Source organism: Anopheles moucheti, unplaced genomic scaffold (assembly GCF_943734755.1).
Source record: "Anopheles moucheti unplaced genomic scaffold, idAnoMoucSN_F20_07 putative_Y_7, whole genome shotgun sequence".
NCBI lineage: Eukaryota > Metazoa > Arthropoda > Insecta > Diptera > Culicidae > Anopheles > Anopheles moucheti.
The window spans coordinates 234,802-306,890 of NW_026453657.1; the positions used below are offsets into that span (position 1 = coordinate 234,802).

Below are 72,089 nucleotides of genomic sequence, written 5' to 3' on the forward strand. Positions count from 1 at the left end.
CTCGCACCACTCGCTCCCACGCACCCGAATTATACCAGCGAAGCCGTACCACCTGCCCAAAACCAGTGCTCCGCGAAAGAAGTTTGAAATAGAAAATAAAATTGCTAGAAACCTGTAAAAATTGGTGTTAGGAAACGCGTCCACGGCGAAACAGAAACTGGAAAGAACGTTGCGTTGCAACATTTTAAAAAATTACACTGGTGATTTTGTGTGAACAATTGACAATTGAGTGAAAATGAACCGCGAAAACGTTGAGTCCAACCCCGCCGCGAATTCGACAGTGCGACAACTTTCCCCAGTGCAAGACCTAGCGGAAGACACTGTTTCGATACAGGAGTTGATTCAGCAAGCCAGAGAAGCGAACGAAAGCTTCAACAGGCTGACCGCGCAAATCGCTCAGTTGAGCCCAAGCGTGTCAAGAGGACTCGGAATGTCACTGAACGAGCAACGCGAAGGCGCGATATCCCAGCGCGTCCGCACAGGAACCGCCAAAGATGTGCCTTTTCCTTCGGCCGCCACCCTGCCGCGGAGATCAACGCTCGGGACGCCTTACGCCAGAGGCACGGAAAGTGAACCTGTGAGCGCATCGCCGCGACCGGCCATCGCGTTTCCAGATTTCCTGCGCTACGACGCGCAAGCCGGCCCGTCAGGAAGATCGACGCTTGGGACGCCATTCATCAGCGACACAGAGCATGAACCTGTGAGCGTGTCGCTGCGACCGGCCATTGCGTCTCCAGATTTTTTGCGCTATGACGCGCATGCCGGACCGTCAACGGCTCGGCGTAGCGAAGCAGACCTGTACGGGGCTACCGGAAAAAGAACAGCCGTACATCCCGAACGAGAACGTGACCTTCAGCGGGCTTTGGAAGACATGGAGATCGAGCATCTTCGGGAGCGAAACCGCTTGATGCAATCCTTCGAAGCAACGGATCATCAACGAAGCGCACATCCGCCATCACGCGTGAGTATCGTTCCAGATAGATTGCAGGCGAACGCCTTCTCAGTCTTTGATCTTTCGCAGACGCAATACATAGCCCGGCAAGGGAGGAAACGGGACTTGCCGACGTTCTCCGGCAATCCCGAAGAATGGCCGATGTTTATTGCCTCCTTCGAGTACACCACGGAGGCGTGCGGTTATAACGACGTGGAGAATCTGGACCGACTGCAGAAGGCCCTAAAAGGAAAAGCGTTAGAGGCAGTACGTTGTCGCTTGATGCATCCATCCAACGTACCTGGCGTGATCTCCACGCTAAGAATGCTTTTCGGCCGTCCCGAAATTATTGTCCACTCCCTAGTGAACAAGGTGCGATCGATGCCGGCGCCTAAGCAGGAACGTCTCGAAACGCTCATCGACTTTGGGGTCGCGGTTCAGAATCTTTGCGCGACCATCACGGCGTCAGGACTAGACGAATACATGTGCAATGTGGCGTTGTTGAATGAGTTGACGGAACGCTTACCCCCGTCGCTGAAGCTCAATTGGGGATGTCATCGAATTAACGTGAGCCACGTTACGCTCTCGAGTTTCAACGACTGGCTGAGTCATTTGGTCGAAGCAGCAAGTTTGGTGACTATGTCGTCGGTGTACACCCATGAGGGTTCATCTACCAGACCTGCAACGAGTAACAGCGGATACAGGCAACATCGGCACGTAAATACTCACCTGACGAACACTGCAACCAGGCGCCCCTCAACGAGTTCTAGCAGCGTAACGCTGCGTTGCCCAGTATGCCAACAACAATGCGCCAAAGTAGAAAACTGTTCCGATTTTCTGGCAATGGACATAGACGCCCGTTGGCGAACAGTGCGTGAGAAACGTCTGTGTCGTAAATGCCTTGAACAACACCAGCGCTGCGACAGAAGAACGCAGTGTGGCACCAATGGCTGCGTCTTTCTTCATAACAAGCTGCTTCATGATGGTTCGAGGACCAGAGTTGAAGCCGGAAATACGTCACGAACCGTAACCAACGAGCATCAAGCTTTTAACAGTCACCGAATTGCGCTAGAGGCGCCACCACTCTTCCGATATGTTCCGATTACCCTTCATGGCAATGGCTGTAAAGTAGAAACATTTGCGTTCCTGGACGACGGTTCGTCAGCCACCTTCATAGAACATGCTTTGGTTGAAGAACTAGGCATTCAGGGAACTCCTCATCCGTTGTGCCTCTGGTGGACCGGAAATCAGAAAAGAGAAGAGAAAAATTCAGTGAGAGTATCGTTGAGAATATCCGGCAGTGACGAAGCCGGCAAAGTATTCGTATTGCCCAATGTACATACCGTGCACAGCTTGGCGCTACCGAATCAGAGTCTGTGCGCCCAGAAACTTCAGAACACTTTCGCGCACTTGACCGGCCTAAAACTGACCTCGTACACGAATATCATGCCAAGGGTTCTAATCGGCATAGATAACTGTCATCTGGGTCATCCGTTGACATATCGTGAGGGAAAATCGCATGAACCCGTTGCTGCCAAAACGCGATTAGGCTGGATTGTCTACGGATCGTACGAAACGAATCCCGGCGAAGCAAACGGGATTCTCAACCACCATAGACCAAAGGTGTGCCCATGCATGGACATCAACGACGATAAAACCGATGCACAATTGAAGGAATACTTTGCAATTGATTCGTTAGGTATCACCAAGTTACCACATCACATAGGTTCCAAAGATGAAGAAAAGGCGCTAGAAATTCTGGCCGCGACAACCCGTTTAAATGGCGAACGTTATGAGACAAGTTTGTTGTGGAAGTACAGCACAATTCAATTACCGCCAAGTAAGCCGATGGCACTAAAACGCTTTGAATGTCTCAAAAGAAAAATGGAAAAAGAACCAGTGTTGAGGGCTGCCATCGTTGAAAAGATGAATGAGTACGAGAGAAAGGGCTACATCAGGCGCCTAACACCGAGAGAGCTATCGGAAAAACGTGATGCAGATTGGTTCTTGCCAATTTTTCCTGTCAAAAACCCCAACAAGCCAGGAAAAATCCGGTTGGTATTTGATGCTGCTGCCATAGTAAACGGCGTTAGTCTAAACACATTTCTCCTCAAGGGACCAGATCAGCTGGTAGAGCTCCTGACAGTCCTATATAAATTCAGAGAGTTCCGAATAGGCGTTGTTGGAGACATCAAAGAAATGTTTTTTCAAGTGGCCATCAGACCCGAAGATCAACGCAGCCAAATGATATTGTGGAACGGCGGTGTGGCTGACAGGACTCCAGACGTGTACGCCATGACCGTTATGACGTTTGGCGCCGCATGTTCACCCTGCTGCGCGCACTATGTGAAGAATCTTAACGCCGAGCGATTTAAATCCGAATTTCCTCGCGCCTTCGAATGCATCGTTAAAGAGCACTATGTTGACGACATGCTGGCAAGTGTCGAAACTGAAGACGAAGCTATAATGCTGGCAAAAGAAGTGCGACACGTACATGCACAGGGTGGCTTTGAAATAAGAAACTGGCTGTCCAATTCAAACGTGGTGATTCAGCAATTAGAGGCATCTATAACGAAAGAGAAAGATGTTAACGTTGGTACAGATACGAAAACAGAAAAGGTATTGGGAATGTGGTGGGACACGCAATCCGACACATTCACCTATAAAGTCTCACCTAGAAACGATGAGCAGCTGCTAACGGGAGCAAAGCATCCGACTAAACGTGAGGTGCTACGGATCCTAATGCGGATCTACGACCCGTTGGGTCTCTTGGGTAACGTGCTTATGTTCCTGAAAGTTCTGCTTCAAGAGATCTGGCGTGCTGGTGTCGGATGGGATGAAAAAGTCAGCGGCCGTTTAGCAGAACAGTGGGAAAGGTGGATCACCATATTACCCGACGTTTGCCAGATCAGGATACCAAGGTGCTATCGACAGAACACGTCGGCGTTGACTCGTAGCATACAGCTTCACGTATTCTGCGACGCGAGCGAAAACGGGATGGCAGCGGTTGCATATTTCCGATTTGAAGAAGAAGGGACCATAGAATGCGCTCTTGTCGGATCGAAAACTAGAGTGGCACCACTGCGATTTCTATCGATCCCTCGATTAGAACTGCAAGCAGCGGTTATCGGCACCCGACTTGCGAATACGATTATTAAATCGCACCGTTTGAACATCACTCGAACTACATATTGGACGGATTCGCGTGACGTCATCTGTTGGCTACGGTCGGATCATCGACGATATAGTCAATTTGTAGCTTTCCGAGTCGGTGAAATACTCGAGTCCACCAAGGTTGACGATTGGCAGTGGCTGTCAACGAAGGTCAATGTAGCCGACGATGGTACAAAGTGGACGAGAATTCCCGATTTGAGCACATCAAGCCGATGGCTCAAAGGTCCGAGCTTTCTTTGGCAACCAGAAAAGGAATGGCCAATTCCACCGACGCGATCGGATGATACAGCGGAAGAACTACGTCGCAACCTGCTGCATCATTCAAGCACTGAGCCACTTATTCGGATCGATCGATTCTCTAGTTGGAATAGGTTGCTCAGATCCGTTGGATACGTTATTCGATTTTCACATAATTGTATGCACCGAACTAACGGAAAAACGATCACGACAGGACCACTCACGCAGGAAGAGCTTGAAACAGCAGAACGCGTGATTATAAAACAAATCCAGCGAGAAACGTTTCCAGAAGAGATCCGGCGACTAGAGAGCCGCGTAGTAAAACAGCATCCATGGTCGCAACCCATCGAAAAAGGCAGCGCATTGTATCAGCTCTCACCGAAAATCGACGACTATGGCGTGCTGAGAATAAGTAGTCGTTTTGAAAACTGCCCTGTGGTAAACGAATCGCTGCGCAAGCCAGTTATCCTACCGAGACGACACACAGGAACTGACTTGCTTATACTGCACTACCACGCACGTTACCGACATTGTAACCATCAGACCGTCGTTAACGAACTAAGAGCCAAATATCATATACCGCGCTTGTTGACAGAATATAAGCGCGTCCGGAAAACATGTCAACATTGTCGCAATCGAGAAGCTGCTCCCGAACCGCCGTTGATGGGAAGCATTCCTCAACAAAGAACGGCCATGGATCAGCGTGCGTTTACATATACCGGAATAGACTACTTCGGCCCAATGAACGTAGTAGTTGGACGTCGCGTGGAGAAACGTTGGGGAGTGATTTTCACTTGTTTGACAACACGAGCAGTGCACCTTGAAATCGCGCACTCACTGACAACTTCTTCCTGCATCCTAGCGATCCGCCGTTTTATCGCTAGACGAGGAGTGCCGCGCGAAATCATCAGCGATCGTGGGACAAACTTTGTAGGTTCATCGAGAGAGTTGAAGGAAGCCCGGATGAACGTGGATGAGAATAAGATCATCGTCGAATTTACTAGTCCTGAGTTGAAGTGGAGCTTCAATCCGCCAGCGGCTCCGCATTTTGGAGGGTGCTGGGAACGCCTCGTTCAGTCGGTGAAAAAAGTTTTAAGCCAGTTCGAACTGCCGCGTACGCCTAACGACGAAGTGCTGCAATCTACGATAGCCGAAATAGACATGGTCATTAACTCAAGACCTCTGACCTACGTACCTTTGGACGATGATTTCGCACCACCGATAACGCCCAACCAACTACTTTTGGGTAGCTCAAACGGCAGCAAGCCGCCTGCCCCACTTGATGATACAGCAGGGGCCATAAAATCTTCATGGAAAGCGTCGCAGCGCTACGCAGATCTTTTTTGGCGAAAATGGGTAGCTGAGTATCTTCCGACGTTGACACGTAGAACTAAGTGGTTTCACCCTGCTCGCCCTATAGAGGAAGGTGAAATCGTTTTGATTGCAGACAACAATATGCCCAGAAATTGCTGGCCTAAAGGGAGAGTGGTGGCAGTCGTCAGAGCCAACGACGGCCAGGTGAGACGAGCAACGGTGCAGACGGCTAGCGGAATAATCGAGCGACCTGCAACAAAGATAGCGGTGTTGGATGTGCGGAAGTAAAACGCCAACAGGAACGACACAGCCAAGCTTACCATCTACCGATAAGGCGATAAAGAGGGCTGGCCGAATATTAAACAGAACAGATCACCGACTTCAAGTAGGGTAAATTGCTCATACGAGCAAAGTACCGGGCGGGAGAATGTTGTAGACAACGGTGAAGTCGGCACTTGCAGTTTAACGCATGATTTGTTTTTTGTTTTCGTCACCTGACGCAATGACGGTGACAGCTCGGTGACGGGTGACAGAAGCCGTTACCGAAGGGACGATGCCATAAAGGGATCGAGATCGAGGCGCGAAAAGGGACGATAACGGCCATCGCGTGTGCGCCATCGATTTAGAGTTATTCACAACCGAAACGCGCAAGTGATAAGACGTGTAATTTTTTAACACCAGCACCACCACTCGCACCACTCGCTCCCACGCACCCGAATTATACCAGCGAAGCCGTACCACCTGCCCAAAACCAGTGCTCCGCGAAAGAAGTTTGAAATAGAAAATAAAATTGCTAGAAACCTGTAAAAATTGGTGTTAGGAAACGCGTCCACGGCGAAACAGAAACTGGAAAGAACGTTGCGTTGCAACACTGTCTATTTCAACTAAATTGATCCATCCAAAACGAACTTTGTACTTTGCTATGAAGTTCCACCAGGAATGAGTTTTCATGCAAAAACTGTCTATTTCAACTAACTTTGTCCATCCAAAACGAACTTTGTACTTTGCTATGAAGTTCCACCAGGAATGAGTTTTCATGCAAAAACTGTCTATTTCAACTAAATTGATCCATCCAAAACGAACTTTGTACTTGGCTATGAAGTTCCACCAGGAATGAGTTTTCATGCAAAAACTGTCTATTTCAACTAACTTTGTCCATCCAAAACGAACTTTGTACTTTGCTATGAAGTTCCACCAGGAATGAGTTTTCATGCAAAAACTGTCTATTTCAACTAACTTTGTCCATCCAAAACGAACTTTGTACTTTGCTATGAAGTTCCACCAGGAATGAGTTTTCATGCAAAAACTGTCTATTTCAACTAACTTTGTCCATCCAAAACGAACTTTGTACTTTGCTATGAAGTTCCACCAGGAATGAGTTTTCATGCAAAAACTGTCTATTTCAACTAAATTGATCCATCCAAAACGAACTTTGTACTTTGCTATGAAGTTCCACCAGGAATGAGTTTTCATGCAAAAACTGTCTATGTCAACTAACTTTGTCCATCCAAAACGAACTTTGTACTTTGCTATGAAGTTCCACCAGGAATGAGTTTTCATGCAAAAACTGTCTATTCCAACTAACTTTGTCCATCCAAAACGAACTTTGTACTTTGCTATGAAGTTCCACCAGGAATGAGTTTTCATGCAAGAACTGTCTATTTCAACTAAATTGATCCATCCAAAACGAACTTTGTACTTTGCTATGAAGTTCCACCAGGAATGAGTTTTCATGCAAAAACTGTCTATTTCAACTAACTTTGTCCATCCAAAACGAACTTTGTACTTTGCTATGAAGTTCCACCAGGAATGAGTTGTCATGCAAAAACTGTCTATTTCAACTAACTTTGTCCATCCAAAACGAGCTTTGTACTTTGCTATGAAGTTCCACCAGGAATGAGTTTTCATACAAAAACTGTCTATTTCAACTAAATTGATCCATCCAAAACGAACTTTGTACTTTGCTATGAAGTTCCACCAGGAATGAGTTTTTATGCAAAAACTGTCTATTTCAACTAACTTTGTCCATCCAAAACGAACTTTGTACTTTGCTATGAAGTTCCACCAGGAATGAGTTTTCATGCAAAAACTGTCTATTTCAATTAACTTTGTCCATCCAAAACGAACTTTGTACTTTGCTATGAAGTTCCACCAGGAATGTGTTACCATGCAAAAACTGTCTATGTCAACTAACTTTGTCCATCCAAAACGAACTTTGTACTTTGCTATGAAGTTCCACCAGGAATGAGTTTTCATGCAAAAACTGTCTATTTCAACTAACTTTGTCCATCCAAAACGAACTTTGTACTTTGCTATGAAGTTCCACCAGGAATGAGTTTTCATGCAAAAACTGTCTATTTCAACTAAATTGATCCATCCAAAACGAACTTTGTACTTTGCTATGAAGTTCCACCAGGAATGAGTTTTCATGCAAAAACTGTCTATTTCAACTAACTTTGTCCATCCAAAACGAACTTTGTACTTTGCTATGAAGTTCCACCAGGAATGAGTTTTCATGCAAAAACTGTCTATTTCAACTAACTTTGTCCATCCAAAACGAACTTTGTACTTTGCTATGAAGTTCCACCAGGAATGAGTTTTCATGCAAAAACTGTCTATTTCTACTAAATTGATCCATCCAAAACGAACTTTGTACTTTGCTATGAAGTTCCACCAGGAATGAGTTTTCATGCAAAAACTGTCTATTTCAACTAACTTTGTCCATCCAAAACGAACTTTGTACTTTGCTATGAAGTTCCACCAGGAATGAGTTTTCATGCAAAAACAGTCTATTTCAACTTAATTCGTCCATCCGATTCGAACTTTGTACTTTGCTATGAAGTTCCACCAGGAATGAGTTTTCATGCAAAAACTGTCTATTTCAACTAAATTGATCCATCCAAAACGAACTTTGTACTTTGCTATGAAGTTCCACCAGGAATGAGTTTTCATGCAAAAACTGTCTATTTCAACTAACTTTGTCCATCCAAAACGAACTTTGTACTTTGCTATGAAGTTCCACCAGGAATGAGTTTTCATGCAAAAACAGTCTATTTCAACTAAATTGATCCATCCAAAACGAACTTTGTTCTTTGCTATGAAGTTCCACCAGGAATGAGTTTTCATGCAAAAACTGTCTATTTCAACTTAATTCGTCCATCCGATTCGAACTTTGTACTTTGCTATGAAGTTCCACCAGGAATGAGTTTTCATGCAAAAACTGTCTATTTCAACTAACTTTGTCCATCCAAAACGAACTTTGTACTTTGATATGAAGTTCCACCAGGAATGAGTTTTCATGCAAAAACTGTCTATTTCAACTAACTTTGTCCATCCAAAACGAACTTTGTACTTTGCTATGAAGTTCCACCAGGAATGAGTTGTCATGCAAAAACTGTCTATTTCAACTAACTTTGTCCATCCAAAACGAACTTTGTACTTTGCTATGAAGTTCCACCAGGAATGAGTTTTTATGCAAAAACTGTCTATTTCAACTAACTTTGTCCATCCAAAACGAACTTTGTACTTTGCTATGAAGTTCCACCAGGAATGAGTTTTCATGCAAAAACTGTCTATTTCAACTTAATTCGTCCATCCGATTCGAACTTTGTACTTTGCTATGAAGTTCCACCAGGAATGAGTTTTCATGCAAAAACTGTCTATTTCAACTAACTTTGTCCATCCAAAACGAACTTTGTTCTTTGCTATGAAGTTCCACCAGGAATGAGTTTTCATGCAAAAACTGTCTATTTCAACTAACTTTGTCCATCCAAAACGAACTTTGTACTTTGCTATGAAGTTCCACCAGGAATGAGTTGTCATGCAAAAACTGTCTATTTCAACTAACTTTGTCCATCCAAAACGGACTTTGTACTTTGCTATGAAGTTCCACCAGGAATGAGTTTTCATGCAAAAACTGTCTATTTCAACTAACTTTGTCCATCCAAAACGAACTTTGTACTTTGCTATGAAGTTCCACCAGGAATGAGTTTTCATGCAAAAACTGTCTATTTCAACTTAATTCGTCCATCCAAAAGAACTTTGTACTTTGCTATGAAGTTCCACCAGGAATGAGTTGTCATGCAAAAACTGTCTATTTCAACTAACTTTGTCCATCCAAAACGAACTTTGTACTTTGCTATGAAGTTCCACCAGGAATGAGTTTTCATGCAAAAACTGTCTATTTCAACTAACTTTGTCCATCCAAAACGAACTTTGTACTTTGCTATGAAGTTCCACCAGGATTGAGTTTTCATGCAAAAACTGTCTATTTCAACTAACTTTGTCCATCCAAAACGAACTTTGTACTTTGCTATGAAGTTCCACCAGGAATGAGTTGTCATGCAAAAACTGTCTATTTCAACTAACTTTGTCCATCCAAAACGAACTTTGTACTTTGCTATGAAGTTCCACCAGGAATGAGTTTTCATGCAAAAACTGTCTATTTCAACTAACTTTGTCCATCCAAAACGAACTTTGTACTTTGCTATGAAGTTCCACCAGGAATGAGTTTTCATGCAAAAACTGTCTATTTCAACTTAATTCGTCCATCCAAAAGAACTTTGTACTTTGCTATGAAGTTCCACCAGGAATGAGTTGTCATGCAAAAACTGTCTATTTCAACTAACTTTGTCCATCCAAAACGAACTTTGTACTTTGCTATGAAGTTCCACCAGGAATGAGTTTTCATGCAAAAACTGTCTATTTCAACTAACTTTGTCCATCCAAAACGAACTTTGTACTTTGCTATGAAGTTCCACCAGGAATGAGTTTTCATGCAAAACTGTCTATTTCAACTAAATTGATCCATCCAAAACGAACTTTGTACTTTGCTATGAAGTTCCACCAGGAATGAGTTTTCATGCAAAAACTGTCTATTTCAACTAACTTTGTCCATCCAAAACGAACTTTGTACTTTGCTATGAAGTTCCACCAGGAATAAGTTTTCATGCAAAAACTGTCTATTTCAACTAACTTTGTCCATCCAAAACGAACTTTGTACTTTGCTATGAAGTTCCACCAGGAATGAGTTTTCATGCAAAAACTGTCTATTTCAACTAACTTTGTCCATCCAAAACGAACTTTGTACTTTGCTATGAAGTTCCACCAGGAATGAGTTTTCATGCAAAAACTGTCTATTTCAACTTAATTCGTCCATCCAAAAGAACTTTGTACTTTGCTATGAAGTTCCACCAGGAATGAGTTGTCATGCAAAAACTGTCTATTTCAACTAACTTTGTCCATCCAAAACGAACTTTGTACTTTGCTATGAAGTTCCACCAGGAATGAGTTTTCATGCAAAAACTGTCTATTTCAACTAACTTTGTCCATCCAAAACGAACTTTGTACTTTGCTATGAAGTTCCACCAGGAATGAGTTTTCATGCAAAACTGTCTATTTCAACTAAATTGATCCATCCAAAACGAACTTTGTACTTTGCTATGAAGTTCCACCAGGAATGAGTTTTCATGCAAAAACTGTCTATTTCAACTAACTTTGTCCATCCAAAACGAACTTTGTACTTTGCTATGAAGTTCCACCAGGAATAAGTTTTCATGCAAAAACTGTCTATTTCAACTAACTTTGTCCATCCAAAACGAACTTTGTACTTTGCTATGAAGTTCCACCAGGAATGAGTTTTCATGCAAAAACTGTCTATTTCAACTTAATTCGTCCATCCAAAACGAACTTTGTACTTTGCTATGAAGTTCCACCAGGAATGAGTTTTCATGCAAAACTGTCTATTTCAACTAAATTGATCCATCCAAAACGAACTTTGTACTTTGCTATGAAGTTCCACCAGGAATGAGTTTTCATGCAAAAACTGTCTATTTCAACTAACTTTGTCCATTCAAAACGAACTTTGTACTTTGCTATGAAGTTCCACCAGGAATGAGTTTTCATGCAAAAACTGTCTATTTCAACTAATTTTGTCCATCCAAAACGAACTTTGTACTTTGCTATGAAGTTCCACCAGGAATGTGTTACCATGCAAAAACTGTCTATTTCAACTTAATTCGTCCATCCGATTCGAACTTTGTACTTTGCTATGAAGTTCCACCAGGAATGAGTTTTCATGCAAAAACTGTCTATTTCAACTAAATTGATCCATCCAAAACGAACTTTTTCTTTGCTATGAAGTTCCACCAGGAATGAGTTTTCATGCAAAAACTGTCTATTTCAACTAATTTCGTCCATCCGATTCGAACTTTGTACTTTGCTATGAAGTTCCACCAGGAATGAGTTTTCATGCAAAAACTGTCTATTTCAACTAACTTTGTCCATCCAAAACGAACTTTGTACTTTGCTATGAAGTTCCACCAGGAATGAGTTTTCATGCAAAAACTGTCTATTTCAACTTAATTCGTCCATCCGATTCGAACGTTGTACTTTGCTATGAAGTTCCACCAGGAATGAGTTTTCATGCAAAAACTGGCTATTTCAACTAAATTGATCCATCCAAAACGAACTTTGTTCTTTGCTATGAAGTTCCACCAGGAATGAGTTTTCATGCAAAAACTGTCTATTTCAACTAACTTTGTCCATCCAAAACGAACTTTGTACTTTGCTATGAAGTTCCACCAGGAATGAGTTTTCATGCAAAAACTGTCTATTTCTACTAAATTGATCCATCCAAAACGAACTTTGTACTTTGCTATGAAGTTCCACCAGGAATGAGTTTTCATGCAAAAACTGTCTATTTCAACTAACTTTGTCCATCCAAAACGAACTTTGTACTTTGCTATGAAGTTCCACCAGGAATGAGTTTTCAAGCAAAAACTGTCTATTTCAACTAACTTTGTCCATCCAAAACGAACTTTGTACTTTGCTATGAAGTTCCACCAGGAATGAGTTTTCATGCAAAAACTGTCTATTTCAACTAACTTTGTCCATCCAAAACGAACTTTGTACTTTGCTATGAAGTTCCACCAGGAATGAGTTTTCATGCAAAAACTGTCTATTTCAACTAACTTTGTCCATCCAAAACGAACTTTGTACTTTGCTATGAAGTTCCACCAGGAATGAGTTTTCATGCAAAAACAGTCTATTTCAACTTAATTCGTCCATCCGATTCGAACTTTGTACTTTGCTATGTAGTTCTACCAGGAATGTGTTACCATGCAAAAACTGTCTATTTCAACTAATTTCGTCCATCCGATACGAACTTTGTACTTTGCTATGTAGTTCTACCAGGAATGTGTTACTATGCAAAAACTGTCTATTTCAACTAATTTCGTCCATCCGATACGAACTTTGTCCTTTGCTATGTAGTTCTACCAGGAATGAGTTTTCATGCAAAAACTGTCTATTTCAACTAACTTTGTCCATCCAAAACGAACTTTGTACTTTGCTATGAAGTTCCACCAGGAATGAGTTTTCATGCAAAAACTGTCTATTTCTACTAAATTGATCCATCCAAAACGAACTTTGTACTTTGCTATGAAGTTCCACCAGGAATGAGTTTTCATGCAAAAACTGTCTATTTCAACTAAATTGATCCATCCAAAACGAACTTTGTTCTTTGTAATGAAGTTCCACCAGAAATGAGTTTTCATGCAAGAACTGTCTATTTCAACTAAATTGATCCATCCGATACGAACTTTGTACTTTGCTATGAAGTTCCACCAGGAATGAGTTTTCATGCAAAAACTGTCTATTTCAACTAACTTTGTCCATCCAAAACGAACTTTGTACTTTGCTATGAAGTTCCACCAGGAATGAGTTTTCATGCAAAAACTGTCTATTTCAACTAACTTTGTCCATCCAAAACGAACTTTGTACTTTGCTATGAAGTTCCACCAGGAATGAGTTTTCATGCAAAAACTGTCTATTTCAACTAACTTTGTCCATCCAAAACGAACTTTGTACTTTGCTATGAAGTTCCACCAGGAATGAGTTTTCATGCAAAAACTGTCTATTTCAACTAACTTTGTCCATCCAAAACGAACTTTGTACTTTGCTATGAAGTTCCACCAGGAATGAGTTTTCATGCAAAAACAGTCTATTTCAACTTAATTCGTCCATCCGATTCGAACTTTGTACTTTGCTATGAAGTTCCACCAGGAATGAGTTTTCATGCAAAAACTGTCTATTTCAACTAAATTGATCCATCCAAAACGAACTTTGTACTTTGCTATGAAGTTCCACCAGGAATGAGTTTTCATGCAAAAACTGTCTATTTCAACTAACTTTGTCCATCCAAAACGAACTTTGTACTTTGCTATGAAGTTCCACCAGGAATGAGTTGTCATGCAAAAACTGTCTATTTCAACTAACTTTGTCCATCCAAAACGAACTTTGTACTTTGCTATGAAGTTCCACCAGGAATGAGTTTTCATGCAAAAACTGTCTATTTCAACTAACTTTGTCCATTCAAAACGAACTTTGTACTTTGCTATGAAGTTCCACCAGGAATGAGTTTTCATGCAAAAACTGTCTATTTCAACTAACTTTGTCCATCCAAAACGAACTTTGTACTTTGCTATGAAGTTCCACCAGGAATGAGTTTTCATGCAAAAACTGTCTATTTCAACTAACTTTGTCCATCCAAAACGAACTTTGTACTTTGCTATGAAGTTCCACCAGGAATGAGTTGTCATGCAAAAACTGTCTATTTCAACTAACTTTGTCCATCCAAAACGAACTTTGTACTTTGCTATGAAGTTCCACCAGGAATGAGTTTTCATGCAAAAACTGTCTATTTCAACTAAATTGATCCATCCAAAACGAACTTTGTTCTTTGCTATGAAGTTCCACCAGGAATGAGTTTTCATGCAAAAACTGTCTATTTCAACTAACTTTGTCCATCCAAAACGAACTTTGTACTTTGCTATGAAGTTCCACCAGGAATGAGTTTTCATGCAAAAACTGTCTATTTCAACTAAATTGATCCATCCAAAACGAACTTTGTTCTTTGCTATGAAGTTCCACCAGGAATGAGTTTTCATGCAAAAACTGTCTATTTCAACTAATTTTGTCCATCCAAAACGAACTTTGTACTTTGCTATGAAGTTCCACCAGGAATGAGTTTTCATGCAAAACTGTCTATTTCAACTAACTTTGTCCATCCAAAACGAACTTTGTACTTTGCTATGAAGTTCCACCAGGAATGAGTTTTCATGCAAAAACTGTCTATTTCAACTAACTTTGTCCATCCAAAACGAACTTTGTACTTTGCTATGAAGTTCCACCAGGAATGAGTTTTCATGCAAAAACTGTCTATTTCAACTAACTTTGTCCATCCAAAACGAACTTTGTACTTTGCTATGAAGTTCCACCAGGAATGAGTTTTCATGCAAAAACAGTCTATTTCAACTAACTTTGTCCATCCAAAACGAACTTTGTACTTTGCTATGAAGTTCCACCAGGAATGAGTTTTCATGCAAAAACTGTCTATTTCAACTAACTTTGTCCATCCAAAACGAACTTTGTACTTTGCTATGAAGTTCCACCAGGAATGAGTTTTCATGCAAAAACTGTCTATTTCAACTAACTTTGTCCATCCAAAACGAACTTTGTACTTTGCTATGAAGTTCCACCAGGAATGAGTTTTCATGCAAAAACAGTCTATTTCAACTAACTTTGTCCATCCAAAACGAACTTTGTACTTTGCTATGAAGTTCCACCAGGAATGAGTTTTCATGCAAAAACTGTCTATTTCAACTAACTTTGTCCATCCAAAACGAACTTTGTACTTTGCTATGAAGTTCCACCAGGAATGAGTTTTCATGCAAAAACTGTCTATTTCAACTTAATTCGTCCATCCAAAAGAACTTTGTACTTTGCTATGAAGTTCCACCAGGAATGAGTTTTCATGCAAAAACTGTCTATTTCAACTAAATTGATCCATCCAAAACGAACTTTGTTCTTTGCTATGAAGTTCCACCAGGAATGAGTTTTCATGCAAAAACTGTCTATTTCAACTAATTTTGTCCATCCAAAACGAACTTTGTACTTTGCTATGAAGTTCCACCAGGAATGAGTTTTCATGCAAAAACTGTCTATTTCAACTAACTTTGTCCATCCAAAACGAACTTTGTACTTTGCTATGAAGTTCCACCAGGAATGAGTTTTCATGCAAAAACTGTCTATTTCAACTAACTTTGTCCATCCAAAACGAACTTTGTACTTTGCTATGAAGTTCCACCAGGAATGAGTTTTCATGCAAAAACTGTCTATTTCAACTAACTTTGTCCATCCAAAACGAACTTTGTACTTTGCTATGAAGTTCCACCAGGAATGAGTTTTCATGCAAAAACTGTCTATTTCAACTAACTTTGTCCATCCAAAACGAACTTTGTACTTTGCTATGAAGTTCCACCAGGAATGAGTTTTCATGCAAAAACTGTCTATTTCAACTAACTTTGTCCATCCAAAACGAACTTTGTACTTTGCTATGAAGTTCCACCAGGAATGAGTTTTCATGCAAAAACTGTCTATTTCAACTTAATTCGTCCATCCAAAAGAACTTTGTACTTTGCTATGAAGTTCCACCAGGAATGAGTTTTCATGCAAAAACTGTCTATTTCAACTAAATTTGTCCATCCAAAACGAACTTTGTACTTTGCTATGAAGTTCCACCAGGAATGAGTTGTCATGCAAAAACTGTCTATTTCAACTAACTTTGTCCATCCAAAACGAACTTTGTACTTTGCTATGAAGTTCCACCAGGAATGAGTTTTCATGCAAAAACTGTCTATTTCAACTAACTTTGTCCATCCAAAACGAACTTTGTACTTTGCTATGAAGTTCCACCAGGAATGAGTTTTCATGCAAAACTGTCTATTTCAACTAAATTGATCCATCCAAAACGAACTTTGTACTTTGCTATGAAGTTCCACCAGGAATGAGTTTTCATGCAAAAACTGTCTATTTCAACTAACTTTGTCCATCCAAAACGAACTTTGTAGTTTGCTATGAAGTTCCACCAGGAATGAGTTTTCATGCAAAAACTGTCTATTTCAACTAACTTTGTCCATCCAAAACGAACTTTGTACTTTGCTATGAAGTTCCACCAGGAATGAGTTTTCATGCAAAAACTGTCTATTTCAACTTAATTCGTCCATCCAAAACGAACTTTGTACTTTGCTATGAAGTTCCACCAGGAATGAGTTTTCATGCAAAACTGTCTATTTCAACTAAATTTGTCCATCCAAAACGAACTTTGTACTTTGCTATGAAGTTCCACCAGGAATGAGTTTTCATGCAAAAACTGTCTATTTCAACTAATTTTGTCCATCCAAAACGAACTTTGTACTTTGCTATGAAGTTCCACCAGGAATGTGTTACCATGCAAAAACTGTCTATTTCAACTTAATTCGTCCATCCGATTCGAATTTTGTACTTTGCTATGAAGTTCCACCAGGAATGAGTTTTCATGCAAAAACTGTCTATTTCAACTAAATTGATCCATCCAAAACGAACTTTGTTCTTTGCTATGAAGTTCCACCAGGAATTAGTTTTCATGCAAAAACTGTCTATTTCAACTAACTTTGTCCATCCAAAACGAACTTTGTACTTTGCTATGAAGTTCCACCAGGAATGAGTTTTCATGCAAAAACTGTCTATTTCAACTAAATTGATCCATCCAAAACGAACTTTGTTCTTTGCTATGAAGTTCCACCAGGAATGAGTTTTCATGCAAAAACTGTCTATTTCAACTAAATTGGTGCATCCGTTATGAACTTTGTACTTTGCTATGGAATTCTACCAGGATTGAGTTTACATGCTAAAACTGTCTATTTCAACTAAATTGGTGCATCCGTTATGAACTTTGTACTTTGCTATGGAATTCTACCAGGATTGAGTTTACATGCAAAAACTGTCTATTTCAACTAAATTGGTGCATCCGTTACGAACTTTGTACTTTGCTATGGAATTCTACCAGGATTGAGTTTACATGCAATAACTGTCTATTTCAACTAAATTGGTGCATCCGTTATGAACTTTGTACTTTGCTATGGAATTCTACCAGGATTGAGTTTACATGCAAAAACTGTCTATTTCAACTAAATTGGTGCATCCGTTACGAACTTTGTACTTTGCTATGGAATTCTACCAGGATTGAGTTTACATGCAATAACTGTCTATTTCAACTAAATTGGTGCATCCGTTACGAACTTTGTACATTGCTATGGAATTCTACCAGGATTGAGTTTACATGCAAAAATTGTCTATTTCAACTAAATTGGTGCATCCGTTACGAACTTTGTACTTTGCTATGGAATTCTACCAGGATTGAGTTTACATGCAATAACTGTCTATTTCAACTAAATTGGTGCATCCGTTATGAACTTTGTACTTTGCTATGGAATTCTACCAGGATTGAGTTTACATGCAAAAACTGTCTATTTCAACTAAATTGGTGCATCCGTTATGAACTTTGTACTTTGCTATGGAATTCTACCAGGATTGAGTTTACATGCAAAAACTGTCTATTTCAACTAAATTGGTGCATCCGTTATGAACTTTGTACATTGCTATGGAATTCTACCAGGATTGAGTTTACATGCAAAAACTGTCTATTTCAACTAAATTTGTGCATCCGATTCGAACTTTGTACTTTGCTATGGAATTCTACCAGGATTGAGTTTACATGCAAAAACAGTCTATTTCTACTAAATTGGTGCATCCGTTATGAACTTTGTACATTGCTATGGAATTCTACCAGGATTGAGTTTACATGCAAAAACTGTCTATTTTAACTAAATTCGTGCATCCGATACGAACTTTGTACTTTGCTATGGAATTCTACCACGATTGAGTTTACATGCAAAAACTGTCTATTTCAACTAAATTGGTGCATCCGATACGAACTTTGTACATTGCTATGGAATTCTACCAGGATTGAGTTTACATGCAAAAACTGTCTATTTCAACTAACTTCGAGCATCCGATGCGAACTTTGTACTTTGCTATGGAATTCTACCAGGATTGAGTTTACATGCAAAAACTGTCTATTTCAACTAAATTCGTGCATCCGATACGAACTTTGTACTTTGCTATGGAATTCTACCAGGATTGAGTTTACATGCAAAAACTGTCTATTTCAACTAAATTGGTGCATCCGTTACGAACTTTGTACTTTGCTATGGAATTCTACCAGGATTGAGTTTACATGCAAAAACTGTCTATTTCAACTAAATTGGTGCATCCGTTATGAACTTTGTACTTTGCTATGGAATTCTACCAGGATTGAGTTTACATGCAAAAACTGTCTATTTCAACTAAATTGGTGCATCCAAAACGAACTTTGTACTTTGCTATGGAATTCTACCAGGATTGAGTTTACATGCAAAAACTGTCTATTTCAACTAAATTGGTGCATCCGTTACGAACTTTGTACTTTGCTATGGAATTCTACCAGGATTGAGTTTACATGCAAAAACTGTCTATTTCAACTAAATTGGTGCATCCGTTATGAACTTTGTACTTTGCTATGGAATTCTACCAGGATTGAGTTTACATGCAAAAACTGTCTATTTCAACTAAATTGGTGCATCCGTTACGAACTTTGTACTTTGCTATGGAATTCTACCAGGATTGAGTTTGCATGCAAAAACTGTCTATTTCAACTAAATTGGTGCATCCGTTACGAACTTTGTACTTTGCTATGGAATTCTACCAGGATTGAGTTTGCATGCAAAAACTGTCTATTTCAACTAAATTGGTGCATCCGTTATGAACTTTGTACTTTGCTATGGAATTCTACCAGGATTGAGTTTACATGCTAAAACTGTCTATTTCAACTAAATTGGTGCATCCGTTATGAACTTTGTACTTTGCTATGGAATTCTACCAGGATTGAGTTTACATGCAAAAACTGTCTATTTCAACTAAATTGGTGCATCCGTTATGAACTTTGTACTTTGCTATGGAATTCTACCAGGATTGAGTTTACATGCAAAAACTGTCTATTTCAACTAAATTGGTGCATCCGTTACGAACTTTGTACTTTGCTATGGAATTCTACCAGGATTGAGTTTGCATGCAAAAACTGTCTATTTCAACTAAATTGGTGCATCCGTTATGAACTTTGTACTTTGCTATGGAATTCTACCAGGATTGAGTTTACATGCTAAAACTGTCTATTTCAACTAAATTGGTGCATCCGTTACGAACTTTGTACTTTGCTATGGAATTCTACCAGGATTGAGTTTACATGCAAAAACTGTCTATTTCAACTAAATTGGTGCATCCGTTATGAACTTTGTACTTTGCTATGGAATTCTACCAGGATTGAGTTTACATGCAAAAACTGTCTATTTCAACTAAATTGGTGCATCCGTTACGAACTTTGTACTTTGCTATGGAATTCTACCAGGATTGAGTTTGCATGCAAAAACTGTCTATTTCAACTAAATTGGTGCATCCGTTATGAACTTTGTACTTTGCTATGGAATTCTACCAGGATTGAGTTTACATGCAAAAACTGTCTATTTCAACTAAATTGGTGCATCCGTTACGAACTTTGTACTTTGCTATGGAATTCTACCAGGATTGAGTTTGCATGCAAAAACTGTCTATTTCAACTAAATTGGTGCATCCGTTACGAACTTTGTACTTTGCTATGGAATTCTACCAGGATTGAGTTTGCATGCAAAAACTGTCTATTTCAACTAAATTGGTGCATCCGTTATGAACTTTGTACTTTGCTATGGAATTCTACCAGGATTGAGTTTACATGCTAAAACTGTCTATTTCAACTAAATTGGTGCATCCGTTATGAACTTTGTACTTTGCTATGGAATTCTACCAGGATTGAGTTTACATGCAAAAACTGTCTATTTCAACTAAATTGGTGCATCCGTTATGAACTTTGTACTTTGCTATGGAATTCTACCAGGATTGAGTTTACATGCAAAAACTGTCTATTTCAACTAAATTGGTGCATCCGTTACGAACTTTGTACTTTGCTATGGAATTCTACCAGGATTGAGTTTGCATGCAAAAACTGTCTATTTCAACTAAATTGGTGCATCCGTTATGAACTTTGTACTTTGCTATGGAATTCTACCAGGATTGAGTTTACATGCTAAAACTGTCTATTTCAACTAAATTGGTGCATCCGTTACGAACTTTGTACTTTGCTATGGAATTCTACCAGGATTGAGTTTACATGCAAAAACTGTCTATTTCAACTAAATTGGTGCATCCGTTATGAACTTTGTACTTTGCTATGGAATTCTACCAGGATTGAGTTTACATGCAAAAACTGTCTATTTCAACTAAATTGGTGCATCCGTTACGAACTTTGTACTTTGCTATGGAATTCTACCAGGATTGAGTTTGCATGCAAAAACTGTCTATTTCAACTAAATTGGTGCATCCGTTATGAACTTTGTACTTTGCTATGGAATTCTACCAGGATTGAGTTTACATGCTAAAACTGTCTATTTCAACTAAATTGGTGCATCCGTTATGAACTTTGTACTTTGCTATGGAATTCTACCAGGATTGAGTTTACATGCAAAAACTGTCTATTTCAACTAAATTGGTGCATCCGTTACGAACTTTGTACTTTGCTATGGAATTCTACCAGGATTGAGTTTGCATGCAAAAACTGTCTATTTCAACTAAATTGGTGCATCCGTTATGAACTTTGTACTTTGCTATGGAATTCTACCAGGATTGAGTTTACATGCTAAAACTGTCTATTTCAACTAAATTGGTGCATCCGTTATGAACTTTGTACTTTGCTATGGAATTCTACCAGGATTGAGTTTACATGCAAAAACTGTCTATTTCAACTAAATTGGTGCATCCGTTATGAACTTTGTACTTTGCTATGGAATTCTACCAGGATTGAGTTTACATGCAAAAACTGTCTATTTCAACTAAATTGGTGCATCCGTTACGAACTTTGTACTTTGCTATGGAATTCTACCAGGATTGAGTTTGCATGCAAAAACTGTCTATTTCAACTAAATTGGTGCATCCGTTATGAACTTTGTACTTTGCTATGGAATTCTACCAGGATTGAGTTTACATGCTAAAACTGTCTATTTCAACTAAATTGGTGCATCCGTTACGAACTTTGTACTTTGTTATGGAATTCTACCAGGATTGAGTTTACATGCAAAAACTGTCTATTTCAACTAAATTGGTGCATCCGTTATGAACTTTGTACTTTGCTATGGAATTCTACCAGGATTGAGTTTACATGCAAAAATTGTCTATTTCAACTAAATTGGTGCATCCGTTACGAACTTTGTACTTTGCTATGGAATTCTACCAGGATTGAGTTTACATGCAATAACTGTCTATTTCAACTAAATTGGTGCATCCGTTATGAACTTTGTACTTTGCTATGGAATTCTACCAGGATTGAGTTTACATGCAAAAACTGTCTATTTCAACTAAATTGGTGCATCCGTTACGAACTTTGTACTTTGCTATGGAATTCTACCAGGATTGAGTTTACATGCAATAACTGTCTATTTCAACTAAATTGGTGCATCCGTTACGAACTTTGTACATTGCTATGGAATTCTACCAGGATTGAGTTTACATGCAAAAATTGTCTATTTCAACTAAATTGGTGCATCCGTTACGAACTTTGTACTTTGCTATGGAATTCTACCAGGATTGAGTTTACATGCAATAACTGTCTATTTCAACTAAATTGGTGCATCCGTTATGAACTTTGTACTTTGCTATGGAATTCTACCAGGATTGAGTTTACATGCAAAAACTGTCTATTTCAACTAAATTGGTGCATCCGTTATGAAATTTGTACTTTGCTATGGAATTCTACCAGGATTGAGTTTACATGCAAAAACTGTCTATTTCAACTAAATTGGTGCATCCGTTATGAACTTTGTACTTTGCTATGGAATTCTACCAGGATTGAGTTTACATGCTAAAACTGTCTATTTCAACTAAATTGGTGCATCCGTTATGAACTTTGTACTTTGCTATGGAATTCTACCAGGATTGAGTTTACATGCAAAAACTGTCTATTTCAACTAAATTGGTGCATCCGTTACGAACTTTGTACTTTGCTATGGAATTCTACCAGGATTGAGTTTACATGCAAAAACTGTCTATTTCAACTAAATTGGTGCATCCGTTATGAACTTTGTACTTTGCTATGGAATTCTACCAGGATTGAGTTTACATGCAAAAACTGTCTATTTCAACTAAATTGGTGCATCCGTTATGAACTTTGTACTTTGCTATGGAATTCTACCAGGATTGAGTTTACATGCAAAAACTGTCTATTTCAACTAAATTGGTGCATCCGTTATGAACTTTGTACTTTGCTATGGAATTCTACTAGGATTGAGTTTACATGCAAAAACTGTCTATTTCAACTAAATTGGTGCATCCGTTATGAACTTTGTACTTTGCTATGGAATTCTACCAGGATTGAGTTCACATGCAAAAACTGTCTATTTCAACTAAATTGGTGCATCCGATACGAACTTTGTACTTTGCTATGGAATTCTACCAGGATTGAGTTTACATGCAAAAAACTGTCTATTTCAACTAAATTGGTGCATCCGATACGAACTTTGTACTTTGCTTATGGAATTCTACCAGAATTGAGTTTACATGCAAAAACTGTCTATTTCAACTAAATTGGTGCATCCGTTACGAACTTTGTACTTTGCTATGGAATTCTACCAGGATTGAGTTTACATGCAAAAACTGTCTATTTCAACTAAATTGGTGCATCCGTTACGAACTTTGTACTTTGCTATGGAATTCTACCAGGATTGAGTTTACATGCAAAAACTGTCTATTTCAACTAAATTGGTGCATCCGTTATGAACTTTGTACTTTGCTATGGAATTCTACCAGGATTGAGTTTACATGCAAAAACTGTCTATTTCAACTAAATTGGTGCATCCAAAACGAACTTTGTACTTTGCTATGGAATTCTACCAGGATTGAGTTTACATGCAAAAACTGTCTATTTCAACTAAATTGGTGCATCCGTTACGAACTTTGTACTTTGCTATGGAATTCTACCAGGATTGAGTTTACATGCAAAAACTGTCTATTTCAACTAAATTGGTGCATCCGTTACGAACTTTGTACTTTGCTATGGAATTCTACCAGGATTGAGTTTACATGCAAAAACTGTCTATTTCAACTAAATTGGTGCATCCGTTATGAACTTTGTACTTTGCTATGGAATTCTACCAGGATTGAGTTTACATGCAAAAACTGTCTATTTCAACTAAATTGGTGCATCCGTTACGAACTTTGTACTTTGCTATGGAATTCTACCAGGATTGAGTTTACATGCAAAAACTGTCTATTTCAACTAAATTGGTGCATCCGTTATGAACTTTGTACTTTGCTATGGAATTCTACCAGGATTGAGTTTACATGCAAAAACTGTCTATTTCAACTAAATTGGTGCATCCGTTACGAACTTTGTACTTTGCTATGGAATTCTACCAGGATTGAGTTTACATGCAAAAACTGTCTATTTCAACTAAATTGGTGCATCCGTTACGAACTTTGTACTTTGCTATGGAATTCTACCAGGATTGAGTTTACATGCAAAAACTGTCTATTTCAACTAAATTGGTGCATCCGTTACGAACTTTGTACTTTGCTATGGAATTCTACCAGGATTGAGTTTACATGCAAAAACTGTCTATTTCAACTAAATTGGTGCATCCGTTACGAACTTTGTACTTTGCTATGGAATTCTACCAGGATTGAGTTTACATGCAAAAACTGTCTATTTCAACTAAATTGGTGCATCCGTTATGAACTTTGTACTTTGCTATGGAATTCTACCAGGATTGAGTTTACATGCAAAAACTGTCTATTTCAACTAAATTGGTGCATCCAAAACGAACTTTGTACTTTGCTATGGAATTCTACCAGGATTGAGTTTACATGCAAAAACTGTCTATTTCAACTAAATTGGTGCATCCGTTACGAACTTTGTACTTTGCTATGGAATTCTACCAGGATTGAGTTTACATGCAAAAACTGTCTATTTCAACTAAATTGGTGCATCCGTTACGAACTTTGTACTTTGCTATGGAATTCTACCAGGATTGAGTTTACATGCAAAAACTGTCTATTTCAACTAAATTGGTGCATCCGTTACGAACTTTGTACTTTGCTATGGAATTCTACCAGGATTGAGTTTACATGCAAAAACTGTCTATTTCAACTAAATTGGTGCATCCGTTATGAACTTTGTACTTTGCTATGGAATTCTACCAGGATTGAGTTTACATGCAAAAACTGTCTATTTCAACTAAATTGGTGCATCCGTTACGAACTTTGTACTTTGCTATGGAATTCTACCAGGATTGAGTTTACATGCAAAAACTGTCTATTTCAACTAAATTGGTGCATCCAAAACGAACTTTGTACTTTGCTATGGAATTCTACCAGGATTGAGTTTACATGCAAAAACTGTCTATTTCAACTAAATTGGTGCATCCGTTATGAACTTTGTACTTTGCTATGGAATTCTACCAGGATTGAGTTTACATGCAAAAACTGTCTATTTCAACTAAATTGGTGCATCCGTTACGAACTTTGTACTTTGCTATGGAATTCTACCAGGATTGAGTTTACATGCAAAAACTGTCTATTTCAACTAAATTGGTGCATCCGTTATGAACTTTGTACTTTGCTATGGAATTCTACCAGGATTGAGTTTACATGCAAAAACTGTCTATTTCAACTAAATTGGTGCATCCAAAACGAACTTTGTACTTTGCTATGGAATTCTACCAGGATTGAGTTTACATGCAAAAACTGTCTATTTCAACTAAATTGGTGCATCCGTTATGAACTTTGTACTTTGCTATGGAATTCTACCAGGATTGAGTTTACATGCAAAAACTGTCTATTTCAACTAAATTGGTGCATCCGTTACGAACTTTGTACTTTGCTATGGAATTCTACCAGGATTGAGTTTACATGCAAAAACTGTCTATTTCAACTAAATTGGTGCATCCGTTACGAACTTTGTACTTTGCTATGGAATTCTACCAGGATTGAGTTTACATGCAAAAACTGTCTATTTCAACTAAATTGGTGCATCCAAAACGAACTTTGTACTTTGCTATGGAATTCTACCAGGATTGAGTTTACATGCAAAAACTGTCTATTTCAACTAAATTGGTGCATCCGTTATGAACTTTGTACTTTGCTATGGAATTCTACCAGGATTGAGTTTACATGCAAAAACTGTCTATTTCAACTAAATTGGTGCATCCGTTACGAACTTTGTACTTTGCTATGGAATTCTACCAGGATTGAGTTTACATGCAAAAACTGTCTATTTCAACTAAATTGGTGCATCCGTTACGAACTTTGTACTTTGCTATGGAATTCTACCAGGATTGAGTTTACATGCAAAAACTGTCTATTTCAACTAAATTGGTGCATCCAAAACGAACTTTGTACTTTGCTATGGAATTCTACCAGGATTGAGTTTACATGCAAAAACTGTCGATTTCAACTAAATTCGTGCATCCGTTATGAACTTTGTACATTGCTATGGAATTCTACCAGGATTGAGTTTACATGCAAAAACTGTCTAGTTCAACTAAATTGGTGCATCCGTTATGAACTTTGTACTTTGCTATGGAATTCTACCAGGATTGAGTTTACATGCAAAAACTGTCTATTTCAACTAAATTGGTGCATCCGATACGAACTTTGTACTTTGCTATGGAATTCTACCAGGATTGAGTTTACATGCAAAAACTGTCTATTTCAACTAAATTGGTGCATCCGTTACGAACTTTGTACTTTGCTATGGAATTCTACCAGGATTGAGTTTACATGCAAAAACTGTCTATTTCAACTAAATTGGTGCATCCGTTATGAACTTTGTACTTTGCTATGGAATTCTACCAGGATTGAGTTTACATGCAAAAACTGTCTATTTCAACTAAATTGGTGCATCCAAAACGAACTTTGTACTTTGCTATGGAATTCTACCAGGATTGAGTTTACATGCAAAAACTGTCTATTTCAACTAAATTGGTGCATCCGTTACGAACTTTGTACTTTGCTATGGAATTCTACCAGGATTGAGTTTACATGCAAAAACTGTCTATTTCAACTAAATTGGTGCATCCGTTACGAACTTTGTACTTTGCTATGGAATTCTACCAGGATTGAGTTTACATGCAAAAACTGTCTATTTCAACTAAATTGGTGCATCCGTTATGAACTTTGTACTTTGCTATGGAATTCTACCAGGATTGAGTTTACATGCAAAAACTGTCTATTTCAACTAAATTGGTGCATCCGTTACGAACTTTGTACTTTGCTATGGAATTCTACCAGGATTGAGTTTACATGCAAAAACTGTCTATTTCAACTAAATTGGTGCATCCAAAACGAACTTTGTACTTTGCTATGGAATTCTACCAGGATTGAGTTTACATGCAAAAACTGTCGATTTCAACTAAATTCGTGCATCCGTTATGAACTTTGTACATTGCTATGGAATTCTACCAGGATTGAGTTTACATGCAAAAACTGTCTAGTTCAACTAAATTGGTGCATCCGTTATGAACTTTGTACTTTGCTATGGAATTCTACCAGGATTGAGTTTACATGCAAAAACTGTCTATTTCAACTAAATTGGTGCATCCGATACGAACTTTGTACTTTGCTATGGAATTCTACCAGGATTGAGTTTACATGCAAAAACTGTCTATTTCAACTAAATTGGTGCATCCGTTACGAACTTTGTACTTTGCTATGGAATTCTACCAGGATTGAGTTTACATGCAAAAACTGTCTATTTCAACTAAATTGGTGCATCCGTTATGAACTTTGTACTTTGCTATGGAATTCTACCAGGATTGAGTTTACATGCAAAAACTGTCTATTTCAACTAAATTGGTGCATCCAAAACGAACTTTGTACTTTGCTATGGAATTCTACCAGGATTGAGTTTACATGCAAAAACTGTCTATTTCAACTAAATTGGTGCATCCGTTACGAACTTTGTACTTTGCTATGGAATTCTACCAGGATTGAGTTTACATGCAAAAACTGTCTATTTCAACTAAATTGGTGCATCCGTTACGAACTTTGTACTTTGCTATGGAATTCTACCAGGATTGAGTTTACATGCAAAAACTGTCTATTTCAACTAAATTGGTGCATCCGTTATGAACTTTGTACTTTGCTATGGAATTCTACCAGGATTGAGTTTACATGCAAAAACTGTCTATTTCAACTAAATTGGTGCATCCGTTACGAACTTTGTACTTTGCTATGGAATTCTACCAGGATTGAGTTTACATGCAAAAACTGTCTATTTCAACTAAATTGGTGCATCCAAAACGAACTTTGTACTTTGCTATGGAATTCTACCAGGATTGAGTTTACATGCAAAAACTGTCTATTTCAACTAAATTGGTGCATCCAAAACGAACTTTGTACTTTGCTATGGAATTCTACCAGGATTGAGTTTACATGCAAAAACTGTCTATTTCAACTAAATTGGTGCATCCGTTACGAACTTTGTACTTTGCTATGGAATTCTACCAGGATTGAGTTTACATGCAAAAACTGTCTATTTCAACTAAATTGGTGCATCCGTTACGAACTTTGTACTTTGCTATGGAATTCTACCAGGATTGAGTTTACATGCAAAAACTGTCTATTTCAACTAAATTGGTGCATCCGTTATGAACTTTGTACTTTGCTATGGAATTCTACCAGGATTGAGTTTACATGCAAAAACTGTCTATTTCAACTAAATTGGTGCATCCGTTACGAACTTTGTACTTTGCTATGGAATTCTACCAGGATTGAGTTTACATGCAAAAACTGTCTATTTCAACTAAATTGGTGCATCCGTTATGAACTTTGTACTTTGCTATGGAATTCTACCAGGATTGAGTTTACATGCAAAAACTGTCTATTTCAACTAAATTGGTGCATCCGTTACGAACTTTGTACTTTGCTATGGAATTCTACCAGGATTGAGTTTACATGCAAAAACTGTCTATTTCAACTAAATTGGTGCATCCGTTACGAACTTTGTACTTTGCTATGGAATTCTACCAGGATTGAGTTTACATGCAAAAACTGTCTATTTCAACTAAATTGGTGCATCCGTTACGAACTTTGTACTTTGCTATGGAATTCTACCAGGATTGAGTTTACATGCAAAAACTGTCTATTTCAACTAAATTGGTGCATCCGTTACGAACTTTGTACTTTGCTATGGAATTCTACCAGGATTGAGTTTACATGCAAAAACTGTCTATTTCAACTAAATTGGTGCATCCGTTATGAACTTTGTACTTTGCTATGGAATTCTACCAGGATTGAGTTTACATGCAAAAACTGTCTATTTCAACTAAATTGGTGCATCCAAAACGAACTTTGTACTTTGCTATGGAATTCTACCAGGATTGAGTTTACATGCAAAAACTGTCTATTTCAACTAAATTGGTGCATCCGTTACGAACTTTGTACTTTGCTATGGAATTCTACCAGGATTGAGTTTACATGCAAAAACTGTCTATTTCAACTAAATTGGTGCATCCGTTACGAACTTTGTACTTTGCTATGGAATTCTACCAGGATTGAGTTTACATGCAAAAACTGTCTATTTCAACTAAATTGGTGCATCCGTTACGAACTTTGTACTTTGCTATGGAATTCTACCAGGATTGAGTTTACATGCAAAAACTGTCTATTTCAACTAAATTGGTGCATCCGTTATGAACTTTGTACTTTGCTATGGAATTCTACCAGGATTGAGTTTACATGCAAAAACTGTCTATTTCAACTAAATTGGTGCATCCGTTACGAACTTTGTACTTTGCTATGGAATTCTACCAGGATTGAGTTTACATGCAAAAACTGTCTATTTCAACTAAATTGGTGCATCCAAAACGAACTTTGTACTTTGCTATGGAATTCTACCAGGATTGAGTTTACATGCAAAAACTGTCTATTTCAACTAAATTGGTGCATCCGTTATGAACTTTGTACTTTGCTATGGAATTCTACCAGGATTGAGTTTACATGCAAAAACTGTCTATTTCAACTAAATTGGTGCATCCGTTACGAACTTTGTACTTTGCTATGGAATTCTACCAGGATTGAGTTTACATGCAAAAACTGTCTATTTCAACTAAATTGGTGCATCCGTTATGAACTTTGTACTTTGCTATGGAATTCTACCAGGATTGAGTTTACATGCAAAAACTGTCTATTTCAACTAAATTGGTGCATCCAAAACGAACTTTGTACTTTGCTATGGAATTCTACCAGGATTGAGTTTACATGCAAAAACTGTCTATTTCAACTAAATTGGTGCATCCGTTATGAACTTTGTACTTTGCTATGGAATTCTACCAGGATTGAGTTTACATGCAAAAACTGTCTATTTCAACTAAATTGGTGCATCCGTTACGAACTTTGTACTTTGCTATGGAATTCTACCAGGATTGAGTTTACATGCAAAAACTGTCTATTTCAACTAAATTGGTGCATCCGTTACGAACTTTGTACTTTGCTATGGAATTCTACCAGGATTGAGTTTACATGCAAAAACTGTCTATTTCAACTAAATTGGTGCATCCAAAACGAACTTTGTACTTTGCTATGGAATTCTACCAGGATTGAGTTTACATGCAAAAACTGTCTATTTCAACTAAATTGGTGCATCCGTTATGAACTTTGTACTTTGCTATGGAATTCTACCAGGATTGAGTTTACATGCAAAAACTGTCTATTTCAACTAAATTGGTGCATCCGTTACGAACTTTGTACTTTGCTATGGAATTCTACCAGGATTGAGTTTACATGCAAAAACTGTCTATTTCAACTAAATTGGTGCATCCGTTACGAACTTTGTACTTTGCTATGGAATTCTACCAGGATTGAGTTTACATGCAAAAACTGTCTATTTCAACTAAATTGGTGCATCCAAAACGAACTTTGTACTTTGCTATGGAATTCTACCAGGATTGAGTTTACATGCAAAAACTGTCGATTTCAACTAAATTCGTGCATCCGTTATGAACTTTGTACATTGCTATGGAATTCTACCAGGATTGAGTTTACATGCAAAAACTGTCTAGTTCAACTAAATTGGTGCATCCGTTATGAACTTTGTACTTTGCTATGGAATTCTACCAGGATTGAGTTTACATGCAAAAACTGTCTATTTCAACTAAATTGGTGCATCCGATACGAACTTTGTACTTTGCTATGGAATTCTACCAGGATTGAGTTTACATGCAAAAACTGTCTATTTCAACTAAATTGGTGCATCCGTTACGAACTTTGTACTTTGCTATGGAATTCTACCAGGATTGAGTTTACATGCAAAAACTGTCTATTTCAACTAAATTGGTGCATCCGTTATGAACTTTGTACTTTGCTATGGAATTCTACCAGGATTGAGTTTACATGCAAAAACTGTCTATTTCAACTAAATTGGTGCATCCAAAACGAACTTTGTACTTTGCTATGGAATTCTACCAGGATTGAGTTTACATGCAAAAACTGTCTATTTCAACTAAATTGGTGCATCCGTTACGAACTTTGTACTTTGCTATGGAATTCTACCAGGATTGAGTTTACATGCAAAAACTGTCTATTTCAACTAAATTGGTGCATCCGTTACGAACTTTGTACTTTGCTATGGAATTCTACCAGGATTGAGTTTACATGCAAAAACTGTCTATTTCAACTAAATTGGTGCATCCGTTATGAACTTTGTACTTTGCTATGGAATTCTACCAGGATTGAGTTTACATGCAAAAACTGTCTATTTCAACTAAATTGGTGCATCCGTTATGAACTTTGTACTTTGCTATGGAATTCTACCAGGATTGAGTTTACATGCAAAAACTGTCTATTTCAACTAAATTGGTGCATCCGTTATGAACTTTGTACTTTGCTATGGAATTCTACCAGGATTGAGTTTACATGCAAAAACTGTCTATTTCAACTAAATTGGTGCATCCGTTATGAACTTTGTACTTTGCTATGGAATTCTACCAGGATTGAGTTTACATGCAAAAACTGTCTATTTCAACTAAATTGGTGCATCCGTTACGAACTTTGTACTTTGCTATGGAATTCTACCAGGATTGAGTTTACATGCAAAAACTGTCTATTTCAACTAAATTGGTGCATCCGATACGAACTTTGTACTTTGCTATGGAATTCTACCAGGATTGAGTTTACATGCAAAAACTGTCTATTTCAACTAAATTGGTGCATCCGTTATGAACTTTGTACTTTGCTATGGAATTCTACCAGAATTGAGTTTACATGCAAAAACTGTCTATTTCAACTAAATTGGTGCATCCGTTATGAACTTTGTACTTTGCTATGGAATTCTACCAGGATTGAGTTTACATGCAAAAACTGTCTATTTCAACTAAATTGGTGCATCCGTTATGAACTTTGTACTTTGCTATGGAATTCTACCAGGATTGAGTTTACATGCAAAAACTGTCTATTTCAACTAAATTGGTGCATCCGTTATGAACTTTGTACTTTGCTATGGAATTCTACCAGGATTGAGTTTACATGCAAAAACTGTCTATTTCAACTAAATTGGTGCATCCGTTACGAACTTTGTACTTTGCTATGGAATTCTACCAGGATTGAGTTTACATGCAAAAACTGTCTATTTCAACTAAATTGGTGCATCCGTTACGAACTTTGTACTTTGCTATGGAATTCTACCAGGATTGAGTTTACATGCAAAAACTGTCTATTTCAACTAAAGTGGTGCATCCGTTACGAACTTTGTACTTTGCTATGGAATTCTACCAGGATTGAGTTTACATGCAAAAACTGTCTATTTCAACTAAATTGGTGCATCCGTTATGAACTTTGTACTTTGCTATGGAATTCTACCAGGATTGAGTTTACATGCAAAAACTGTCTATTTCAACTAAATTGGTGCATCCGTTACGAACTTTGTACTTTGCTATGGAATTCTACCAGGATTGAGTTTACATGCAAAAACTGTCTATTTCAACTAAATTGGTGCATCCGTTATGAACTTTGTACTTTGCTATGGAATTCTACCAGGATTGAGTTTACATGCAAAAACTGTCTATTTCAACTAAATTGGTGCATCCGTTACGAACTTTGTACTTTGCTATGGAATTCTACCAGGATTGAGTTTACATGCAAAAACTGTCTATTTCAACTAAATTGGTGCATCCGTTACGAACTTTGTACTTTGCTATGGAATTCTACCAGGATTGAGTTTACATGCAAAAACTGTCTATTTCAACTAAATTGGTGCATCCGTTACGAACTTTGTACTTTGCTATGGAATTCTACCAGGATTGAGTTTACATGCAAAAACTGTCTATTTCAACTAAATTGGTGCATCCGTTATGAACTTTGTACTTTGCTATGGAATTCTACCAGGATTGAGTTTACATGCAAAAACTGTCTATTTCAACTAAATTGGTGCATCCGTTATGAACTTTGTACTTTGCTATGGAATTCTACCAGGATTGAGTTTACATGCAAAAACTGTCTATTTCAACTAAATTGGTGCATCCGTTACGAACTTTGTACTTTGCTATGGAATTCTACCAGGATTGAGTTTACATGCAAAAACTGTCTATTTCAACTAAATTGGTGCATCCGTTACGAACTTTGTACTTTGCTATGGAATTCTACCAGGATTGAGTTTACATGCAAAAACTGTCTATTTCAACTAAATTGGTGCATCCGTTACGAACTTTGTACTTTGCTATGGAATTCTACCAGGATTGAGTTTACATGCAAAAACTGTCTATTTCAACTAAATTGGTGCATCCGTTATGAACTTTGTACTTTGCTATGGAATTCTACCAGGATTGAGTTTACATGCAAAAACTGTCTATTTCAACTAAATTGGTGCATCCGTTATGAACTTTGTACTTTGCTATGGAATTCTACCAGGATTGAGTTTACATGCAAAAACTGTCTATTTCAACTAAATTGGTGCATCCGTTACGAACTTTGTACTTTGCTATGGAATTCTACCAGGATTGAGTTTACATGCAAAAACTGTCTATTTCAACTAAATTGGTGCATCCGTTACGAACTTTGTACTTTGCTATGGAATTCTACCAGGATTGAGTTTACATGCAAAAACTGTCTATTTCAACTAAATTGGTGCATCCGTTATGAACTTTGTACTTTGCTATGGAATTCTACCAGGATTGAGTTTACATGCAAAAACTGTCTATTTCAACTAAATTGGTGCATCCGTTATGAACTTTGTACTTTGCTATGGAATTCTACCAGGATTGAGTTTACATGCAAAAACTGTCTATTTCAACTAAATTGGTGCATCCGTTATGAACTTTGTACTTTGCTATGGAATTCTACCAGGATTGAGTTTACATGCAAAAACTGTCTATTTCAACTAAATTGGTGCATCCGTTATGAACTTTGTACTTTGCTATGGAATTCTACCAGGATTGAGTTTACATGCAAAAACTGTCTATTTCAACTAAATTGGTGCATCCGTTATGAACTTTGTACTTTGCTATGGAATTCTACCAGGATTGAGTTTACATGCAAAAACTGTCTATTTCAACTAAATTGGTGCATCCGTTACGAACTTTGTACTTTGCTATGGAATTCTACCAGGATTGAGTTTACATGCAAAAACTGTCTATTTCAACTAAATTGGTGCATCCGTTATGAACTTTGTACTTTGCTATGGAATTCTACCAGGATTGAGTTTACATGCAAAAACTGTCTATTTCAACTAAATTGGTGCATCCGTTATGAACTTTGTACTTTGCTATGGAATTCTACCAGGATTGAGTTTACATGCAAAAACTGTCTATTTCAACTAAATTGGTGCATCCGTTATGAACTTTGTACTTTGCTATGGAATTCTACCAGGATTGAGTTTACATGCAAAAACTGTCTATTTCAACTAAATTGGTGCATCCGTTATGTTGTAAATGCGTTTGTTTTGATAACGCTTACGCCCTACAACAGCCGTCTGCTGTTGTAGAGCTTCGAGAGCAGAAACGACGGTGGGACAGTGCCCACCATTATTATAGCGGCGGTTGCGATGGCGCCCTGGGAAAAAAGGGATAAATAGAGCCGAAGGACGCGCCCTCGGTCTCTTTTAACCGCGACTGTTTGCCGAAATAAAGCACTAATTTTGTGATTCTTCTGTAAACTAAGATATCGTACAGAATTAATTTTGGACTTTCGCGGCATTCTCAACACTTCACAAAATTAGTATCGTTTCACTCACTCGTTCGCGATATTTAATCGTATTTAAATCTTCACTGCGAAGTAGTACGCGTAATACGAACGGACGATACCGCGCGAAAGTAGGCACGTAAATCTTGCCATCGGGAGTTGTGTTTTTTTTTGCGAGTGAAAGCATAGTTTTGTTGCAGAATGGAAAGAGCGTCGTTGGACGAAAGCTGCGAAGAGGTTGCGGCGGAGCTGCAAGAGCAGCTAGCAAGCACATCGGCTGTTTCCCCTGGAAGGCGCCTAAGCGCCGTGGAAAAGCCATCGAAGGACGAGGACGCGGCACCAGCGAGGCAACATCGGAGCTTGGAGGCAAGGCGGAAGCGCCTTGAAATAGAGCGAAAGGAGTTTGAGCTTGAAACGGCTCGAAAGGAGTTTGAGTTCGCGAAAGCTCGAAGGGAGCTTGCTTTCCAAATGCAGGAAATCGAGCTCGAGGAAGAAATCTCCGACCGAAGCAGCCAGGTGAGTGCTTACGTGGGGAAAATGGAAGCCTGGGTACGGGATACGGACTGTATCGGAGTGACGCCGTCGGGTCGTCACCATGGCGACGATCATCGAAATGGTGGTCCGGGTCATCTACCCTTGACCCCAAGTGCAACCGCGGGTGCCTGGGCGGCACGTATGGCTCCCATATCGTTTCGATACGACGGCGAGCTGGCGGACGATGTGCAAGGTCGTCAACCCTTGACCCCAGCAACAACCCGTTGCCCCCCAGAGTACGATCGCACTTGGGCAGCGGATCAAGCGGCGGCTCAGGAACGCGAGTATGCGGAGTGGAGACGTGCGGTGGAGGATTCCATCAAGACGCACCGCGAGACCAAGCTTGGACGGCCATACAAGCTTGGGAAAATGGCAGCAGCAACGCCAATTCAAAATAAGCCGAATGTAACGGAGGAAAAGGGCCCTGCAGTTCGCGTATCACTCCTGACACCGAGCCAAGAGGCTGCACGCAAGGCGATCCCAAAAGAGCTCCCGATATTTTCCGGGACGGTCGAACAATGGCCACTTTTCATCGCGACGTACGAACGATCGACAACGCTCTGTGGGTTTAGTGACGATGAAAACCTAATTCGGCTTCAGCGGGCACTACGAGGACCAGCGTTAGATTCGGTGGATCACCTGTTATTGCTACCGAACGGTCTAGCGAACGTGATAAATATTTTACGCACGGAATATGGCCGTCCCGACCTTATAGTGGACAGTCTAATCGAGAAAGTGAGGAGGTTACCCCCTGTTAGGGCCGAACGCTTAGAGTCGCTAGCGGTGTTTGGAAAAATGGTGCGGAAGATGTGTGCCACAATAGAGGCTTCCGGGTTACGCGATTACGATTGCAACGTTACGTTGCTACGGGAGCTAGTAGCAAAGCTTCCCGCCGAACGAGGTCTAGAGTGGGCCAGGTACAAAGTTAAGCTGTCGCGGGAAACCATAGGTGAATTTGATAAATGGTTTTCCGAAATCGCTACGGCCGCGGGCGCCGCGGCAAAGACTCTCGAACGAACGATACGACCCGAAACGACACGATCACTACCGGTAAGAAAAGCACCCGCACACGTAAACGTCCATAGTGCAGTGCGAAGAACGTCTTGTGTCCTGTGCCACGATTCCTGCCGTACGCTAGCCGATTGCGCACGTTTTCTTGAATTGACGGTGCGGGAGAGACGCACACACATTCAGAGGCGTAAATTATGCTCTTCGTGCCTAGGAACGCATAGGGGCATATGTTTCGTCAGGACGCGCTGTGGTACTAACGGGTGCCAGGAAATGCACCACCAACTGTTACACAGCACAGAACAACCAGGATCGCACAGGAACACACTAATCACTCACTCACTTAACTCACATCTCGGCAACAACACTAACGCTCTTTTCCGATATGTTCCCGTTGTAGTGTATGGTGAGAAGGCGAATATAAACACCTATGCGTTTATAGATGAGGGTTCCTCAGCTACATTCGTGGATCGCGGGCTGATCGAAGAACTGGGTATAGAGGGTACTTTGAACCCCTTGTGCTTGAAGTGGACGGACGACACTGTGCGGAACGAGGCCGATTCGTTAGAGGTTGGGCTGCGGATCTCGGGGAGGCATCAAGGAGCGGTGGTATACGACCTACGACAGGTACACACCTTGCGAGATCTCTCGTTGCCAGCACAGACTCTGTCGATCGAGAAGATGGTGAAGCTGCATTCGTACCTAAAAGGAATCCCAATCTCTTCATACACGAATGTGGTACCGCGCATCCTGATAGGCGTGAACAATATTTACCTGGGGAAACCGCTACGCTGTGTTGAAGGTGGTTTCAACGAACCAATCGCCGCAAAGACAAGGCTCGGGTGGACGATGTTCGGTCCGTGCAGCGCATCCGGTCCCGTAAGTAGCACCGCATATAACAATTTTCATTTGTGTACCTGTAACGAGGAAAATAGTCAGAAGCTGGACATGGCATTAAAAGCGTACTTCTCTCTGGATTCCATTGGAGTCACCGCTTCCCGCAAACTGATACCGAAGGAAGAAGAACGCGCGGTTGAGATGCTGAATACCGGAACTAAATTGATAGGTGACCGGTATCAAACGTCCCTATTGTGGAAGTATGACGACGTGCGCCTACCATGCAATCGCGAAATGGCTCTCAAACGTTATGTGTGTCTGAAAAGGAAATGTGAAAAAGAACCGAAATTAGCGAAGGCGGTAAACGATAAGATGCGTGAATACGTTGACAAGGGATACATTCGGCGTATGTCGGCGGAGGAAATCGCGGAGCGAACGGAGAGGGATTGGTATCTCCCGATCTTTCCGGTTCTCAATCCGAACAAGCCCGGCAAGCTACGTATGGTGTTCGATGCAGCTGCGCAGGTACACGGAGTTAGCCTTAACACGTTTTTGCTCGCAGGTCCAGACCAACTGGTGGGGTTGGTTCAAGTGCTATACAAGTTCCGGGAGTATCGAGTCGCTGTAACGGGAGACATCCGCGAAATGTTCTTCCAGGTGCGCATGAATCCCGCCGACCAACGGAGTCAGATGGTTCTGTGGGATGATGGTAGAAGGTCAAGCGGAGAGCCCAGCGTCTATGCCGTCTCCGTAATGACGTTCGGGGCGGCTTGCTCACCCGCTAGTGCTCATTTCGTAAAAAACCTCAACGCGGAGAGGTTCGTGGATCGTTTCCCACGAGCAGTGCAGTGTATAAAATACGAGCATTACGTGGACGACATGCTGGCCAGCGTCGAGACCGTTGACGAGGCAGTCACTTTGGCGGAGAACGTAAGGTTCGTGCATTCGAAGGGCGGTTTCGAGATAAGAAATTGGTTGTCGAACGAGAAGGCCGTCTCACATAGGTTACGGAGCGGAGCTAACAACGATACGTCGATGGACATGTGTTCAAATCAAGGTACCGAAAAGGTACTTGGTATGTGGTGGAATACAGCTGACGACACCTTCACCTTTCGAATAAATCCGCGTATCGATGTGAAGCTACTAAAAGGTGGCAGATTACCCGCAAGGCGTGAAGTATTGAGCACACTAATGATGATTTACGATCCTTTAGGACTTATTGGCCATTTCCTAATGTTCCTCAAAGTTCTCTTACAGGATCTATGGAGATCCGGTATTCACTGGGACAAACCAATTGAAGGTGAAGCTGCAAGGAAGTGGTTGAGATGGATCGGGCTACTACCAGAACTGGAGAAGGTAACCATCAGGAGGTGTTACCGAACCACAACGTCATCGAAGGCACCGAACGTACAACTGCACGTTTTCACCGACGCTAGCGAAAGTGGAATGGCTGCTGTGGCTTACCTGCGTTTCGAGGAAGACGGGATAGTAGAGTGTGCTTTAATTGGGTCCAAAACACGAGTCGCACCGCTGAAACTTTTATCCATACCAAGGTTGGAGCTTCAAGCGGCGGTGATAGGAGCACGATTCGCGGAGCACATCATCAAGACGCATCGGTTGAAGGTTACCAGGAGGGTGTTCTGGACGGACTCGCGGAACGTTGTGAGCTGGATACGATCGGACCATAGGCGATACAGCACGTTTGTCGCCTTTCGGGTGAGTGAGCTGGTCGAGACGACAGAGATTAACGAGTGGCGGTGGCTTTCCACTAAGGTCAACGTAGCGGATGACGGGACGAAGTGGCAGGGAGTTCCGGACTTAACCTCATCCAGCAGATGGTTCCGAGGGCCAGGGTTCCTGTGGGAATCTGAAGAAAAGTGGCCAATCAATAGAAATGATCCGGGTGAGACAGCAGAAGAGATACGCAAGAGCGTGTTACACCATACCGTGGTTGATGTTGTAGTCGACTTCACTCGTTTCTCACGCTGGAAGAAACTATTGAGAGCGGTCGGTTATGTTCTTCGGTATATCGGGAACACTCGGCGACGGATTAGGCAAGTGAAGAAGGTAACAGGGCCACTGACACAGGATGAACTGCTAGCTGCGGAACGGACACTCTACACGTTGGTGCAGTCGGAAGGGTTTGCTGCCGATATTAAATGCCTGCGCAGCGATGCGCGGAAGAAACATCCTTGGAAACAGGCGATTAACCGGAACAGTGTGCTCTACAAGCTTTTGCCTGAAATTGATGAAAACGGTGTACTACGTATGAGGGGACGACTGACAAATTGTGCGTTGTTAGGGGCTTCGTTTGCAAAGCCAGTTATCTTACCAAGAAGACACCCCGTCACAGATCTGATCATCAGAGACTTCCACGAGCGCTTTTGTCATCAGAGCCACAGAACAGTGGTGGCTCAACTCCGGATGCGGTACTATATACCGAAACTGCTAGTGGAGTTTAACCGGGTACGACGAGACTGTCAGCAGTGTAAAATACGGAACGCCGTGCCAAATCCACCCCTGATGGGGGACATTCCTCGGCAGAGGGTAGCAGTGTATCAACGGGCCTTCACGTATACCGGTCTAGATTATTTTGGACCGATACTCGTGGTTGTGGGACGTCACTCGGAGAAGCGCTGGGGAGCGCTGTTCACCTGTCTTACTACAAGGGCGGTTCACCTCGAAGTAGCTCATGCACTAACAACTGCTTCCTGTATTTTAGCTATCCGCCGGTTCATCGCAAGAAGAGGCTCGCCGAGGGAGATAATAAGCGATCGGGGTACCAACTTCGTCGGGGCGGCGAGAGAGCTCAAAGACGCCTTGAAGGAAGTAGATGAAAGCACGCTTAAGTCGAGGTTCAATAGTCCTGAGTTGAAGTGGAGCTTCAACCCGCCGGCAGCACCTCATTTCGGTGGTAGTTGGGAGCGTCTAGTCCAGTCGGTAAAGAAGATACTGTGTAGCTTCGATTTACCACGATTGCCCACGGATGAACTGTTACTGTCCACGCTAACAGAAGTTGAGATGATGGTCAATTCCAGACCACTTACATACTTACCGATCGACGATGAGCTGGACTGTCCGATAACGCCGAACCACTTATTGCTCGGTAGTGCCGATGGGAGTAAAGCAGCCGCTTTTTTCGATGATTCGCCGACTTCAATACGGTCGTTATGGGGTGCCCTGCAAACCAACGCGGATATATTCTGGAAGCGGTGGATTGCAGACTATCTACCAACACTCACCCGCAGGACGTAATGGTTCCACCCGGTGCCGCCGATCCAGGTGGGAGACGTAGTGGTAATCGCGGACGGGAATTTACCGAGGAATACCTGGCCAATGGGACGCGTTCTAGAAGTGACCCGTGCTAAAGACGGTCAGGTTAGAAGGGCAACGGTGCAAACGACATGCGGGATACTAGAAAGACCGGCAGCTAAGATAGCGGTTCTGGATGTCGGGAAACGCGAAACGAACGAGTGAGGCGCGCGCGAGATAGGGAAACCGCGTGGTTTCGTGACAGATTAGGATGCATAAGATAAACAAACAAACGTTAGAAGAGTGTAACGCCCAGGGGCGCTACACTGGTGGGGAGATTGTTGTAAATGCGTTTGTTTTGATAACGCTTACGCCCTACAACAGCCGTCTGCTGTTGTAGAGCTTCGAGAGCAGAAACGACGGTGGGACAGTGCCCACCATTATTATAGCGGCGGTTGCGATGGCGCCCTGGGAAAAAAGGGATAAATAGAGCCGAAGGACGCGCCCTCGGTCTCTTTTAACCGCGACTGTTTGCCGAAATAAAGCACTAATTTTGTGATTCTTCTGTAAACTAAGATATCGTACAGAATTAATTTTGGACTTTCGCGGCATTCTCAACACGTTATGAACTTTGTACTTTGCTATGGAATTCTACCAGGATTGAGTTTACATGCAAAAACTGTCTATTTCAACTAAATTGGTGCATCCGTTATGAACTTTGTACTTTGCTATGGAATTCTACCAGGATTGAGTTTACATGCAAAAACTGTCTATTTCAACTAAATTGGTGCATCCGTTACGAACTTTGTACTTTGCTATGGAATTCTACCAGGATTGAGTTTACATGCAAAAACTGTCTATTTCAACTAAATTGGTGCATCCGTTACGAACTTTGTACTTTGCTATGGAATTCTACCAGGATTGAGTTTACATGCAAAAACTGTCTATTTCAACTAAATTAGTGCATCCGTTACGAACTTTGTACTTTGCTATGGAATTCTACCAGGATTGAGTTTACATGCAAAAACTGTCTATTTCAACTAAATTGGTGCATCCGTTATGAACTTTGTACTTTGCTATGGAATTCTACCAGGATTGAGTTTACATGCAAAAACTGTCTATTTCAACTAAATTGGTGCATCCGTTATGAACTTTGTACTTTGCTATGGAATTCTACCAGGATTGAGTTTACATGCAAAAACTGTCTATTTCAACTAAATTGGTGCATCCGTTACGAACTTTGTACTTTGCTATGGAATTCTACCAGGATTGAGTTTACATGCAAAAACTGTCTATTTCAACTAAATTGGTGCATCCGTTATGAACTTTGTACTTTGCTATGGAATTCTACCAGGATTGAGTTTACATGCAAAAACTGTCTATTTCAACTAAATTGGTGCATCCGTTACGAACTTTGTACTTTGCTATGGAATTCTACCAGGATTGAGTTTACATGCAAAAACTGTCTATTTCAACTAAATTGGTGCATCCGTTACGAACTTTGTACTTTGCTATGGAATTCTACCAGGATTGAGTTTACATGCAAAAACTGTCTATTTCAACTAAATTGGTGCATCCGTTATGAACTTTGTACTTTGCTATGGAATTCTACCAGGATTGAGTTTACATGCAAAAACTGTCTATTTCAACTAAATTGGTGCATCCGTTACGAACTTTGTACTTTGCTATGGAATTCTACCAGGATTGAGTTTACATGCAAAAACTGTCTATTTCAACTAAATTGGTGCATCCGTTATGAACTTTGTACTTTGCTATGGAATTCTACCAGGATTGAGTTTACATGCAAAAACTGTCTATTTCAACTAAATTGGTGCATCCGTTACGAACTTTGTACTTTGCTATGGAATTCTACCAGGATTGAGTTTACATGCAAAAACTGTCTATTTCAACTAAATTGGTGCATCCGTTACGAACTTTGTACTTTGCTATGGAATTCTACCAGGATTGAGTTTACATGCAAAAACTGTCTATTTCAACTAAATTGGTGCATCCGTTACGAACTTTGTACTTTGCTATGGAATTCTACCAGGATTGAGTTTACATGCAAAAACTGTCTATTTCAACTAAATTGGTGCATCCGTTATGAACTTTGTACTTTGCTATGGAATTCTACCAGGATTGAGTTTACATGCAAAAACTGTCTATTTCAACTAAATTGGTGCATCCGTTATGAACTTTGTACTTTGCTATGGAATTCTACCAGGATTGAGTTTACATGCAAAAACTGTCTATTTCAACTAAATTGGTGCATCCGTTACGAACTTTGTACTTTGCTATGGAATTCTACCAGGATTGAGTTTACATGCAAAAACTGTCTATTTCAACTAAATTGGTGCATCCGTTATGAACTTTGTACTTTGCTATGGAATTCTACCAGGATTGAGTTTACATGCAAAAACTGTCTATTTCAACTAAATTGGTGCATCCGTTACGAACTTTGTACTTTGCTATGGAATTCTACCAGGATTGAGTTTACATGCAAAAACTGTCTATTTCAACTAAATTGGTGCATCCGTTATGAACTTTGTACTTTGCTATGGAATTCTACCAGGATTGAGTTTACATGCAAAAACTGTCTATTTCAACTAAATTGGTGCATCCGTTACGAACTTTGTACTTTGCTATGGAATTCTACCAGGATTGAGTTTACATGCAAAAACTGTCTATTTCAACTAAATTGGTGCATCCGTTATGAACTTTGTACTTTGCTATGGAATTCTACCAGGATTGAGTTTACATGCAAAAACTGTCTATTTCAACTAAATTGGTGCATCCGTTACGAACTTTGTACTTTGCTATGGAATTCTACCAGGATTGAGTTTACATGCAAAAACTGTCTATTTCAACTAAATTGGTGCATCCGTTACGAACTTTGTACTTTGCTATGGAATTCTACCAGGATTGAGTTTACATGCAAAAACTGTCTATTTCAACTAAATTGGTGCATCCGTTACGAACTTTGTACTTTGCTATGGAATTCTACCAGGATTGAGTTTACATGCAAAAACTGTCTATTTCAACTAAATTGGTGCATCCGTTACGAACTTTGTACTTTGCTATGGAATTCTACCAGGATTGAGTTTACATGCAAAAACTGTCTATTTCAACTAAATTGGTGCATCCGTTACGAACTTTGTACTTTGCTATGGAATTCTACCAGGATTGAGTTTACATGCAAAAACTGTCTATTTCAACTAAATTCGTGCATCCGATACGAACTTTGTACATTGCTATGGAATTCTATCAGGATTGAGTTTACATGCAAAAACTGTCTATTTGAACGTAATTCGTGCATCCGATTCGAACTTTGTACATTGCTATGGAATTCTACCAGGATTGAGTTTACATGCAAAAACTGTCTATTTCAACTAAATTTGTGCATCCGATTCGAACTTTGTACATTGCTATGGAATTCTACCAGGATTGAGTTTACATGCAAAAACTGTCTATTTCAACTAAATTCGTGCATCCGATACGAACTTTGTACATTGCTATGGAATTCTACCAGGATTGAGTTTACATGCAAAAACTGTCTATTTCAACTAAATTCGTGCATCCGATACGAACTTTGTACATTGCTATGGAATTCTACCAGGATTGAGTTTACATGCAAAAACTGTCTATTTCAACTAAATTTGTGCATCCGATTCGAACTTTGTACTTTGCTATGGAATTCTACCAGGATTGAGTTTACATGCCAAAACTGTCTATTTCAACTAAATTTGTGCATCCGTTATGAACTTTGTACTTTGCTATGGAATTCTACCAGGATTGAGTTTACATGCAAAAACTGTCTATTTCAACTAAATTCGTGCATCCGATACGAACTTTGTACATTGCTATGGAATTCTACCAGGATTGAGTTTACATGCAAAAACTGTCTATTTCAACTAAATTTGTGCATCCGTTATGAACTTTGTACATTGCTATGGAATTCTACCAGGATTGAGTTTACATGCAAAAACTGTCTATTTCAACTAAATTGGTGCATCCGTTATGAACTTTGTACATTGCTATGGAATTCTACCAGGATTGAGTTTACATGCAAAAACTGTCTATTTCAACTAAATTGGTGCATCCGTTATGAACTTTGTACATTGCTATGGAATTCTACCAGGATTGAGTTTACATGCAAAAACTGTCTATTTCAACTAAATTTGTGCATCCGATTCGAACTTTGTACTTTGCTATGGAATTCTACCAGGATTGAGTTTACATGCAAAAACTGTCTATTTCAACTAAATTGGTGCATCCGTTATGAACTTTGTACATTGCTATGGAATTCTACCAGGATTGAGTTTACATGCAAAAACTGTCTATTTCAACTAAATTTGTGCATCCGATTCGAACTTTGTACTTTGCTATGGAATTCTACCAGGATTGAGTTTACATGCAAAAACTGTCTATTTCAACTAAATTGGTGCATCCGTTATGAACTTTGTACATTGCTATGGAATTCTACCAGGATTGAGTTTACATGCAAAAACTGTCTATTTCAACTAAATTTGTGCATCCGTTATGAACTTTGTACTTTGCTATGGAATTCTACCAGGATTGAGTTTACATGCAAAAACTGTCTATTTCAACTAAATTGGTGCATCCGTTATGAACTTTGTACATTGCTATGGAATTCTACCAGGATTGAGTTTACATGCAAAAACTGTCTATTTCAACTAAATTTGTGCATCCGATTCGAACTTTGTACTTTGCTATGGAATTCTACCAGGATTGAGTTTACATGCAAAAACTGTCTATTTCAACTAAATTGGTGCATCCGTTATGAACTTTGTACATTGCTATGGAATTCTACCAGGATTGAGTTTACATGCAAAAACTGTCTATTTCAACTAAATTTGTGCATCCGTTATGAACTTTGTACTTTGCTATGGAATTCTACCAGGATTGAGTTTACATGCAAAAACTGTCTATTTCAACTAAATTGATGCATCCGTTACGAACTTTGTACATTGCTATGGAATTCTACCAGGATTGAGTTTACATGCAAAAACTGTCTATTTCAACTAAATTTGTGCATCCGATTCGAACTTTGTACTTTGCTATGGAATTCTACCAGGATTGAGTTTACATGCAAAAACTGTCTATTTCAACTAAATTGGTGCATCCGTTATGAACTTTGTACATTGCTATGGAATTCTACCAGGATTGAGTTTACATGCAAAAACTGTCTATTTCAACTAAATTTGTGCTTCCGTTATGAACTTTGTACTTTGCTATGGAATTCTACCAGGATTGAGTTTACATGCAAAAACTGTCTATTTCAACTAAATTGGTGCATCCGTTATGAACTTTGTACATTGCTATGGAATTCTACCAGGATTGAGTTTACATGCAAAAACTGTCTATTTCAACTAAATTGGTGCATCCGTTATGAACTTTGTACATTGCTATGGAATTCTACCAGGATTGAGTTTACATGCAAAAACTGTCTATTTCAACTAAATTTGTGCATCCGATTCGAACTTTGTACTTTGCTATGGAATTCTACCAGGATTGAGTTTACATGCAAAAACTGTCTATTTCAACTAAATTTGTGCATCCGATTCGAACTTTGTACTTTGCTATGGAATTCTACCAGGATTGAGTTTACATGCAAAAACTGTCTATTTCAACTAAATTGGTGCATCCGTTATGAACTTTGTACATTGCTATGGAATTCTACCAGGATTGAGTTTACATGCAAAAACTGTCTATTTCAACTAAATTTGTGCTTCCGTTAAGAACTTTGTACTTTGCTATGGAATTCTACCAGGATTGAGTTTACATGCAAAAACTGTCTATTTCAACTAAATTGGTGCATCCGTTATGAACTTTGTACATTGCTATGGAATTCTACCAGGATTGAGTTTACATGCAAAAACTGTCTATTTCAACTAAATTTGTGCATCCGTTATGAACTTTGTACTTTGCTATGGAATTCTACCAGGATTGAGTTTACATGCAAAAACTGTCTATTTCAACTAAATTTGTGCATCCGATTCGAACTTTGTACTTTGCTATGGAATTCTACCAGGATTGAGTTTACATGCAAAAACTGTCTATTTCAACTAAATTTGTGCATCCGATTCGAACTTTGTACTTTGCTATGGAATTCTACCAGGATTGAGTTTACATGCAAAAACTGTCTATTTCAACTAAATTGGTGCATCCGTTATGAACTTTGTACATTGCTATGGAATTCTACCAGGATTGAGTTTACATGCAAAAACTGTCTATTTCAACTAAATTTGTGCATCCGTTATGAACTTTGTACTTTGCTATGGAATTCTACCAGGATTGAGTTTACATGCAAAAACTGTCTATTTCAACTAAATTGGTGCATCCGTTATGAACTTTGTACATTGCTATGGAATTCTACCAGGATTGAGTTTACATGCAAAAACTGTCTATTTCAACTAAATTTGTGCATCCGTTATGAACTTTGTACTTTGCTATGGAATTCTACCAGGATTGAGTTTACATGCAAAAACTGTCTATTTCAACTAAATTGGTGCATCCGTTACGAACTTTGTACATTGCTATGGAATTCTACCAGGATTGAGTTTACATGCAAAAACTGTCTATTTCAACTAAATTGGTGCATCCGTTACGAACTTTGTACATTGCTATGGAATTCTACCAGGATTGAGTTTACATGCAAAAACTGTCTATTTCAACTAAATTGGTGCATCCGTTATGAACTTTGTACATTGCTATGGAATTCTACCAGGATTGAGTTTACATGCAAAAACTGTCTATTTCAACTAAATTTGTGCATCCGTTATGAACTTTGTACTTTGCTATGGAATTCTACCAGGATTGAGTTTACATGCAAAAACTGTCTATTTCAACTAAATTTGTGCATCCGATTCGAACTTTGTACTTTGCTATGGAATTCTACCAGGATTGAGTTTACATGCAAAAACTGTCTATTTCAACTAAATTGGTGCATCCGTTATGAACTTTGTACATTGCTATGGAATTCTACCAGGATTGAGTTTACATGCAAAAACTGTCTATTTCAACTAAATTTGTGCATCCGTTATGAACTTTGTACTTTGCTATGGAATTCTACCAGGATTGAGTTTACATGCAAAAACTGTCTATTTCAACTAAATTTGTGCATCCGTTATGAACTTTGTACTTTGCTATGGAATTCTACCAGGATTGAGTTTACATGCAAAAACTGTCTATTTCAACTAAATTGGTGCATCCGTTATGAACTTTGTACATTGCTATGGAATTCTACCAGGATTGAGTTTACATGCAAAAACTGTCTATTTCAACTAAATTTGTGCATCCGTTATGAACTTTGTACTTTGCTATGGAATTCTACCAGGATTGAGTTTACATGCAAAAACTGTCTATTTCAACTAAATTGGTGCATCCGTTACGAACTTTGTACATTGCTATGGAATTCTACCAGGATTGAGTTTACATGCAAAAACTGTCTATTTCAACTAAATTGGTGCATCCGTTACGAACTTTGTACATTGCTATGGAATTCTACCAGGATTGAGTTTACATGCAAAAACTGTCTATTTCAACTAAATTGGTGCATCCGTTATGAACTTTGTACATTGCTATGGAATTCTACCAGGATTGAGTTTACATGCAAAAACTGTCTATTTCAACTAAATTTGTGCATCCGTTATGAACTTTGTACTTTGCTATGGAATTCTACCAGGATTGAGTTTACATGCAAAAACTGTCTATTTCAACTAAATTGGTGCATCCGTTATGAACTTTGTACATTGTTATGGAATTCTACCAGGATTGAGTTTACATGCAAAAACTGTCTATTTCAACTAAATTGGTGCATCCGTTATGAACTTTGTACATTGCTATGGAATTCTACCAGGATTGAGTTTACATGCAAAAACTGTCTATTTCAACTAAATTTGTGCATCCGTTATGAACTTTGTACTTTGCTATGGAATTCTACCAGGATTGAGTTTACATGCAAAAACTGTCTATTTCAACTAAATTTGTGCATCCGATTCGAACTTTGTACTTTGCTATGGAATTCTACCAGGATTGAGTTTACATGCAAAAACTGTCTATTTCAACTAAATTTGTGCATCCGATTCGAACTTTGTACTTTGCTATGGAATTCTACCAGGATTGAGTTTACATGCAAAAACTGTCTATTTCAACTAAATTGGTGCATCCGTTATGAACTTTGTACATTGCTATGGAATTCTACCAGGATTGAGTTTACATGCAAAAACTGTCTATTTCAACTAAATTTGTGCATCCGTTATGAACTTTGTACTTTGCTATGGAATTCTACCAGGATTGAGTTTACATGCAAAAACTGTCTATTTCAACTAAATTTGTGCATCCGATTCGAACTTTGTACTTTGCTATGGAATTCTACCAGGATTGAGTTTACATGCAAAAACTGTCTATTTCAACTAAATTGGTGCATCCGTTATGAACTTTGTACATTGCTATGGAATTCTACCAGGATTGAGTTTACATGCAAAAACTGTCTATTTCAACTAAATTTGTGCATCCGTTATGAACTTTGTACATTGCTATGGAATTCTACCAGGATTGAGTTTACATGCAAAAACTGTCTATTTCAACTAAATTTGTGCATCCGATTCGAACTTTGTACTTTGCTATGGAATTCTACCAGGATTGAGTTTACATGCAAAAACTGTCTATTTCAACTAAATTTGTGCATCCGTTATGAACTTTGTACTTTGCTATGGAATTCTACCAGGATTGAGTTTACATGCAAAAACTGTCTATTTCAACTAAATTTGTGCATCCGATTCGAACTTTGTACTTTGCTATGGAATTCTACCAGGATTGAGTTTACATGCAAAAACTGTCTATTTCAACTAAATTTGTGCATCCGATTCGAACTTTGTACTTTGCTATGGAATTCTACCAGGATTGAGTTTACATGCAAAAACTGCCTATTTCAACTAAATTGGTGCATCCGTTATGAACTTTGTACATTGCTATGGAATTCTACCAGGATTGAGTTTACATGCAAAAACTGTCTATTTCAACTAAATTTGTGCATCCGTTATGAACTTTGTACTTTGCTATGGAATTCTACCAGGATTGAGTTTACATGCAAAAACTGTCTATTTCAACTAAATTGGTGCATCCGTTATGAACTTTGTACATTGCTATGGAATTCTACCAGGATTGAGTTTACATGCAAAAACTGTCTATTTCAACTAAATTGGTGCATCCGTTATGAACTTTGTACATTGCTATGGAATTCTACCAGGATTGAGTTTACATGCAAAAACTGTCTATTTCAACTAAATTTGTGCATCCGTTATGAACTTTGTACTTTGCTATGGAATTCTACCAGGATTGAGTTTACATGCAAAAACTGTCTATTTCAACTAAATTGGTGCATCCGTTATGAACTTTGTACATTGCTATGGAATTCTACCAGGATTGAGTTTACATGCAAAAACTGTCTATTTCAACTAAATTTGTGCATCCGATTCGAACTTTGTACTTTGCTATGGAATTCTACCAGGATTGAGTTTACATGCAAAAACTGTCTATTTCAACTAAATTTGTGCATCCGTTATGAACTTTGTACTTTGCTATGGAATTCTACCAGGATTGAGTTTACATGCAAAAACTGTCTATTTAAACTAAATTTGTGCATCCGATTCGAACTTTGTACTTTGCTATGGAATTCTACCAGGATTGAGTTTACATGCAAAAACTGTCTATTTCAACTAAATTGGTGCATCCGTTATGAACTTTGTACATTGCTATGGAATTCTACCAGGATTGAGTTTACATGCAAAAACTGTCTATTTCAACTAAATTTGTGCATCCGTTATGAACTTTGTACTTTGCTATGGAATTCTACCAGGATTGAGTTTACATGCAAAAACTGTCTATTTCAACTAAATTGGTGCATCCGTTATGAACTTTGTACATTGCTATGGAATTCTACCAGGATTGAGTTTACATGCAAAAACTGTCTATTTCAACTAAATTGGTGCATCCGTTATGAACTTTGTACATTGCTATGGAATTCTACCAGGATTGAGTTTACATGCAAAAACTGTCTATTTCAACTAAATTTGTGCATCCGTTATGAACTTTGTACTTTGCTATGGAATTCTACCAGGATTGAGTTTACATGCAAAAACTGTCTATTTCAACTAAATTTGTGCATCCGATTCGAACTTTGTACTTTGCTATGGAATTCTACCAGGATTGAGTTTACATGCAAAAACTGTCTATTTCAACTAAATTGGTGCATCCGTTATGAACTTTGTACATTGCTATGGAATTCTACCAGGATTGAGTTTACATGCAAAAACTGTCTATTTCAACGTAATTCGTGCATCCGATACGAACTTTGTACTTTGCTATGGAATTCTACCAGGATTGAGTTTACATGCAAAAACTGTCTATTTCAACTAAATTGGTGCATCCGTTATGAACTTTGTACATTGCTATGGAATTCTACCAGGATTGAGTTTACATGCAAAAACTGTCTATTTCAACTAAATTGGTGCATCCGTTATGAACTTTGTACATTGCTATGGAATTCTACCAGGATTGAGTTTACATGCAAAAACTGTCTATTTCAACTAAATTTGTGCATCCGTTATGAACTTTGTACTTTGCTATGGAATTCTACCAGGATTGAGTTTACATGCAAAAACTGTCTATTTCAACTAAATTCGTGCATCCGTTATGAACTTTGTACATTGCTATGGAATTCTACCAGGATTGAGTTTACATGCAAAAACTGTCTATTTCAACTAAATTGGTGCATCCGTTATGAACTTTGTACATTGCTATGGAATTCTACCAGGAATGTGTTACCATGCAAAAACTGTCTATTTCAACTAAATTTGTGCATCCGATTCGAACTTTGTACTTTGCTATGGAATTCTACCAGGATTGAGTTTACATGCAAAAACTGTCTATTTCAACTAAATTTGTGCATCCGATTCGAACTTTGTACTTTGCTATGGAATTCTACCAGGATTGAGTTTACATGCAAAAACTGTCTATTTCAACTAAATTTGTGCATCCGATTCGAACTTTGTACTTTGCTATGGAATTCTACCAGGATTGAGTTTACATGCAAAAACTGTCTATTTCAACTAAATTGGTGCATCCGTTATGAACTTTGTACATTGCTATGGAATTCTACCAGGATTGAGTTTACATGCAAAAACTGTCTATTTCAACTAAATTTGTGCATCCGTTATGAACTTTGTACTTTGCTATGGAATTCTACCAGGATTGAGTTTACATGCAAAAACTGTCTATTTCAACTAAATTGGTGCATCCGTTATGAACTTTGTACATTGCTATGGAATTCTACCAGGATTGAGTTTACATGCAAAAACTGTCTATTTCAACTAAATTTGTGCATCCGTTATGAACTTTGTACTTTGCTATGGAATTCTACCAGGATTGAGTTTACATGCAAAAACTGTCTATTTCAACTAAATTGGTGCATCCGTTATGAACTTTGTACATTGCTATGGAATTCTACCAGGATTGAGTTTACATGCAAAAACTGTCTATTTCAACTAAATTTGTGCATCCGTTATGAACTTTGTACTTTGCTATGGAATTCTACCAGGATTGAGTTTACATGCAAAAACTGTCTATTTCAACTAAATTGGTGCATCCGTTATGAACTTTGTACATTGCTATGGAATTCTACCAGGATTGAGTTTACATGCAAAAACTGTCTATTTCAACTAAATTTGTGCATCCGTTATGAACTTTGTACTTTGCTATGGAATTCTACCAGGATTGAGTTTACATGCAAAAACTGTCTATTTCAACTAAATTTGTGCATCCGTTATGAACTTTGTACATTGCTATGGAATTCTACCAGGATTGAGTTTACATGCAAAAACTGTCTATTTCAACTAAATTTGTGCATCCGATTCGAACTTTGTACTTTGCTATGGAATTCTACCAGGATTGAGTTTACATGCAAAAACTGTCTATTTCAACTAAATTGGTGCATCCGTTATGAACTTTGTACATTGCTATGGAATTCTACCAGGATTGAGTTTACATGCAAAAACTGTCTATTTCAACTAAATTTGTGCATCCGTTATGAACTTTGTACTTTGCTATGGAATTCTACCAGGATTGAGTTTACATGCAAAAACTGTCTATTTCAACTAAATTGGTGCATCCGTTATGAACTTTGTACATTGCTATGGAATTCTACCAGGATTGAGTTTACATGCAAAAACTGTCTATTTCAACTAAATTTGTGCATCCGATTCGAACTTTGTACTTTGCTATGGAATTCTACCAGGATTGAGTTTACATGCAAAAACTGTCTATTTCAACTAAATTGGTGCATCCGTTATGAACTTTGTACATTGCTATGGAATTCTACCAGGATTGAGTTTACATGCAAAAACTGTCTATTTCAACTAAATTTGTGCATCCGTTATGAACTTTGTACTTTGCTATGGAATTCTACCAGGATTGAGTTTACATGCAAAAACTGTCTATTTCAACTAAATTGGTGCATCCGTTATGAACTTTGTACATTGCTATGGAATTCTACCAGGATTGAGTTTACATGCAAAAACTGTCTATTTCAACTAAATTTGTGCATCCGATTCGAACTTTGTACTTTGCTATGGAATTCTACCAGGATTGAGTTTACATGCAAAAACTGTCTATTTCAACTAAATTTGTGCATCCGATTCGAACTTTGTACTTTGCTATGGAATTCTACCAGGATTGAGTTTACATGCAAAAACTGTCTATTTCAACTAAATTGGTGCATCCGTTATGAACTTTGTACATTGCTATGGAATTCTACCAGGATTGAGTTTACATGCAAAAACTGTCTATTTCAACTAAATTTGTGCATCCGTTATGAACTTTGTACTTTGCTATGGAATTCTACCAGGATTGAGTTTACATGCAAAAACTGTCTATTTCAACTAAATTGGTGCATCCGTTATGAACTTTGTACATTGCTATGGAATTCTACCAGGATTGAGTTTACATGCAAAAACTGTCTATTTCAACTAAATTTGTGCATCCGTTATGAACTTTGTACTTTGCTATGGAATTCTACCAGGATTGAGTTTACATGCAAAAACTGTCTATTTCAACTAAATTGGTGCATCCGTTATGAACTTTGTACATTGCTATGGAATTCTACCAGGATTGAGTTTACATGCAAAAACTGTCTATTTCAACTAAATTTGTGCATCCGATTCGAACTTTGTACTTTGCTATGGAATTCTACCAGGATTGAGTTTACATGCAAAAACTGTCTATTTCAACTAAATTTGTGCATCCGATTCGAACTTTGTACTTTGCTATGGAATTCTACCAGGATTGAGTTTACATGCAAAAACTGTCTATTTCAACTAAATTGGTGCATCCGTTACGAACTTTGTACTTTGCTATGGAATTCTACCAGGATTGAGTTTACATGCAAAAACTGTCTATTTCAACTAAATTGGTGCATCCGTTATGAACTTTGTACTTTGCTATGGAATTCTACCAGGATTGAGTTTACATGCAATAACTGTCTATTTCAACTAAATTCGTGCATCCGATACGAACTTTGTACATTGCTATGGAATTCTACCAGGATTGAGTTTACATGCAAAAACTGTCTATTTCAACTAAATTGGTGCATCCGTTACGAACTTTGTACATTGCTATGGAATTCTACCAGGATTGAGTTTACATGCAAAAACTGTCTATTTCAACTAAATTTGTGCATCCGATTCGAACTTTGTACTTTGCTATGGAATTCTACCAGGATTGAGTTTACATGCAAAAACTGTCTATTTGAACGTAATTCGTGCATCCGTTATGAACTTTGTACTTTGCTATGGAATTCTACCAGGATTGAGTTTACATGCAAAAACTGTCTATTTCAACTAAATTCGTGCATCCGATACGAACTTTGTACATTGCTATGGAATTCTACCAGGATTGAGTTTACATGCAAAAACTGTCTATTTCAACTAAATTGGTGCATCCGTTACGAACTTTGTACTTTGCTATGGAATTCTACCAGGATTGAGTTTACATGCAATAACTGTCTATTTCAACTAAATTCGTGCATCCGATACGAACTTTGTACATTGCTATGGAATTCTACCAGGATTGAGTTTACATGCAAAAACTGTCTATTTCAACTAAATTGGTGCATCCGTTACGAACTTTGTACATTGCTATGGAATTCTACCAGGATTGAGTTTACATGCAAAAACTGTCTATTTGAACGTAATTCGTGCATCCGTTATGAACTTTGTACTTTGCTATGGAATTCTACCAGGATTGAGTTTACATGCAAAAACTGTCTATTTGAACGTAATTCGTGCATCCGATACGAACTTTGTACTTTGCTATGGAATTCTACCAGGATTGAGTTTACATGCAAAAACTGTCTATTTCAACTAAATTGGTGCATCCGTTACGAACTTTGTACTTTGCTATGGAATTCTACCAGGATTGAGTTTACATGCAAAAACTGTCTATTTGAACGTATTCGTGCATCCGTTATGAACTTTGTACTTTGCTATGGAATTCTACCAGGATTGAGTTTACATGCAAAAACTGTCTATTTGAACGTAATTCGTGCATCCGATACGAACTTTGTACTTTGCTATGGAATTCTACCAGGATTGAGTTTACATGCAAAAACTGTCTATTTGAACGTAATTCGTGCATCCGATACGAACTTTGTACTTTGCTATGGAATTCTACCAGGATTGAGTTTACATGCAAAAACTGTCTATTTGAACGTAATTCGTGCATCCGATACGAACTTTGTACTTTGCTATGGAATTCTACCAGGATTGAGTTTACATGCAAAAACTGTCTATTTCAACTAAATTCGTGCATCCGATACGAACTTTGTACTTTGCTATGGAATTCTACCAGGATTGAGTTTACATGCAAAAACTGTCTATTTGAACGTAATTCGTGCATCCGATACGAACTTTGTACTTTGCTATGGAATTCTACCAGGATTGAGTTTACATGCAAAAACTGTCTATTTGAACGTAATTCGTGCATCCGATACGAACTTTGTACTTTGCTATGGAATTCTACCAGGATTGAGTTTACATGCAAAAACTGTCTATTTCAACTAAATTCGTGCATCCGATACGAACTTTGTACTTTGCTATGGAATTCTACCAGGATTGAGTTTACATGCAAAAACTGTCTATTTGAACGTAATTCGTGCATCCGATACGAACTTTGTACTTTGCTATGGAATTCTACCAGGATTGAGTTTACATGCAAAAACTGTCTATTTGAACGTAATTCGTGCATCCGATACGAACTTTGTACTTTGCTATGGAATTCTACCAGGATTGAGTTTACATGCAAAAACTGTCTATTTGAACGTAATTCGTGCATCCGATACGAACTTTGTACTTTGCTATGGAATTCTACCAGGATTGAGTTTACATGCAAAAACTGTCTATTTCAACTAAATTCGTGCATCCGATACGAACTTTGTACTTTGCTATGGAATTCTACCAGGATTGAGTTTACATGCAAAAACTGTCTATTTGAACGTATTCGTGCATCCGTTATGAACTTTGTACTTTGCTATGGAATTCTACCAGGATTGAGTTTACATGCAAAAACTGTCTATTTGAACGTAATTCGTGCATCCGATACGAACTTTGTACTTTGCTATGGAATTCTACCAGGATTGAGTTTACATGCAAAAACTGTCTATTTGAACGTAATTCGTGCATCCGATACGAACTTTGTACTTTGCTATGGAATTCTACCAGGATTGAGTTTACATGCAAAAACTGTCTATTTCAACTAAATTGGTGCATCCGTTACGAACTTTGTACTTTGCTATGGAATTCTACCAGGATTGAGTTTACATGCAAAAACTGTCTATTTCAACTAAATTGGTGCATCCGTTACGAACTTTGTACATTGCTATGGAATTCTACCAGGATTGAGTTTACATGCAAAAACTGTCTATTTGAACGTATTCGTGCATCCGTTATGAACTTTGTACTTTGCTATGGAATTCTACCAGGATTGAGTTTACATGCAAAAACTGTCTATTTGAACGTAATTCGTGCATCCGATACGAACTTTGTACTTTGCTATGGAATTCTACCTGGATTGAGTTTACATGCAAAAACTGTCTATTTCAACTAAATTGGTGCATCCGTTATGAACTTTGTACTTTGCTATGGAATTCTACCAGGATTGAGTTTACATGCAAAAACTGTCTATTTGAACGTAATTCGTGCATCCGTTATGAACTTTGTACTTTGCTATGGAATTCTACCAGGATTGAGTTTACATGCAAAAACTGTCTATTTGAACGTAATTCGTGCATCCGTTATGAACTTTGTACTTTGCTATGGAATTCTACCAGGATTGAGTTTACATGCAAAAACTGTCTATTTCAACTAAATTCGTGCATCCGATACGAACTTTGTACTTTGCTATGGAATTCTACCAGGATTGAGTTTACATGCAAAAACTGTCTATTTCAACTAAATTGGTGCATCCGTTACGAACTTTGTACTTTGCTATGGAATTCTACCAGGATTGAGTTTACATGCAAAAACTGTCTATTTCAACTAAATTGGTGCATCCGTTACGAACTTTGTACTTTGCTATGGAATTCTACCAGGATTGAGTTTACATGCAAAAACTGTCTATTTCAACTAAATTCGTGCATCCGATACGAACTTTGTACTTTGCTATGGAATTCTACCAGGATTGAGTTTACATGCAAAAACTGTCTATTTGAACGTAATTCGTGCATCCGTTACGAACTTTGTACTTTGCTATGGAATTCTACCAGGATTGAGTTTACATGCAAAAACTGTCTATTTCAACTAAATTGGTGCATCCGTTACGAACTTTGTACTTTGCTATGGAATTCTACCAGGATTGAGTTTACATGCAAAAACTGTCTATTTGAACGTAATTCGTGCATCCGTTATGAACTTTGTACTTTGCTATGGAATTCTACCAGGATTGAGTTTACATGCAAAAACTGTCTATTTGAACGTAATTCGTGCATCCGATACGAACTTTGTACTTTGCTATGGAATTCTACCTGGATTGAGTTTACATGCAAAAACTGTCTATTTCAACTAAATTGGTGCATCCGTTATGAACTTTGTACTTTGCTATGGAATTCTACCAGGATTGAGTTTACATGCAAAAACTGTCTATTTGAACGTAATTCGTGCATCCGTTATGAACTTTGTACTTTGCTATGGAATTCTACCAGGATTGAGTTTACATGCAAAAACTGTCTATTTGAACGTAATTCGTGCATCCGTTATGAACTTTGTACTTTGCTATGGAATTCTACCAGGATTGAGTTTACATGCAAAAACTGTCTATTTCAACTAAATTCGTGCATCCGATACGAACTTTGTACTTTGCTATGGAATTCTACCAGGATTGAGTTTACATGCAAAAACTGTCTATTTGAACGTAATTCGTGCATCCGTTACGAACTTTGTACTTTGCTATGGAATTCTACCAGGATTGAGTTTACATGCAAAAACTGTCTATTTCAACTAAATTGGTGCATCCGTTATGAACTTTGTACTTTGCTATGGAATTCTACCAGGATTGAGTTTACATGCAAAAACTGTCTATTTGAACGTAATTCGTGCATCCGTTATGAACTTTGTACTTTGCTATGGAATTCTACCAGGATTGAGTTTACATGCAAAAACTGTCTATTTGAACGTAATTCGTGCATCCGTTACGAACTTTGTACTTTGCTATGGAATTCTACCAGGATTGAGTTTACATGCAAAAACTGTCTATTTCAACTAAATTGGTGCATCCGTTACGAACTTTGTACTTTGCTATGGAATTCTACCAGGATTGAGTTTACATGCAAAAACTGTCTATTTGAACGTAATTCGTGCATCCGTTACGAACTTTGTACTTTGCTATGGAATTCTACCAGGATTGAGTTTACATGCAAAAACTGTCTATTTCAACTAAATTCGTGCATCCGATACGAACTTTGTACTTTGCTATGGAATTCTACCAGGATTGAGTTTACATGCAAAAACTGTCTATTTGAACGTAATTCGTGCATCCGTTACGAACTTTGTACTTTGCTATGGAATTCTACCAGGATTGAGTTTACATGCAAAAACTGTCTATTTCAACTAAATTGGTGCATCCGTTATGAACTTTGTACTTTGCTATGGAATTCTACCAGGATTGAGTTTACATGCAAAAACTGTCTATTTGAACGTAATTCGTGCATCCGTTATGAACTTTGTACTTTGCTATGGAATTCTACCAGGATTGAGTTTACATGCAAAAACTGTCTATTTGAACGTAATTCGTGCATCCGATACGAACTTTGTACTTTGCTATGGAATTCTACCAGGATTGAGTTTACATGCAAAAACTGTCTATTTCAACTAAATTCGTGCATCCGATACGAACTTTGTACTTTGCTATGGAATTCTACCAGGATTGAGTTTACATGCAAAAACTGTCTATTTCAACTAAATTGGTGCATCCGTTACGAACTTTGTACTTTGCTATGGAATTCTACCAGGATTGAGTTTACATGCAAAAACTGTCTATTTGAACGTAATTCGTGCATCCGTTATGAACTTTGTACTTTGCTATGGAATTCTACCAGGATTGAGTTTACATGCAAAAACTGTCTATTTGAACGTAATTCGTGCATCCGATACGAACTTTGTACTTTGCTATGGAATTCTACCTGGATTGAGTTTACATGCAAAAACTGTCTATTTCAACTAAATTCGTGCATCCGATACGAACTTTGTACTTTGCTATGGAATTCTACCAGGATTGAGTTTACATGCAAAAACTGTCTATTTGAACGTAATTCGTGCATCCGATACGAACTTTGTACTTTGCTATGGAATTCTACCAGGATTGAGTTTACATGCAAAAACTGTCTATTTGAACGTAATTCGTGCATCCGATACGAACTTTGTACTTTGCTATGGAATTCTACCAGGATTGAGTTTACATGCAAAAACTGTCTATTTGAACGTAATTCGTGCATCCGTTACGAACTTTGTACTTTGCTATGGAATTCTACCAGGATTGAGTTTACATGCAAAAACTGTCTATTTCAACTAAATTCGTGCATCCGATACGAACTTTGTACTTTGCTATGGAATTCTACCAGGATTGAGTTTACATGCAAAAACTGTCTATTTGAACGTAATTCGTGCATCCGTTACGAACTTTGTACTTTGCTATGGAATTCTACCAGGATTGAGTTTACATGCAAAAACTGTCTATTTCAACTAAATTGGTGCATCCGTTATGAACTTTGTACTTTGCTATGGAATTCTACCAGGATTGAGTTTACATGCAAAAACTGTCTATTTGAACGTAATTCGTGCATCCGTTATGGAACTTTGTACTTTGCTATGGAATTCTACCAGGATTGAGTTTACATGCAAAAACTGTCTATTTGAACGTAATTCGTGCATCCGATACGAACTTTGTACTTTGCTATGGAATTCTACCAGGATTGAGTTTACATGCAAAAACTGTCTATTTCAACTAAATTCGTGCATCCGATACGAACTTTGTACTTTGCTATGGAATTCTACCAGGATTGAGTTTACATGCAAAAACTGTCTATTTCAACTAAATTGGTGCATCCGTTACGAACTTTGTACTTTGCTATGGAATTCTACCAGGATTGAGTTTACATGCAAAAACTGTCTATTTGAACGTAATTCGTGCATCCGTTATGAACTTTGTACTTTGCTATGGAATTCTACCAGGATTGAGTTTACATGCAAAAACTGTCTATTTGAACGTAATTCGTGCATCCGATACGAACTTTGTACTTTGCTATGGAATTCTACCTGGATTGAGTTTACATGCAAAAACTGTCTATTTCAACTAAATTCGTGCATCCGATACGAACTTTGTACTTTGCTATGGAATTCTACCAGGATTGAGTTTACATGCAAAAACTGTCTATTTCAACTAAATTGGTGCATCCGTTACGAACTTTGTACTTTGCTATGGAATTCTACCAGGATTGAGTTTACATGCAAAAACTGTCTATTTGAACGTAATTCGTGCATCCGTTATGAACTTTGTACTTTGCTATGGAATTCTACCAGGATTGAGTTTACATGCAAAAACTGTCTATTTGAACGTAATTCGTGCATCCGATACGAACTTTGTACTTTGCTATGGAATTCTACCTGGATTGAGTTTACATGCAAAAACTGTCTATTTCAACTAAATTCGTGCATCCGATACGAACTTTGTACTTTGCTATGGAATTCTACCAGGATTGAGTTTACATGCAAAAACTGTCTATTTGAACGTAATTCGTGCATCCGATACGAACTTTGTACTTTGCTATGGAATTCTACCAGGATTGAGTTTACATGCAAAAACTGTCTATTTGAACGTAATTCGTGCATCCGATACGAACTTTGTACTTTGCTATGGAATTCTACCAGGATTGAGTTTACATGCAAAAACTGTCTATTTGAACGTAATTCGTGCATCCGTTACGAACTTTGTACTTTGCTATGGAATTCTACCAGGATTGAGTTTACATGCAAAAACTGTCTATTTCAACTAAATTCGTGCATCCGATACGAACTTTGTACTTTGCTATGGAATTCTACCAGGATTGAGTTTACATGCAAAAACTGTCTATTTGAACGTAATTCGTGCATCCGTTACGAACTTTGTACTTTGCTATGGAATTCTACCAGGATTGAGTTTACATGCAAAAACTGTCTATTTCAACTAAATTGGTGCATCCGTTATGAACTTTGTACTTTGCTATGGAATTCTACCAGGATTGAGTTTACATGCAAAAACTGTCTATTTGAACGTAATTCGTGCATCCGTTATGAACTTTGTACTTTGCTATGGAATTCTACCAGGATTGAGTTTACATGCAAAAACTGTCTATTTCAACTAAATTCGTGCATCCGATACGAACTTTGTACTTTGCTATGGAATTCTACCAGGATTGAGTTTACATGCAAAAACTGTCTATTTCAACTAAATTGGTGCATCCGTTACGAACTTTGTACTTTGCTATGGAATTCTACCAGGATTGAGTTTACATGCAAAAACTGTCTATTTCAACTAAATTGGTGCATCCGTTACGAACTTTGTACTTTGCTATGGAATTCTACCAGGATTGAGTTTACATGCAAAAACTGTCTATTTGAACGTAATTCGTGCATCCGTTATGAACTTTGTACTTTGCTATGGAATTCTACCAGGATTGAGTTTACATGCAAAAACTGTCTATTTGAACGTAATTCGTGCATCCGATACGAACTTTGTACTTTGCTATGGAATTCTACCAGGATTGAGTTTACATGCAAAAACTGTCTATTTCAACTAAATTCGTGCATCCGATACGAACTTTGTACTTTGCTATGGAATTCTACCAGGATTGAGTTTACATGCAAAAACTGTCTATTTGAACGTAATTCGTGCATCCGTTACGAACTTTGTACTTTGCTATGGAATTCTACCAGGATTGAGTTTACATGCAAAAACTGTCTATTTCAACTAAATTGGTGCATCCGTTATGAACTTTGTACTTTGCTATGGAATTCTACCAGGATTGAGTTTACATGCAAAAACTGTCTATTTGAACGTAATTCGTGCATCCGTTATGAACTTTGTACTTTGCTATGGAATTCTACCAGGATTGAGTTTACATGCAAAAACTGTCTATTTGAACGTAATTCGTGCATCCGTTATGAACTTTGTACTTTGCTATGGAATTCTACCAGGATTGAGTTTACATGCAAAAACTGTCTATTTCAACTAAATTCGTGCATCCGATACGAACTTTGTACTTTGCTATGGAATTCTACCAGGATTGAGTTTACATGCAAAAACTGTCTATTTGAACGTAATTCGTGCATCCGTTACGAACTTTGTACTTTGCTATGGAATTCTACCAGGATTGAGTTTACATGCAAAAACTGTCTATTTCAACTAAATTGGTGCATCCGTTATGAACTTTGTACTTTGCTATGGAATTCTACCAGGATTGAGTTTACATGCAAAAACTGTCTATTTGAACGTAATTCGTGCATCCGTTATGAACTTTGTACTTTGCTATGGAATTCTACCAGGATTGAGTTTACATGCAAAAACTGTCTATTTGAACGTAATTCGTGCATCCGTTACGAACTTTGTACTTTGCTATGGAATTCTACCAGGATTGAGTTTACATGCAAAAACTGTCTATTTCAACTAAATTGGTGCATCCGTTACGAACTTTGTACTTTGCTATGGAATTCTACCAGGATTGAGTTTACATGCAAAAACTGTCTATTTGAACGTAATTCGTGCATCCGTTATGAACTTTGTACTTTGCTATGGAATTCTACCAGGATTGAGTTTACATGCAAAAACTGTCTATTTGAACGTAATTCGTGCATCCGATACGAACTTTGTACTTTGCTATGGAATTCTACCTGGATTGAGTTTACATGCAAAAACTGTCTATTTCAACTAAATTGGTGCATCCGTTATGAACTTTGTACTTTGCTATGGAATTCTACCAGGATTGAGTTTACATGCAAAAACTGTCTATTTGAACGTAATTCGTGCATCCGTTATGAACTTTGTACTTTGCTATGGAATTCTACCAGGATTGAGTTTACATGCAAAAACTGTCTATTTGAACGTAATTCGTGCATCCGTTATGAACTTTGTACTTTGCTATGGAATTCTACCAGGATTGAGTTTACATGCAAAAACTGTCTATTTCAACTAAATTCGTGCATCCGATACGAACTTTGTACTTTGCTATGGAATTCTACCAGGATTGAGTTTACATGCAAAAACTGTCTATTTCAACTAAATTGGTGCATCCGTTACGAACTTTGTACTTTGCTATGGAATTCTACCAGGATTGAGTTTACATGCAAAAACTGTCTATTTCAACTAAATTGGTGCATCCGTTACGAACTTTGTACTTTGCTATGGAATTCTACCAGGATTGAGTTTACATGCAAAAACTGTCTATTTCAACTAAATTCGTGCATCCGATACGAACTTTGTACTTTGCTATGGAATTCTACCAGGATTGAGTTTACATGCAAAAACTGTCTATTTGAACGTAATTCGTGCATCCGTTACGAACTTTGTACTTTGCTATGGAATTCTACCAGGATTGAGTTTACATGCAAAAACTGTCTATTTCAACTAAATTGGTGCATCCGTTACGAACTTTGTACTTTGCTATGGAATTCTACCAGGATTGAGTTTACATGCAAAAACTGTCTATTTGAACGTAATTCGTGCATCCGTTATGAACTTTGTACTTTGCTATGGAATTCTACCAGGATTGAGTTTACATGCAAAAACTGTCTATTTCAACTAAATTGGTGCATCCGTTATGAACTTTGTACATTGCTATGGAATTCTATCAGGATTGAGTTTACATGCAAAAACTGTCTATTTCAACTAAATTGGTGCATCCGTTATGAACTTTGTACTTTGCTATGGAATTCTACCAGGATTGAGTTTACATGCAAAAACTGTCTATTTCAACTAAATTGGTGCATCCGTTACGAACTTTGTACTTTGCTATGGAATTCTACCAGGATTGAGTTTACATGCAAAAACTGTCTATTTCAACTAAATTCGTGCATCCGATACGAACTTTGTACTTTGCTATGGAATTCTACCAGGATTGAGTTTACATGCAAAAACTGTCTATTTCAACTAAATTGGTGCATCCGTTACGAACTTTGTACTTTGCTATGGAATTCTACCAGGATTGAGTTTACATGCAAAAACTGTCTATTTCAACTAAATTCGTGCATCCGATACGAACTTTGTACTTTGCTATGGAATTCTACCAGGATTGAGTTTACATGCAAAAACTGTCTATTTCAACTAAATTGGTGCATCCGTTACGAACTTTGTACTTTGCTATGGAATTCTACCAGGATTGAGTTTACATGCAAAAACTGTCTATTTCAACTAAATTGGTGCATCCGTTACGAACTTTGTACTTTGCTATGGAATTCTACCAGGATTGAGTTTACATGCAAAAACTGTCTATTTCAACTAAATTGGTGCATCCGTTACGAACTTTGTACATTGCTATGGAATTCTACCAGGATTGAGTTTACATGCAAAAACTGTCTATTTCAACTAAATTCGTGCATCCGATACGAACTTTGTACTTTGCTATGGAATTCTACCAGGATTGAGTTTACATGCAAAAACTGTCTATTTCAACTAAATTGGTGCATCCGTTACGAACTTTGTACTTTGCTATGGAATTCTACCAGATTGAGTTTACATGCAAAAACTGTCTATTTCAACTAAATTCGTGCATCCGATACGAACTTTGTACTTTGCTATGGAATTCTACCAGGATTGAGTTTACATGCAAAAACTGTCTATTTCAACTAAATTGGTGCATCCGTTACGAACTTTGTACTTTGCTATGGAATTCTACCAGGATTGAGTTTACATGCAAAAACTGTCTATTTCAACTAAATTGGTGCATCCGTTACGAACTTTGTACTTTGCTATGGAATTCTACCAGGATTGAGTTTACATGCAAAAACTGTCTATTTCAACTAAATTGGTGCATCCGATACGAACTTTGTACTTTGCTATGGAATTCTACCAGGATTGAGTTTACATGCAAAAACTGTCTATTTCAACTAAATTGGTGCATCCGTTATGAACTTTGTACATTGCTATGAATTCTACCAGGATTGAGTTTACATGCAAAAACTGTCTATTTCAACTAAATTGGTGCATCCGTTATGAACTTTGTACTTTGCTATGGAATTCTACCAGGATTGAGTTTACATGCAAAAACTGTCTATTTCAACTAAATTGGTGCATCCGATACGAACTTTGTACTTTGCTATGGAATTCTACCAGGATTGAGTTTACATGCAAAAACTGTCTATTTCAACTAAATTGGTGCATCCGTTACGAACTTTGTACTTTGCTATGGAATTCTACCAGGATTGAGTTTACATGCAAAAACTGTCTATTTGAACGTAATTCGTGCATCCGTTATGAACTTTGTACTTTGCTATGGAATTCTACCAGGATTGAGTTTACATGCAAAAACTGTCTATTTCAACTAAATTGGTGCATCCGTTACGAACTTTGTACTTTGCTATGGAATTCTACCAGGATTGAGTTTACATGCAAAAACTGTCTATTTCAACTAAATTGGTGCATCCGTTATGAACTTTGTACTTTGCTATGGAATTCTACCAGGATTGAGTTTACATGCAAAAACTGTCTATTTGAACGTAATTCGTGCATCCGATACGAACTTTGTACTTTGCTATGGAATTCTACCAGGATTGAGTTTACATGCAAAAACTGTCTATTTCAACTAAATTGGTGCATCCGTTACGAACTTTGTACTTTGCTATGGAATTCTACCAGGATTGAGTTTACATGCAAAAACTGTCTATTTCAACTAAATTCGTGCATCCGATACGAACTTTGTACTTTGCTATGGAATTCTACCAGGATTGAGTTTACATGCAAAAACTGTCTATTTGAACGTATTCGTGCATCCGTTATGAACTTTGTACTTTGCTATGGAATTCTACAGGATTGAGTTTACATGCAAAAACTGTCTATTTCAACTAAATTGGTGCATCCGTTATGAACTTTGTACATTGCTATGGAATTCTACCAGGATTGAGTTTACATGCAAAAACTGTCTATTTCAACTAAATTGGTGCATCCGTTATGAACTTTGTACTTTGCTATGGAATTCTACCAGGATTGAGTTTACATGCAAAAACTGTCTATTTCAACTAAATTGGTGCATCCGATACGAACTTTGTACTTTGCTATGGAATTCTACCAGGATTGAGTTTACATGCAAAAACTGTCTATTTCAACTAAATTGGTGCATCCGTTACGAACTTTGTACTTTGCTATGGATTCTACCAGGATTGAGTTTACATGCAAAAACTGTCTATTTGAACGTAATTCGTGCATCCGTTATGAACTTTGTACTTTGCTATGGAATTCTACCAGGATTGAGTTTACATGCAAAAACTGTCTATTTCAACTAAATTGGTGCATCCGTTACGAACTTTGTACTTTGCTATGGAATTCTACCAGGATTGAGTTTACATGCAAAAACTGTCTATTTCAACTAAATTGGTGCATCCGTTATGAACTTTGTACTTTGCTATGGAATTCTACCAGGATTGAGTTTACATGCAAAAACTGTCTATTTGAACGTAATTCGTGCATCCGATACGAACTTTGTACTTTGCTATGGAATTCTACCAGGATTGAGTTTACATGCAAAAACTGTCTATTTCAACTAAATTGGTGCATCCGTTACGAACTTTGTACTTTGCTATGGAATTCTACCAGGATTGAGTTTACATGCAAAAACTGTCCTATTTCAACTAAATTCGTGCATCCGATACGAACTTTGTACTTTGCTATGGAATTCTACCAGGATTGAGTTTACATGCAAAAACTGTCTATTTGAACGTATTCGTGCATCCGTTATGAACTTTGTACTTTGCTATGGAATTCTACCAGGATTGAGTTTACATGCAAAAACTGTCTATTTGAACGTAATTCGTGCATCCGATACGAACTTTGTACTTTGCTATGGAATTCTACCAGGATTGAGTTTACATGCAAAAACTGTCTATTTGAACGTAATTCGTGCATCCGATACGAACTTTGTACTTTGCTATGGAATTCTACCAGGATTGAGTTTACATGCAAAAACTGTCTATTTCAACTAAATTGGTGCATCCGTTACGAACTTTGTACTTTGCTATGGAATTCTACCAGGATTGAGTTTACATGCAAAAACTGTCTATTTCAACTAAATTGGTGCATCCGTTACGAACTTTGTACATTGCTATGGAATTCTACCAGGATTGAGTTTACATGCAAAAACTGTCTATTTGAACGTATTCGTGCATCCGTTATGAACTTTGTACTTTGCTATGGAATTCTACCAGGATTGAGTTTACATGCAAAAACTGTCTATTTGAACGTAATTCGTGCATCCGATACGAACTTTGTACTTTGCTATGGAATTCTACCTGGATTGAGTTTACATGCAAAAACTGTCTATTTCAACTAAATTGGTGCATCCGTTATGAACTTTGTACTTTGCTATGGAATTCTACCAGGATTGAGTTTACATGCAAAAACTGTCTATTTGAACGTAATTCGTGCATCCGTTATGAACTTTGTACTTTGCTATGGAATTCTACCAGGATTGAGTTTACATGCAAAAACTGTCTATTTGAACGTAATTCGTGCATCCGTTATGAACTTTGTACTTTGCTATGGAATTCTACCAGGATTGAGTTTACATGCAAAAACTGTCTATTTGAACGTAATTCGTGCATCCGTTATGAACTTTGTACTTTGCTATGGAATTCTACCAGGATTGAGTTTACATGCAAAAACTGTCTATTTCAACTAAATTCGTGCATCCGATACGAACTTTGTACTTTGCTATGGAATTCTACCAGGATTGAGTTTACATGCAAAAACTGTCTATTTCAACTAAATTGGTGCATCCGTTACGAACTTTGTACTTTGCTATGGAATTCTACCAGGATTGAGTTTACATGCAAAAACTGTCTATTTCAACTAAATTGGTGCATCCGTTACGAACTTTGTACTTTGCTATGGAATTCTACCAGGATTGAGTTTACATGCAAAAACTGTCTATTTCAACTAAATTCGTGCATCCGATACGAACTTTGTACTTTGCTATGGAATTCTACCAGGATTGAGTTTACATGCAAAAACTGTCTATTTCAACTAAATTGGTGCATCCGTTACGAACTTTGTACTTTGCTATGGAATTCTACCAGGATTGAGTTTACATGCAAAAACTGTCTATTTCAACTAAATTGGTGCATCCGTTACGAACTTTGTACTTTGCTATGGAATTCTACCAGGATTGAGTTTACATGCAAAAACTGTCTATTTGAACGTAATTCGTGCATCCGTTATGAACTTTGTACTTTGCTATGGAATTCTACCAGGATTGAGTTTACATGCAAAAACTGTCTATTTCAACTAAATTGGTGCATCCGTTATGAACTTTGTACATTGCTATGGAATTCTATCAGGATTGAGTTTACATGCAAAAACTGTCTATTTCAACTAAATTGGTGCATCCGTTATGAACTTTGTACTTTGCTATGGAATTCTACCAGGATTGAGTTTACATGCAAAAACTGTCTATTTCAACTAAATTGGTGCATCCGTTACGAACTTTGTACTTTGCTATGGAATTCTACCAGGATTGAGTTTACATGCAAAAACTGTCTATTTCAACTAAATTCGTGCATCCGATACGAACTTTGTACTTTGCTATGGAATTCTACCAGGATTGAGTTTACATGCAAAAACTGTCTATTTCAACTAAATTGGTGCATCCGTTACGAACTTTGTACTTTGCTATGGAATTCTACCAGGATTGAGTTTACATGCAAAAACTGTCTATTTCAACTAAATTCGTGCATCCGATACGAACTTTGTACTTTGCTATGGAATTCTACCAGGATTGAGTTTACATGCAAAAACTGTCTATTTCAACTAAATTGGTGCATCCGTTATGAACTTTGTACATTGCTATGGAATTCTATCAGGATTGAGTTTACATGCAAAAACTGTCTATTTCAACTAAATTGGTGCATCCGATACGAACTTTGTACTTTGCTATGGAATTCTACCAGGATTGAGTTTACATGCAAAAACTGTCTATTTCAACTAAATTGGTGCATCCGTTACGAACTTTGTACTTTGCTATGGAATTCTACCAGGATTGAGTTTACATGCAAAAACTGTCTATTTCAACTAAATTGGTGCATCCGTTACGAACTTTGTACTTTGCTATGGAATTCTACCAGGATTGAGTTTACATGCAAAAACTGTCTATTTCAACTAAATTCGTGCATCCGATACGAACTTTGTACTTTGCTATGGAATTCTACCAGGATTGAGTTTACATGCAAAAACTGTCTATTTCAACTAAATTGGTGCATCCGTTACGAACTTTGTACTTTGCTATGGAATTCTACCAGGATTGAGTTTACATGCAAAAACTGTCTATTTCAACTAAATTCGTGCATCCGATACGAACTTTGTACTTTGCTATGGAATTCTACCAGGATTGAGTTTACATGCAAAAACTGTCTATTTCAACTAAATTGGTGCATCCGTTACGAACTTTGTACTTTGCTATGGAATTCTACCAGGATTGAGTTTACATGCAAAAACTGTCTATTTCAACTAAATTCGTGCATCCGATACGAACTTTGTACTTTGCTATGGAATTCTACCAGGATTGAGTTTACATGCAAAAACTGTCTATTTCAACTAAATTGGTGCATCCGTTACGAACTTTGTACTTTGCTATGGAATTCTACCAGGATTGAGTTTACATGCAAAAACTGTCTATTTCAACTAAATTGGTGCATCCGTTACGAACTTTGTACTTTGCTATGGAATTCTACCAGGATTGAGTTTACATGCAAAAACTGTCTATTTGAACGTAATTCGTGCATCCGTTATGAACTTTGTACTTTGCTATGGAATTCTACCAGGATTGAGTTTACATGCAAAAACTGTCTATTTCAACTAAATTGGTGCATCCGTTATGAACTTTGTACATTGCTATGGAATTCTACCAGGATTGTGTTTACATGCAAAAACTGTCTATTTCAACTAAATTGGTGCATCCGTTATGAACTTTGTACTTTGCTATGGAATTCTACCAGGATTGAGTTTACATGCAAAAACTGTCTATTTCAACTAAATTGGTGCATCCGTTACGAACTTTGTACTTTGCTATGGAATTCTACCAGGATTGAGTTTACATGCAAAAACTGTCTATTTCAACTAAATTGGTGCATCCGTTACGAACTTTGTACTTTGCTATGGAATTCTACCAGGATTGAGTTTACATGCAAAAACTGTCTATTTGAACGTAATTCGTGCATCCGTTATGAACTTTGTACTTTGCTATGGAATTCTACCAGGATTGAGTTTACATGCAAAAACTGTCTATTTCAACTAAATTGGTGCATCCGTTACGAACTTTGTACTTTGCTATGGAATTCTACCAGGATTGAGTTTACATGCAAAAACTGTCTATTTCAACTAAATTGGTGCATCCGTTATGAACTTTGTACTTTGCTATGGAATTCTACCAGGATTGAGTTTACATGCAAAAACTGTCTATTTCAACTAAATTGGTGCATCCGATACGAACTTTGTACTTTGCTATGGAATTCTACCAGGATTGAGTTTACATGCAAAAACTGTCTATTTCAACTAAATTGGTGCATCCGTTATGAACTTTGTACATTGCTATGGAATTCTACCAGGATTGAGTTTACATGCAAAAACTGTCTATTTGAACGTAATTCGTGCATCCGTTATGAACTTTGTACTTTGCTATGGAATTCTACCAGGATTGAGTTTACATGCAAAAACTGTCTATTTCAACTAAATTGGTGCATCCGATACGAACTTTGTACTTTGCTATGGAATTCTACCAGGATTGAGTTTACATGCAAAAACTGTCTATTTCAACTAAATTGGTGCATCCGTTATGAACTTTGTACATTGCTATGGAATTCTACCAGGATTGAGTTTACATGCAAAAACTGTCTATTTCAACTAAATTCGTGCATCCGTTACGAACTTTGTACTTTGCTATGGAATTCTACCAGGATTGAGTTTACATGCAAAAACTGTCTATTTCAACTAAATTGGTGCATCCGTTACGAACTTTGTACTTTGCTATGGAATTCTACCAGGATTGAGTTTACATGCAAAAACTGTCTATTTCAACTAAATTCGTGCATCCGATACGAACTTTGTACTTTGCTATGGAATTCTACCAGGATAGAGTTTACATGCAAAAACTGTCTATTTGAACGTAATTCGTGCATCCGATACGAACTTTGTACTTTGCTATGGAATTCTACCAGGATTGAGTTTACATGCAAAAACTGTCTATTTCAACTAAATTCGTGCATCCGATACGAACTTTGTACTTTGCTATGGAATTCTACCAGGATTGAGTTTACATGCAAAAACTGTCTATTTGAACGTAATTCGTGCATCCGATACGAACTTTGTACTTTGCTATGGAATTCTACCAGGATTGAGTTTACATGCAAAAACTGTCTATTTCAACTAAATTGGTGCATCCGTTACGAACTTTGTACTTTGCTATGGAATTCTACCAGGATTGAGTTTACATGCAAAAACTGTCTATTTGAACGTAATTCGTGCATCCGTTATGAACTTTGTACTTTGCTATGGAATTCTACCAGGATTGAGTTTACATGCAAAAACTGTCTATTTCAACTAAATTCGTGCATCCGTTACGAACTTTGTACTTTGCTATGGAATTCTACCAGGATTGAGTTTACATGCAAAAACTGTCTATTTCAACTAAATTCGTGCATCCGTTACGAACTTTGTACTTTGCTATGGAATTCTACCAGGATTGAGTTTACATGCAAAAACTGTCTATTTCAACTAAATTGGTGCATCCGTTATGAACTTTGTACATTGCTATGGAATTCTACCAGGATTGAGTTTACAT

General features: G+C 38.0%; 1 long non-coding RNA gene across 1 annotated transcript; it reads right to left on the reverse strand.

Annotated features, from left to right (window-relative positions):
• Positions 1–36,902: 36,902 nt before the first annotated feature.
• On the reverse strand, positions 36,903–39,672 carry LOC128309282 (uncharacterized). Its single transcript, XR_008288851.1, has 5 exons — positions 39,534–39,672; positions 39,148–39,440; positions 38,666–39,068; positions 37,139–37,519; positions 36,903–37,066 (listed from the first exon to the last, which is right to left on the reverse strand). It is a non-coding gene; the product is annotated as an uncharacterized LOC128309282 (long non-coding RNA).
• Positions 39,673–72,089: the final 32,417 nt, after the last annotated feature.